This window comes from Gossypium raimondii, chromosome 1 (assembly GCF_025698545.1).
Source record: "Gossypium raimondii isolate GPD5lz chromosome 1, ASM2569854v1, whole genome shotgun sequence".
Classification (NCBI taxonomy): domain Eukaryota; kingdom Viridiplantae; phylum Streptophyta; class Magnoliopsida; order Malvales; family Malvaceae; genus Gossypium; species Gossypium raimondii.
Window position 1 is genome coordinate 10,856,555 of NC_068565.1, and position 72,089 is coordinate 10,928,643.

The 72,089-nt window shown below is 33.8% G+C and overlaps 5 protein-coding genes and 2 long non-coding RNA genes across 10 annotated transcripts; 3 read left to right on the top strand and 4 right to left on the bottom strand.

Annotated features, from left to right (window-relative positions):
* Nucleotides 1-503: 503 nt before the first annotated feature.
* On the bottom strand, nt 504-1,809 carry LOC105781945 (uncharacterized). Its single transcript, XR_001129657.2, has 2 exons — nt 1,092-1,809; nt 504-1,009 (listed from the first exon to the last, which is right to left on the bottom strand). It is a non-coding gene; the product is annotated as an uncharacterized LOC105781945 (long non-coding RNA).
* A 9,738-nt stretch (nt 1,810-11,547) lies between these two features.
* Nucleotides 11,548-16,044, top strand: LOC105781953 (pentatricopeptide repeat-containing protein At5g55840). Of its 4 annotated transcripts, none has more exons than XM_052631682.1 (4): nt 11,548-11,773; nt 11,882-15,251; nt 15,339-15,450; nt 15,619-16,044. In XM_052631682.1, the coding sequence occupies exons 1-2, from the start codon at nt 11,605-11,607 to the stop codon at nt 15,130-15,132; spliced, it is 3,420 nt and encodes a 1,139-aa protein (XP_052487642.1). In that variant the 5' UTR covers nt 11,548-11,604; the 3' UTR covers nt 15,133-15,251; nt 15,339-15,450; nt 15,619-16,044. The 4 variants fall into 4 exon arrangements, with proteins under 4 accessions (XP_052487642.1, XP_052487643.1, XP_052487639.1 ...); XM_052631683.1 differs by having other exon boundaries at nt 15,691-16,044; XM_052631679.1 differs by having other exon boundaries at nt 11,882-15,450.
* A 362-nt stretch (nt 16,045-16,406) lies between these two features.
* On the top strand, nt 16,407-19,486 carry LOC128041365 (protein NOI4-like). The gene is made up of 3 exons (XM_052631686.1): nt 16,407-16,563; nt 18,876-19,061; nt 19,204-19,486. The coding sequence occupies exons 1-3, from the start codon at nt 16,558-16,560 to the stop codon at nt 19,246-19,248; spliced, it is 237 nt and encodes a 78-aa protein (XP_052487646.1). The 5' UTR covers nt 16,407-16,557; the 3' UTR covers nt 19,249-19,486.
* Nucleotides 19,487-19,681: 195 nt separating this feature from the next.
* On the bottom strand, nt 19,682-22,571 carry LOC105782016 (transmembrane emp24 domain-containing protein p24beta2). Its single transcript, XM_052631684.1, has 5 exons — nt 22,408-22,571; nt 21,653-21,862; nt 20,858-21,044; nt 20,657-20,764; nt 19,682-20,003 (listed from the first exon to the last, which is right to left on the bottom strand). The coding sequence occupies exons 2-5, from the start codon at nt 21,860-21,862 to the stop codon at nt 19,870-19,872; spliced, it is 639 nt and encodes a 212-aa protein (XP_052487644.1). The 5' UTR covers nt 22,408-22,571; the 3' UTR covers nt 19,682-19,869.
* Nucleotides 22,572-23,131: 560 nt separating this feature from the next.
* LOC128040272 (probable plastid-lipid-associated protein 8, chloroplastic) lies at nt 23,132-23,940 on the top strand (the record flags this gene model as incomplete). The annotated part of the gene is made up of 2 exons (XM_052629003.1): nt 23,132-23,338; nt 23,593-23,940. Coding segments are annotated over 2 exons (411 nt in total), but the record flags the coding sequence as incomplete, so codon positions are not given.
* An 8,345-nt stretch (nt 23,941-32,285) lies between these two features.
* LOC105782024 (cellulose synthase-like protein E1) lies at nt 32,286-35,465 on the bottom strand. The gene is made up of 8 exons (XM_012606527.2): nt 35,125-35,465; nt 34,714-35,032; nt 34,472-34,609; nt 34,230-34,361; nt 33,834-34,046; nt 33,481-33,711; nt 33,036-33,383; nt 32,286-32,945 (listed from the first exon to the last, which is right to left on the bottom strand). The coding sequence occupies exons 1-8, from the start codon at nt 35,394-35,396 to the stop codon at nt 32,385-32,387; spliced, it is 2,214 nt and encodes a 737-aa protein (XP_012461981.1). The 5' UTR covers nt 35,397-35,465; the 3' UTR covers nt 32,286-32,384.
* A 26,499-nt stretch (nt 35,466-61,964) lies between these two features.
* LOC128039293 (uncharacterized) lies at nt 61,965-66,547 on the bottom strand. Its single transcript, XR_008193803.1, has 3 exons — nt 66,265-66,547; nt 62,898-62,982; nt 61,965-62,227 (listed from the first exon to the last, which is right to left on the bottom strand). It is a non-coding gene; the product is annotated as an uncharacterized LOC128039293 (long non-coding RNA).
* Nucleotides 66,548-72,089: the final 5,542 nt, after the last annotated feature.

A 72,089-nucleotide genomic window follows, 5' to 3' on the forward strand; every position in this document is an offset into this window, starting at 1 on the left:
TAGGGCACCCTTAATAAAGCATTCTTTAAAGTAATGTCTTTGTTTCTACTTTAGAGACTTACTTCCCAACCTTTATCTGTTCTTAGAATATGATTAAAAAAATGTAAACTAGAAACATCAAATCATGGTATTAATCTGAAAGGGACATCATATATATATACAATTTCTAAGATCGTTGTTTTGCTGCAATCATTAATATTGTATATGTTCTAAAAGCTGTGGAGATCAGGGAATACAGTCAGATTATCAACACAAGGTTTTTTGTTGGTATGCAAGTCTAGAGAAAAGTATTCAAGTCAATTGATTGACTGGTTCTTACATACTAAAATATAGACTTGTAGTTTTGTTTTTAGAATTCAGAACAAGGTTAGGTTTGAAAAAGTATGCTAAAAGATCATTTAATAAAAGAATGAGGCAGACTATCTCCCTCCTATAACACAATTACAAATAGAATTTAGTGCATTGATTATATTGGATCATGGTTGTTTAAATGGAATGCTTAATTTGAGTTTAATGGAGAAGCACTCGTTTCATATAATATAAATCTATGCATATATAACTGGAAAAGAAAAATAAAGTGTTCTCTGATAAGCAGTTACTAAGAGACAAAAAGAAATAAGTGTCCCTCACGTTATTATATAGTTACAGCTTTGGACATTTTATGAATTGAAAAACAAACTTTCATCTCATCGGCTGCTATGTAATCTTTTACTGGTTCTGGCTAGTATTTTCTAGCTCACTTTATGTACCCCTGTCTGCAGCCCTCAACTTCTTTCCTGAGACTAGAAGTTTTCTTCATAGTTTTGGCTCTCACTCCGCTGAACCAGATTTTCTTGGGATTTATTTAGAGCATTCAACAACCACAGTACTGTTAAATCTGATCTTTCTTGACTTCCTTGTTGATGTCTCTATGTGGCGAGCTAGGCTGACTAATGGATTGGGTCTTGTAACTGGGTGATCTGCAAGGCAAAGAAAATTAAAAAGCATCGGACCTTGTGCTTCAAGATGCCTTTCGATGGTCAAGTTAGTGTTGTAGCAAGAGGGAAAGCCAGATATAAGATGATAATGGTAAAACAGAATAGAGATTATACCTGAATTAGTATCTATAGTAGATCTTCAGCTGCCTGTTTGTGCCCAGATCTACTGGTTGGCCTGTTGTGATGTCTCATATTTCATGGAGCTGTTCTAAGTATTTCTTAGACCTTAATTGGATCTTGGTGTATGTAGGTGTAGGTATAACATGGATTATTGAACAGAAGGAAAGGAACCAAAGTCCAAAGATAAGAATGAGAGAAGGGCGAAGACAAGTTAGAGAAGGAAATTGAAGGCAATAAAAACAATAGTAATAATGCTGCTAATTGGATTTGAATTGGAGAACAAATTCCAGCAAATATCTAAAGTAGATTGAGATTCATAAGGATTGACTTCGAAGTTTGTCTAACTTGCCATGCACTTCTCTAATGCTTTCCTTGGCTTCTTCTGGGTTTCTTTTATTAATCTCTCTTCTTCTTTGGGTTTTGGCTGTGAGGCAATTTATAAGAGAGGAAAACACTGTTAAACACGGGGCCTACACGGTTTAGGAAAATGAATAGAAGGAATTTGGGGGAGAGTGCTGAAATGGTGCATGGGATGGGATGCTACGCGGTTCATTCCTGGAATCTCAACTAACACCACATAAGCTAGGCCACTCACCTCTAACCCACAATAAACCCCTTGTTTCTTATATAGAAGAAGCACAACTCGTACAATCAAAACCCTAAGCTGCCACGTGAGCTATGCTTGCAGAACCATCTCTAGACAATAGATCACTACTGGTTCCTTTAAGATATCTTTTGAGGTTAACTTTCTTCTTTTTACTTTCTATTTTGATTGTCCTTTCCAACTTATATTATATGAAGCAAGTTGTGGTAGCAATGGATCAATCTGTAATATTATATACCGGTTAGGATTTGGGCACAAAATTTTTTTTAGCTAAATGTAGATTAATATATTTCACAAATCTTTACATGGAACGTGTGATCATTTCTTAAATATTTGTCGTGATTTGATGTTTTATGGGTGTGATGATTGGTTTTAAAACAGAATATAATATATATATATATATATATATATATAGAGAGAGAGAGAGAGAGAGAGAGAGAGAGAGAGTCTTATTCATGTAAGGTAGACATGGAGGCTTTAAAATGAGAGTCTGGGGACATGGGTGAAGGGAAGGGAGAAAGAAACGCAACGAGAGAAAGAGAGAACAAAACCAAAGAAAAAAAAAAGAAAGTAAAAGAATTGGTTAAATTTTGCCATTAGTCCTTGTACTTTTATTTGGTATAATCTCTATTATGTGGATTTAATCTCTATACTTTTATTTGGTCATTTGTAGTCCTTTAACTTTCTAAAATTTAAAATTTCAGTCCTCACCAAACAGTAATTGTTAAATTCATTAAGTAAAGTTTTGTTATTTCTAAAATCTAATGTACCAAATATATTATCATACATATAATGCCATGTCAACTTATTATTTCCACATATTACTCAATAAAAATTCAATTAATGGATTAACGACAGTCATTTGTGTCAAGACTGAAATTTTAAATTTCAAAAGTATAGGGACTTAAAATGATCCAATTACGAAAATGGACTAAATCTATAATTGTACGCATAGTACATGACTGGTAATTGAATTTAACCAAAAAAATTAATTGCTAGACTAAAATTTCAAATTTTGAAAAGTACAGAACTAAAATTGACCAATTCAAAAATATAAAGACTAAAATTGATCAAATTAAAATACAGGACCAAATCCATATGCTTTTACAAATTACAATGACTAATAGGAGACTTTATCTGAAAGAATTTATGTATTTAGAAATATTTTTTAGATTCATCTCCGACCAAATAGAAAAAAAAAGTAATATTATTTAAATAATTTTTTTATTTAATTTTAAATGATATATTAAAAATTGGTTTTAAAATATTGACCAATCGACCAGAAAAGGCCCATTTCCAAACAAAATTACGGAAATAGGTTGGTTTTTTCAAAAATAACGGGAATTGTTCATTTTTACAAAAATGCGTTGAGCTGGTGTCGTTTTCAAGGGAAACGTAGAAAAGCGCGTCCAGCTCAACGCTTTTTTCCTGAAGACATGTAAAACACGCTGACGTGGAAGTGTTTTATTAAAAAACGTTCATGTGGGTGCGCTTTTGCTTGTGTTTTCCCAGTGCCAATTAGGGTTTTTTATTTTTAATTATTTAGGGTTAAGGTTAGGGTTAGGGTTTATGAAATTAAGGTTTATGGTTTTTTATTTTTTAAGTGTCTAGGTTTAGGGTTTTATTTATTTATTAGGGTTTAAGGGTTCTAAAAAAATAGTTTTGAGGGGATGAGTTCTGAAGAAATAATTTTGACGATATGGGTTGAGTTTTGTAAAGAAAAAAAGATCTAAGTAGGATGCACAGTCAGCAAAAGTACTGAAAACATTTCCAAGTGGACGCACTTTTTAGTACTGTTGCTTTTGAGAAAATAAATTTGATGAAATGATTCTAAAAAAATATCCTGAGATTTTTGAGATAAAGTTTGTGGAAAATGCCTCGAACAGTGGGGGATAAGGTTTGTAGAGGAAAAACACTCCAAGCAGGATGCACTATCAATAAAAGTACTGAAAACGCTTTCAGCTAGACGCCCTTTTCAGTATTGTTTCTGATAGTGCGTCTTGGTTGGAGCGTTTCTCCTCTACAAATTTCAACCCCCACTATTCGGGGCATTTTACAGAATGGAGTGGGATGCATTCCCTTAGGTTATAAATAACCCATATTTCAGCCTCTGATGGCATAAGTTGGAGTAATAGAAATGGAAGAAGTTCAGAAGAATAAAAGTTGGGGTTCAAGGTATAAGTTGATTTTTCATGTTAATATTTATATGAAGCATTATATTTATTGCATAATATTTTGATTTTTCGTGTTTCGAATTTCTCTCGACAAATAAATTAGTTGGAAATGAGTAGACGAATTAATGCTATTATTTATTACGAAGGTGAGGTCTGTGACATCGAGAACGGCGTGACCTTTTTATCAGAGAACACGACGCGACTGGCCTTTAACCAGAACATAGAGTTGACAGAACTTCGTAAAAGAATTAGGAAAAAAATATTTGGATCTATTACAATGAGAGTTTCTTCTATTAAGTATCGATTTTGTGTTTCGGTCGATCCTGTAAGATATGACTCATTTGATATTAAAGGTGCTCGGGGCTTAGAGGCGATGGTGCAGACGCACCTTGAAAGTGGATCATCGTTTCTTGAGTTATATATGGAATTTTCAAGACCAGATGAAAGACTTGCGACTTCAACATCTCTTCCTATCTGTGAAGTGAAAAATATTGAAAATGTCGATAGTACAACCACTCTATTAGAAAGTTCTCATTATGATATCCCGAGATCATCAATGGGAAGACACTCATCTGTCTCAGCCTTAGATTTCAATAATGGGAGGCAGAACATCGAACCACCGGGTTTTGGTGATACACGACCTCTGCATGACACTTAGTTAGTGGATGGGACATGCACCTCGGTGGGTCGATGTTCGACGCTAAGAATATTTACTGGGGAATGGAATCATCTTCTAGTGGTTGGCAATCGACATATGATTTTGGATGTTTTGGAACGTATACGATAAGGGATGGTTTACTTCCTACGACGTTCACCGGCGAGGGGACCTCCAACATGGTAGATGTTAGTGTGTCAGAGAATGAAGATGACAATGAATGTAATACTCTAAAATAATATACTTTTATGTATTAATTGCATATATATTTTGAGTACGATCCTACTAATTTAGGCTTTTTATGGTTTTTATCTTGTAGGGACTTAATTGCAGACAAAAGGAAATTTAGGGGCAAAAAGTATTAATTTGAAGACAAAATGGGCCAGCATACGAAATAGGAAAGAAGTGGTGCCAAAAATACAAAATGTGAAAGACTTGGGGGCTAAAAGTCAAAGAAGAGATTTCTAAACATATGATTCTATTTAAATTTGAATTTTATTAGGATTATTGTTAGGATTATTATTTAGATTTAATTTTAGCTTTTATCTTCATTTATCCTTTAGAGTTTAAAAAGGAACAAACTAAGTTTTCTATGTACTATAAATAGGGGATGGAGTGACACAAATCAGACTCATCTTTTCTATAAAAACTCTGTTTCCCTAAAGCTTTTAGCTTTTGTTCCTTTTATTATTCAATAAAATTCCATTTGATTAAACTTATTTTTTCCCAAAAAGCATGAGCCACTAAACTCATCTAGCCAAAGGTTGTCGAGATTCCCCAAAAAAGGTTCATGAGGCTTAGAATCCACACTTAGCCTTCTCAACGAGTATTCATCGTTTCTTCACATTACGAGACTGATGCTTCAGTCCATGTCCTTCCAAAAGTGATATTTTCATCTTGTGCAAAGGCGGACGCTTTGTATGTTTTGGGAAGGTTGCACAGTCGGTTTGTTAGCTTACTGCGTTAGTGGTTGTCGAGCCTAAGAGACAAAATGGTATGGCATTCACCATTGAGAAGTGATGATTTAGTGTAAGACGGTCCCATAAAAGTGACGATTGGCTAGAGTTAGGTTCTTCTAAATTGTAAGGCAAAAATTTAAGTGGAGCTGGTGGTCGTAGGCATCCTCTTCCACTATAACTGGCTTATTCTGTCATGAGAAGGATCACCTAAAAGTCTATGATTGAACTCAAGGAGGATTGAGATAATCGGAGGCTGGAATCTCTCAATCAAAGAATCTCTTTTCTTAATTCTATTTCTCTTTACAATTTCGATTTCAATTTATACAATTTCAACCCTTCCATATTTTTAATTCTGTTTTTTTTTATTTTTTTCCAGGTACGCCATTTTTTCTTAGGCACGATTGTGCTCAGGATCTCGAGGAACAAGAAGTTGTGCAAATCTAGTCTCTGAGAATTTGACCTTACTTCCCTTATACTATTCTTTTTTGTTATTTCATAGGGATAGGTTCTTTTTGGTACTTTCAACGACACACCAATGAATCTAATGTGGATCCAGCCCGAGAGCCTGGTGCTGACAGTTCAGAAGTTAGATTATTTTCTGAATTGGAGCCTGTCCCAACTGAACCTGAAGACGGTGAATGGGGTGATGAAGATGAAAAAGAAGAAAAAGATCCACGATTCTCGGCTTACTCATCGCTAGCCCATATGCATAATGTCGATCTTTCGACAGAGGATATGTTAGAGTTTGCAGACCTGCCACACAGGAGGCTAGCCACAGAAGTGCATCGTCAGGTTCAAGTGATTTGGAAGTGGGTAGGGAGTCTTTCAGTAAATATGATTTTCTCGCAGCATTAAAGCGATACAACATCAAGAACGTGGTTAACTTCCACGTAGTTAAATCCAAATATGAGAAGTTCGATGGGAAGTGTGCAGTGCAAAACGACAGTTGCTCATAGAAAATCATAGCTTCTGTTAGGAAGAAGACAGGGTTATAGATGATTAAAAAGTTTACGGTCCGCATAATTTGCCGCTGGTACATTATCACTGGGTTTTTAGGGTTTTATTTAAGGTTTAAGGTTATTTCCAATTAATTTGACATACTCGTGGGGTTGCAGGTGTTTCACGGGATCATCCGAAGTTGGATTCAGATATGATCGCGGGCCTAATACTACCGATGGTGAAAGTGGATCCGATGACTAATGTGTCGGTTTTAATTGTCAATATTCGTAGCCAATTCAACTATACGCCTTCATACCGCAAGGCGTGGATAGCTAAGCATAAGGCCTTGGAGAAGATGCACTGTGGGTGAGACGAGTCATACAACGAGGTATGGCAGTAGTATCAAGTGCTGGAGAGGTACGTACCTGGTTGCGTAACAGATCTTGAAACGGGTCTTGCATACTACAACGATCGCTTGCTCTGTGGGTGCCGAGTGTTCAAGCGTCTGTTTTGGACGTTCAAGCAATGCACTTTTGAGTTTCGAGTCCAACTTACACCCTCGACCTAAGTAGGCCACATGAAAAAATAGCTTCCCTCAAGTATGTTTCGATCAACGGTAATGGAGGACCGGGTAGATTACGAATATGACATTGCAAAATTTAATCTTTCACCTATTTACATAAAAGTTACAAAAAAAGTAAGTTCAATTATAATTATGAAATAAAAAATTTAAAAAAAATTAAAAAATTTAAAATTTATTAAAATTTATTCTTACCATTTGCAATTGATTGACGGAGATGTGTTTGTCATCAAGACGGATTAGAGACCCGATCATTGCTAAATTGAACATGAACAAATTTTTAATAAAAATACTATTTCTTGGAATTACTAATAAAAAAATAAAAAAATATTAATTTAGATAAAAATAGAATTTAGGAAAATAATTTGAGATTTTTTGAGAATTGTGAAAAATTTGAGAATTTAGGATAGAATTGTGAGAATTGTGTGTGAAAATGTGTGTGGGGGGTTTATACTATTTTTTTTGGACTGTTGGGGGGGGTCCAGCGGCTAGTTCAAATAGCCGTTGGAACACGGGTAAAAGCATGCCCACGTGGACGCTTTTTAGTAAAATGCTTCTACGTCAGCGCGTTTTACATGTCATCAGGGAAAAAAGCATTGATCTAGACGCACTTTTCTGTGTTTTCCCTAAAAACGACGCCAACTCAGTATGTGTTTTCTGTAAAAACGAATTTTTCCTGTTGTTTTTGAAAAAACCGGCCCATTTTCATAAGTTTTTTGGGAATGGGCCTTTTTTGGTTAATTGGTCTTTAATATTTACTTATAATATTTAAATGAGTTTCGAACAATCTAATGGTTAAGGGTTATGCATTGGCACTTTAAAATTTAGGGTTTAAGACATATTAATTTTATTTTTACATTTTTCTTGTGTCATGCCATATTATATCTAATATTTATATAAATTATCATTATTGTTATTCCCTATTCATATCAAGGCACGTGGTAAATGAAAAAGACACCTAAATAGTAAGACAATTGTTAATAAGTTGGAAGATCATTCGCAGACCAATTTTCAAGATGACCATTTAAACAAGCACATACCATCTGTTGTTTGAGTCCATGAGCTTCATCGGGAACATGAAGTTGTTGATCACCAAATATTGCTCCACACCATCAAGTCCGAATAAATGATAGAACCTGTCCCATCACAGACATCCTCATTCTATCGAAGATATCCACCCCACGCGTTCTGTAATGAGGCTTAATGGTAAATCCAACACGTTAACCTGACCTTACATAGATACCCCGCCTATAAAGACCTCTAGGAACGAGGAAGAATCGACTCTTCTAATATACTAAGCTTACATTTTTCAATCTCTCCGCTTCGTCAGGGTGAACCGGACTCTATAATAACCACCACATCTCTTCTATGTTCTCTTTTTGTTGTATCACTGTGTCAACAATTATTATTGTAATATAATTCTAAATTTATTTAAACATATTAAAATGTATAATAATAAGTGTTATTTTTTGAGCATTGGTTAAGATAAAGGCCCTCGGTCTTTGAAGATTCATAGTTCAAGTCTCAGTAACGATGTGTGAGTCTCTAGTCTCATTATGTATCTATATATGCCATGTATAGTCCAACTTCACTGAAATATTCTTACTTTAATTTCTTTTATCAAATTTTGCTATTAGTTTATATACTATGCATAAGTTACGGATTTAGTCTCCAGAATTTATTTTGGTTAATTTTAAATCGTATCAAATTTTAGTCCTAATCCAAATAGTAATAGTTAAATCTGCTAGGTCAAATTCTAATGTTATCATTTTTAGGGGTAAATTACCAATAAAAGCCTATTATTTTTAAATTACCGAAATGGGCCAGGCCCTGAATTAATTACCGAAATGGGCCATTCCCCCAAAAACGCGTCCATGTCAGCGTGTTGTCAAGGGATAAAGCAGGAAAACGCTTCCTTGAGGAAGTGTTTTTCTCGTGTCTGCTACAGTACCAACGACTATTTCTTTTACCGTTGGTAACCCTCCAACGGTCAAATATATATATATATATATATAACCCCCTTTCATTTTTTCACACTTAAATCCTTTCCATCTTCAATTTTTCAATATTCTCTCAAATTTCTCTCAAAGCTCTCTTTAATTTTTTTCGAAAAAGCTTTAATTTTATTTTTTAAATAAAAAAATTTGATCGTGTTAGCAATGGCCGGAGAATTAATTCGTCTTGATGATAAACACATATAAATCGAACAAATAAAAATGGTGGGTGTTAAATTTAATTTTTAAATATTATTGAAGATTTTTTTCATTTATGCAATTTTAAATAATTTTTATTTTATTATTTCTTATAAAAGTCTGTAGATCTGATATTGCAATGCTATATCCGTAATATGCCTGGTCCTCAATCACCGTTGATAGAGAATTACCTGTGGGAAGCAGGTTTTTGGCACGTGGCGACGATAGGCCGGGGGTGCAAGTTGGACCCGAAACTCATTAGTGCGTTGATAGAGAGGTGGAGACCCGAGACGCACACATTCCATCTTCCATGTGGAGAATGTACTATCACTTTGGAAGTCGTGTATTCCTCTCGAACAGCAGTAGCAAATGCATCATTTGGCGATGCAAATTGTACATATAACTCAATATAGGGTGCTCCACTAGCAAGATGAGTCTGTACCATTGCCTCCAAGCTACGAGTACCTTTGATGTCGAACGAGTCATATCTCACCGGATCAACAGAAGCACAAAATCAATACCTAATAGACAAAACTTTCATTGGCGTCGTTCTGAATATTTTACGCCTAATTCTTTTACGAAGTTCTGTCAAATCTATGTTCTGGTTAAAAACCAGTCGCATTGTAATCTCCGATAAAAAAACAACACCGTTCTCGGTGTGACGAACCTCACCATCATAGTAAATAACAACACTAATACGTTCACTCATCTTCAATTTCTATCATTCTTAGCCTCTTTAATTTTTTTGCTATAACTTATGCAACCTGAGAAAAAAATTTGGCTCATTTATAGCCTCAGGCCAAATAGGAACTACTGTAGCAAAAGAGTGTCCACATGGGAGATTCTTTCAGTACTTTAGCTGACATTACATCCTGCTTGAAGCGTTTTTAACACTATTTGCTCAGAAACATCTTCTCAAAATTATTTTTTCAGAAACTACTGTAGCAAAAGAACGTCCACGTGAGAACTTCTTTCAGTACTTTTGCTGACAATGCATTCTGCTTAAAGCGTTTTTGACATTATTTGCTCAGAAACGTCTTCTCAAAATTATTTTTTCATGAACTACTGTAGCAAAAGAGCGTTTACGTGGGAGCTTTTTAAAATTAACAAATAATTTAATTAAGTAACCTTGGACCCCAAACCCTAATTTATTTAAATTTTCCTTAAAACCTTAAACACTAAACCCTAATCTATTTTTTTAATTTATAATTAATTTACTCAAGTAACCCCAAACCCTAATTTATTTGATTTTTTCTTAAAACCCTAAACCCTAATCTAATTTTTTAAAATTTATAATTAATTCACTCAAGTAACCCTAAACCCTAATTTATTTGATTTTTTCCTTAAAACCCTAAACACTAAACCCTAATCTAATTTTTAAAATTTATAATTAATTTACTCAAGTAATCCTAGACCCTAATTTATTTGATTTTTTCCTTAAAAACCATAAACACTAAACCCTAATCTAATTTCTTAAATTTATAATTAATTTAATTAAGAAACCTTAAACCCTAAACCCTTATTTATTTAATTTTTCCTTAAAACCTTAAAATCTAAAACCCCAAAAATCCCAAAACCCTAACCCTAATTGTAAAAAACCCTAACCTTAAAAAACGGGGAAAACACTTCCTCAAGGAAGTGCTTTGTCCACATGGACACAAAGCGCGCCCTCGAGGACGCGTTTTCTATCCACGTGGACAAATCGCTTCCTGGAGGAAGCATTTTCCTGCTTTATCCCCTGACAACGCGCTGATGTGGATGCGTTTTGGGGGAAATTGGCTCATTCTGGTAATTAATTTAAGACCTGGCCCATTTCGATAATTTTGAAAATAAAAGGGGCTTTTATTGGTACTTACCCCCATTTTTAGTCTTTATACTTTTCAAATTTTAAAAATTTTAGTTCGGACTCAAATGGTAAACTGTTAAATCTATTAACTAAAATGACTTAGCTTATTTGTGAGTATTATGTGGAAATAACAAACTGATATGCATAAGATTTTGGAAATAAGAAAATTTAAACGATCATGGTTTGCCCTGTACTGAAATTCTAAAATGTGAAAAATAGCGAAACTAAAGTTAACCAAATTAAAGAATAAAGACTAAATCTGTAACTTATGTATAAAACAAGTCCCAATACGAGAATTCGACCATTCTCTTTCGTTTTCCTTCTCTTTCAATTCAATTTCCTTTTCGTTTTTGTTACAAAAGCGGAACCCCAATTTGCCCCGAAACAAAACGGCCCAAAAGCAGCCATAAAACAGTTTTTTGTGCAATGATTCATAACTCAGGAGGCCCAATATTGAAACCAACAACAACTCTACAAGACATTCGACAAAGCTCACAACATTTTACACGACATAACACAAACACAACTCAAACTATTAGTTGCAGTTCAAAACTGGTAATGTCTTCGACTCTGAGTTCTTCCACCACCAAAACACTTTTAGCTTCACTCCACCTCGAATACGCCAAATTCAGACCTTTTTCTATTCTGGGTTCATTTCAATTTTCCACCACTACCTCAAAACCAGAAGACCAAAACGCCACAGTCAAAAACCACTCGCAATTCTCCGGTAATTCTTCTTTACTTTCGTTATGCTTAATGTTTTCAACGTTTTGTATTAAATATATGTTTCTTACTGTGAAGTCTTGTTTTTTTTTTTTTAACTTTTTTTTGGTAGAATTGGATAACAGCATATATACAATTTTAACTATAGACCGTTGGGAATCACTGAACCACATGAATTACAAGTTGGCTTCTTTGAGGCAAGTTCATGGAAGGCTAGCTTTGAGATTTCTCAACTTTTTTATCAACCAACCTGGTTTGGAACACAATCATCTCACTCATGTACTTTCAATCACTACTCATATTCTTGTTAGAGCTAGAATGTATGACTCTGCTAAATCATTGTTGAGGCAATTGTGTAAATTGGGTGTAGGGTCAAGGTTTGTTTTTGGTGCTTTGATGGATACATACTCTCTTTGCAATTCAAACCCTTCAGTTTTTGATCTATTGATCAGGGTTTATTTGAAAGATGGAATGATTGATAATGCTTTGGAGACTTTTAATTTGATGCGGTTTCGAGGATTTAAGCCGTCGGTTTATACTTGTAATATGATGTTAGGTTCAATGGTGAAGGATGGGAGAGTTTGTTCAGTTTGGGAATTTTTCAAGGAATTGCTTGATTTGAAGATTTGTCCTAATATAGCTACTTTTAATATATTGATCAATGTTTTGTGTGTCGAAGGGAAGCTCGAGAAAGCTGTTTATTTGCTGAGAAAGATGGAGAATAGCGGTTATGTTCCAACTATAGTTACTTACAATACTTTGCTACATTGGTTTTGCAAGAATGGGAGATATAAATCAGCCTTTGAGCTGATTGATCGTATGGGGTCTAAGGGTATTGAAGCAGATGTATGTACATATAATATGCTTATTGACGATTTGTGTAGAAATGATAGAAGTGCAAAAGCTTACTTACTGTTAAAAAAGATGAGAAAGAGAAGGATATCTCCCAATGCTATTACCTATAACACTCTTATTAATGGATTTGTTAAGGTGGGAAGTCTTGGGGTTGCTACTCGGATTTTTGATGAGATGGCATATTTTAATCTCTCTCCAAATGTTGCTACTTACAATGCGTTGATTGAAGGGCATTCGAATGAGGGTAACTTTGAAGAAGCTTTAAGACTCATGGATATGATGGAAAAAGTGGGATTACGGCTTAATGAAGTCAGTTATGGAGTGCTTTTAAATGGGTTGTGCAAGCATGGCAAATTCGATTTAGTGAGAAGGTTTTTTGAGAGAATGAGGACAAATGGGATGGGTTTTGGATGTATACCATACACTGAGATGATTGATGGACTATGCAAAAAGGGGTTGTTCGATGAAGCTGTACAGATGTTCCATGAGATGTTTGAGGAGGGTGTGGCTCCTGATATTATCACCTTTTCTGTGCTTATAAATGGATTTTACCAGGCTGGGAATATAAAATGTGTAAAAGAAATTATATGTAAAATGTACAGAGCTGGATTTAGACCTAACAAAGTTATTTACTCCACATTAATCTACAACTCTTGTAAGATGGGACTTGTCACGGAAGCGTTGAAAATCTACAGAATTATGAATTGCAGTGGTCATGCTGCTGACCATTTTACTTGTAACACGTTGGTTGCTTCTTTGTGTAGAGATGGAAAAGTTAGAGAGGCTGAGGAATTCATGCGTCACATGAGTCGGATTGGTCCTAACCCTAACTCCATCACATTTGATTGTGTTATAAGTGGCTATGGAAATTTGGGTGATGGGCTGAAAGCGTTTTCTTTGTTCGATGAGATGGTTAAATTAGGTAATACTCCCAGTTTTTTCACATACAGCAGCCTACTAAAAGGACTATGCAAGGGTGGAAATCTGGTAGAAGCAAAGAAATTTTTGAACAAGCTGCATTACATTCCTTCCGCTGTAGATAACGTTGTCTACAACACTATACTTGCTGGGACTTGCAAATCGGGGAATATGTGGGAATCAGTGGCCCTTTTCGAGGAGATGGTTCTGTTTGGTGTTCTTCCTGATAGTTATACATATACCATCCTTCTCAATGGGTTATGTAGAAAGGGAAAAGTTGCTGCTGCCCTTCTATTTCTGGGGAAGCTGATGGATAAAGGAGTTTTTACTCCAAATCAAGTTACGTACACCTGTTTAGTTGATGGTCTTTTCAAGGCAGGCCAATCAAAGGCTGCTTATTATTTTTATAAAGAGATGGAGCAAAAAAGCCGGTATCTTGATGTTATTGCTTTTAATGCTGCTCTAGATGGAACCTCGAGGAGGGGAAAATTGATGAAGGTAAATAATCTGTTTTCCATGATGAGAAGCAAAAGCTTATGCCCCAGTTTGCCTACGTATAATATTTTGTTGCATGGATATGCTAAGCAAAAAGACATACGGACTTGCTCTAGTCTTTTTAAACTCATGATCAGTAGTGGTCTTTTGCCTGATAGATTAACATCCCATAGCCTTATTCTTGGACTTTGCAAGACAGGCATGTTGGATGTTGGTATTAAAATCTTGAAGAAGATGATATCTGAAGGTGTTGAAGTTGATCGATTTACATTTAACATGCTTATCAGCAAGTGTTGTGAAAGAGGTGATACTGGAAAGACCTTTGATCTGGTTAATGCTATGAACTTTTTGGGGATATTTCCTGATGCAGAGACCCTCAATGCACTCGTTATTGGGCTCAACAGAAATCTTGCGCTCCAAGAATCCCATATTGTTTTACATGAAATGGCTCACAAGGGTTACCTTCCCAAGGGAAAACAATATATTACATTGATCAATGCTATGTGTAGAGCTAGGAATTTGCAAGCAGCATTGGAATTGAAGGATGAAATGACATCACTTGGTATCACTTCTCCTGATGTTGCTGAGAGTGCTATTGTACGAGGACTTGCCCTAAGTGGGAAAGTTGAAGAAGCGATATTGGTTCTTGATAGAATGATCCGGAAGCAACTTGTTCCAACCGTAGCTACATTTACCACCCTTATGCACATGTTATGCAAAGAGAGTAACATTGCCGAGGCTCTAAAGTTACGGAATAAAATGCAACTGTGTGGTCTGAAACTTGATGTTGTTGCTTACAATGTCATCATTTCGGGCGTTTGTGCTAATGGGGACTTAGCTGCTGCTTTTGAACTATATCAAGAGATGAAACAAAATGGTCTGTGGCCCAATGCCACGACTTATACTGTTCTAGTCGATGCTCTTCTCATCGAGGGTAGTAACCCTTCTACCGGTGATGTGCTTTTAGAGGACTTAAAGGGTAGGGGAATCATATCTTGTGATTGGGATGGAAGTACGGAACAGTTTCAGAAGGCATTGATAATTGCCAAGAAAAGGTTTAAGTACTTGAAGCAGAATAAGAGGAAATGGCATTGAAGACAATCAGGAATGTGAAACGATGTTGTTGGTTGCTGAAAATATAGACCAGTTTTCTACAGATCTTATTGATGAGCTTCAAACTTTTACTTCCCAACCAGTCGTGACATTCTGATTTTGTTCGTGTCAAGTCGTCTATCTTTTGGTCATTTATGGACTATTTTTCTATCACATTCAACTTATACCTTATAAGCTTTCTTGGGCAGGATTCTTTTTCCTTTTAGGGATCATGAAGCCAGAAAGCATAGGTAGACACTGATTCACTTTTGTGTCAAAATAGGACTGTGAACCAACGGAGATACATCATAAGAAGACTGTGTAAGTCTCTTCTCTCCCTTTCTCTTTGCTTCAAATTCCCTTGAGCTGTTCAGACATGAGCGAAATTTAACCAATTTTAAAACACTTTGAAAGGAAAAGTTCCTGTTTTTGTATTGTTCTGCATCTGTCTTGTTCAATACAGTTCTTACCAATTGATTATTGGTTTAGGTTTGTCTCTTGCCATTGATAGCGTTGGAAATAAATATGGAAGACACAATCATGCCGTTGCTGTATGTGCAGGGACGATGAATTTCTGGTGAATGCCCCACTAATCGATGTGGTGTTGATTCTTTTCTTCAACAACATAATGCAATGTTATGGTTTTCATGAGAACAAGGATTCCTTGTAATAAAGATAGCGGGGGCAAGAGCCTGTTTGATGAGTGATGAAGCCTGCTCGTTTAGCAAGCTTAATGAATTGTGCTTGATAATGGAGGCAAAGTGTATATAGTGCATGTAAATTTGATTGGTAGGTTAGATTCTATAGATTTCCCATGTTACAAAATGTTGTATGCTGTTCTTGGAATATATGGTCACTGTAAATATTCTTATTTGTAACATGTTCTTTTGCTTTTCTGATTTTATTTGTTTTTCATGACTGGTATTAAGCCTGGACGAATGATGATGAACGTGTTGGTAGTAATGACGGCCATTGAAACTATAGAAAATGCTACAGCAACCAACCAGTTTTCTAAGAAAAATCTTCAACAAAAGGAATTGTAATAATAATAGTAGTAATTGCTGTAATAATAGTATATGTCAGAAGAAAAACGTTTGCCAGCTCATATTACTGGTTCCGTTATGCATGCCCGGGCTCCACGTAATCACTGGCTGATTGAGTAACGAGTCTAACGAGTTAACGACTCAGTTTTCCTATTCATCCTTTCTCCCCACCACTGTACCCTTTCCATTAACCGTCCAAACTAACGCCGTTTATCCCGATTCCTATTTTTTCTCTTTCTTTTTCTTCACATATTCCTCCCAAAAAATTCTCTTCTTTCATTCTCTCTCTAAAAACTCTCATTCTCTCGCTTTCTCTCTCTCTCTCTCTCTCTCTCTCTCTCTCTCTCTCTCTTCTTCACAAGAAAAGTTTTTCTTTCGTGAATTCATGTCGGTATGTAATCTTTTCTGGGTTTTTTACTCTTTCCATTTCTGTTTTAAATTCATTTTAAAACAAGGTTTAACTTTGTTGTCTGATTTAATTTTTTTCCCATTTTTTTAGTCTTTGAGCTTGGGATTGTTCTGATTCATGGGTTTTTGGGTGTTTTTATTCTGGGTTTTATTTATTTTCATTTTATCTAAAAAGAGAAAAATTAGGCTTGATTTTGTTGCTGATGCTCACTGTTTTAGATTTACCCTCTCATCTTTCTGTTATTGCTTCCTGTGATCAGTTTTGCTGGAAGATGGGTTCTTTTTTTTTTTTTTTTTTGTGTGTGTGTGTGTCTGTTTTTGTTGTTCTTTAACTGATGAACTGAGTACCATTTTAGCCATTTATGTAATGACATGATTTATGGTTGGAATTGTTTTTAAGGTAATTTTGCTCAATTAAACTTTGGGAAATTAGATTAATATTGAATGAAAATGGAATGCATTATCAAATGGGTAAATTGTTTCAAGGTGTTTTTTGTAATCTATGTCTAAATAGGATTAATGTACTATTATTTTTGTGTTGAAAATGTAGTTTCTGATTAACCATTGAAGTTGGGTAATTAAGGAGTAATAACTAGGATTGTGATCATGTTCTTTTCAGAACACATCAAGTATCTATATATGCCCAGAAGAGAATATTAGCTTTTCTGGGGATATTTTAGAGTGCATGGATTGTTACTTGTATATTATTGGATATGTAATCTGTAAATATCAGCTTGATAGTGGAAGTCATAATCCATAAATTTGTTCATATTCTGAAGTGGATGAATCTTTTGTGTCAACCTGTTCATATTAAATTAACTAGCACTGAGTAATCAGATTACTTTATGGGATCTATGGCATCATATATTAAGTTCCTAAATTATGCTTGGATTTGCATGATTTGATATTACTTTGATAGTTAGTTTATGTAACCTCATGTTCGACTTTTTGGCAGATTCCATTTTGTCATGTTGCAGGATAAGTTAAGCTTTTCACTTATCTTTCCAAGGATATGATTATTTCTAGTTACCTGGTTGTGGTTTTATATTGATGATGCACATGATTATGAATTTATGTGGTCATTTTTATCTCCACAAATGGTCGTTGCGATTCATACTCAATTATTGCTCATTAGGGAGGCTTCTGTTTGATCTGTTAATTGATTTCACTGTTGCTATGTCGGCATGGCTTCTTTCGTTGTTCTACCCACCAAACATCTCCCTTGAATAAAAATTGTCGTGTCAATGATTATACCGCTGTTTAAAATAGTTATTTCATGAACCATTTATGATATTTTGTTGGATATCCTATTAGAAAATAGTGATTGAAGTGAATTTCTGTTCTTAGACAAGTTTTTTCGGAGTGCTTTCTCTAGAAAAGTAACCAGTGTTGCTGTTTGGCTAATTTAGGCTTATAATAATGCAAGCTGCACATGCCTTTTTAGCCCCACCATGCTAATAATCAGGCAATGTGATCTAAGCTCTGCTGAAGTCACTTTTTTTTTTAAGGGGTAGGGAGTAAGGGTTGTCTAGGGATTGAATTCGTGAGTAGTGTCAACTGAAGACTTGAACACAAATCCTTTTCCACTCCATCTTGTGGTTCAGTCTACGAAGTTTCATTTGTTTGTTCTTAATATTGCAAAGCATGCCAACTAATTTTGTGGTTGTTAAATAAATGGAATTTACTAAGTTGAAGCTGAAGTTATGTAACTCCCTTATAGTAATTAGCAGCTTTGATTTAGCAGTTTCACTGGCATTTTAGATGTTTAGATTGTATCAGTGATCTTATCTTCAATTGAATGTGTTGCATTCTAATTGTATTTAGCTATTGAAGTAGTTTCTAGTTCAGAATAGAAAAGCTTTATCGCAATGTTTGATCTCAACAGAAATTATAGTCTATAATGACATTGAAAATGAAAAACATCTAATGTCTTACACCAATAAGTACCTTGGCTGCTTGAGAATCAATTAAGAGTTGGTTATTATATCCTCTGTTTCCTTTTACCTCCTTTTAGAGTTTAAGAATCATCAATGCCAGACTATTTTCTTGCTTTTTGATTGCGGATGAATTGTTCATTTTGTGATTGTAATCTATCTTTACGCTTGTTGAGAACTCTCAGGACTAGCAACTAACTGGCTTGTTACAACTGGTAATTGAATACTTTGTTGCTATTAGCTGCTTGGTGAAACTTATACATGCTATAGTTTTGCCAGGTTAAGTTGACAGTTTTTCTGTCTACGTGTTTCAATTTTAAGGGTCTTAACGGGACATTTCACTTTTTATTTTGTGCAATAGGAGGAAAAGGGTCGGCCATTGCCAAAATTTGGTGAATGGGATGTCAACGATCCTGCATCTGCTGAGGGATTCACTGTGATCTTTAATAAGGCAAGGGACGAGAAGAAAACAGGTGGCAAACCTGAGTCACCGGCAAAGTCTGATTCTAATGTTAAGCCTGGAGCTGATCCTAGCAAAACCCAACCTGTAAGTAACATCTAATGATTTGTTCTTGGCATCTAGCTGCATATGTTAGGCAGTGGTGATAATCTATTCTTGACCAACTGTAAAAAAATAACAATTTGCTTTGGTATTGCTTACAATGATCGTTATCAACTGTTTTTTTCAGAAAAAATGGTTTTGCTGCATTCAAGCCCCGCCTGCGGAATCTTGACGATGCTCTACTCGTATAAGACATAAGAGCTTCCACAAGTATATTGAAGCCCCACCATATATTCCTAAACAAGATAGGGTCTGTAAGGCTTGATAAGCCCTTCTGGATTTTTCTTTGTGGTGTAAAATTTAATTCTGGTGGGAGGGAGAAGTAAAGAAGACAAAACACTTACTGTATCTATATTTATTGATTTGGTGGGATGTTATTAGAAGCTGTGGTATTTCATTGTCTTTTGCCATCCTTGTGTTACAAGCCATAGAACTTTCACGTGACACATTCCTTCTTCATGTTGTTAACATGTGTTTGGTGTGTTTTTCGAAAAATTCTATTTCATTTTGTCTCAACATGCATGAAAACATCATATGCCTCTAAAGTTTGCATGAGTAGCAACCGATGGCTGATGAACATAATGAAACCATGGAACCATAAACAATTTTAGCAGAAATAACTTGAACCAATCATGCTTTATATAGTTTATGTTTACTCAACAATGATAAATCTAAAGACTCAAAAACAGAAAACGTCACTGATTTCATAAATTCATGTATGTATCAAGTGCCTGAGATGACAATAGTCTGCATGATCCTATAGCTAATGAAACATTGCAGTGCAGTGCTAAAACTAAACCCGGGACATTCCAAGCTTTCGTTCAAAAAGGCGGCGGAGTAGGTAAACTTGAAGAACACTGGCTCCAATTAGTGCTGCAGATTCGTAAAAGGCCTTGTGAACTGCTCTTTTACTCATGGCTTCATTTACTGCATTTATAGTAACAGAGAATCATTAGAACAAAAAGTAATCAACTGGAAAGGAATCATGAGAGCAATTCAAGCAATGCCTACATTAAAGGGTTCTTTTTCCTTGTATAATATCTATTAGCACCAGCATCTCAAAAACATATATTTTTTTCATCATACAATATTGGGGGAAGGGGAAAGGGTGACAAGATTTGAACCCATGTCATCTAACCAAGTCTTGACAAAAAAAAAAAAAACATGGTTTCACCTAAATTCTTTTTCATCCTCACGATATGCAACAAAGCTTAGATTACTTCTATGATTTATATATATATATAAAACATGCATATTTACATGTATCGAAACAAACTCTTCAGCCATTCAGTGAGCAAAATATGGCGAAAAGTGACTCCTAGCATACAAATCTAAAGTATCTAATAAACATAGTTTAGCAACCTAAATCATATAAGTTTTAAAACATAACGAAGTGACACTTTATAGTAATTCACAATTGAATCTAACAATTGTCTCGAATTGATTCAAGGTAAAGGCTTCAGCTACCTATGAGTTTGAAGGTATGGTAACAGATAAACAAGTCTCAAAGGTATCAATGATGTAACATCGTCCACAACTGTCTGTAATTAAAAACAAAAAAGTGTTTAATATGAATATACCTATTGCCTGACGTTCTGTCTGAGCCTCTAACCAGTGCTGTTCAAACTGGATGTTATAAAGAGCTTCCTCTAACTTAGATATTTGTTCTAACAAAGGGTTGAAATGCTCTGCAGATAAGCATGAGAATAGCACTCAGTACTCTTTATATTAAAGGTTCAACAGCAGAAGAGAAACATAAAAGCAAACAGAAAACGACTCACCATCCTTTGCATGCTGATCATAGTATGTAAAATGACTTTCATGTACATCAAAGTCGACCGTTTCATAGTAAGGAGATTTATTACTGAAACAGAAACGGTGAATTCCTTTTTGATGAGCAACAAACTCAAATTTCTCACTTATCTTGTCTCGAAAGTCTTGAATCTGATCACCAGTAGGTCCCTTCACCTAATAATCACAACAAGTAGCAAGTAAAATAAGATTGTTAAATTTGAGTTCCTGAACAATTTATGCAAATAGGCAATTCAAAAGAAAAAGGGAAATCTTTATGTTCATCTTATCGTATGACTTGAAAGCACTATAAGTAAAAAAATTTATGACCCTATTTTCAGAATCCAACTTATTCAGATCAAGACAACTTATTACCACCTAAAGCACCATGGAACTTTGTAGAGAAAGAACAACCCCTAATAATCGCCTTTGCAGCTGATAGGTTCCTAAAAGTGGAGAATTTGGAATCTGTTTCCATTTCTTGTCCAATACAAGAGTATATTGTTGATGGACTAGAAACTTATGTTTTTCATGTAATACAAACTATAATTTCAAATTCGATTTTGGACTTTGAGAAAAGGGCTCATAATCAGTATAAGTAATAGAGGAGTCAGATCTGATATAGATCCACAAGATCACCAATTCTAAAACACTATCTCTTGCAGTTCACACTCTTAACTATGCCCTAAGTAAGAAACTGAACTACATGCTAGCAGTTGAAGCATAAGGCACGAAAGACAATGTCGAAACCAAATTAGCCGTAATAAGGAGAAGAGGAAGCTTACCACCAGATCAACACCCTCATGACTATTATGCCAAGTTGAATCAGCCTTGATGACAACAAACGACACATGAATTGTATCCCCTTCATACTTAACATCGTGAGAGAAGCATTCTTCTCTATCAATTACGAATCTAATTCCATACACGGCATTCGGGCTACACAAGAATGCTAGCAATGCAACAGCTACAAATACAAGGAACCCGATTTTCATCTGCAAATTACATAGTCAACGGATCCAAGTTATGAAACATGATAAACAATATGAATATATTGCACTAGTTTGATTGTACATGCAGCAAAGTATATAAAATCAAATGCTAAGAGATTAATGCTTTTCAAAAACCACTGGGAATTAAAAAAACCATGAAAACTAATCATTTATAAACAGTAACAACAGAAATTCAGCGAGAAATACCGAAACAAGTCATGGAATTGAAAACCCAGAGAAATTCCCACCATCTTTTTCCTTTTTCTTATCCTTCAAGTTCATGATAATTGATTAAAACCAAGAAATTTTTTAATACCAAAAAACATTAAAAAACTAGAAACCTGTTCGAACCTGAAAATTCCCAAGCAAAACCCACAATAATTAAAGCAAAAACAAAGAAGAAAGCATATAAACAAGGTGGGATTAGACGAATGATCTATTCAGTGTATTAGGAAAAAGGCAGGAAAACAATTCAAAACTAGATCAAAACTATGAAAGTCAAAAACAAAAGCTACGAAATTTAATTAAAAATATTAAATAAAGTTTACCTTTTGGGTGTTTTTTTTTCTTTGCCTTATTTGAAGAGTTTAGAAGAAGGTGAGAGATTAGATCTTTCGAGGCGTTTTGAAGACAGAAACAGTACAAGAGATGCAGAGAAAAGAGTTATATAGGAGTTCGGCACTTTTGAAGAGGGGTCTAATGAGGCTGTCTTTGACATGGTAATAATCACCTGTATCTCACCTACACAATAACATCCTTTTCTAATGAAGTTCCAGCGTTGCCCTGTTGTCTTTTTTTTAATGGTTTTGAAATTTATTTGAAGTTGTTTTTCATAATAAAATGGGTAAATTACGCTAGCAGTCACTCAATTTTAGGGTAGCTAACAAAATAGTCACTTAAGTTTTATTTCAGTTACTCAACTTTTAAAAAATAACAAAACAGTCACTAATATTATAAAAAAGTGACAAAACAATCACTGATTAACTGTTTTCATTAATATCTTAACGGGGCCGCTAATGTGACAAGTTAACTAGCTGATGTGGCCAATTAACTTGTCACGCCACAGTGGAAACCCACCCAATTTAAGAAGAAATTGAAAAAAACACTAAAAAAATCCTTAATAACAGAGAAGAAGAGGAGACTGTAAAAAAAAAAAAATTCTTCTTTGCCTAATTTGGCAGGGTCTGATTCTTTGCCATCGAAATACCATGTCTTTGCTCTTCTTCTTCTTCTTCTTCTTGGCTCTCTTCCTCTATAACCTTTCGCCATTGTTGGCGGGGTCTTGTGGTTTTTCCAGATTGGGATGCAATTTACTGTTCAAATCCCACGTCACCAGGAGGCGGCTACAGAAGTGCATTGGGGCGCCTTTTCTTCAAGACCAATGACATGGTTCAGGCTATTGAAGCTCCTGACTCCGTACGAAACAAAGTCTCCTTTATTTTTGGGTTTCTTGATGGAGAGGTCTCATTGAAAGGTAAGGCCACTCCCACCCTACGTTAACCTCACTAGTCATCACTTGATATAATGTCGGCATCTTTATCTTTAACTAGCAGTACCATGTTGCCACATTGTAATTTTATGACTAATAACCAAAATTGACTTATGGGTTAGTTCATGCATAAGCATCTAGAATCCCATTTATTCATCTTTTCTGTGAAACTCAATTAATGTGATGTGAGATTGTGGATGTCATCTCCACTGATACATGTTCCTTCATGCATTGTGCTGGAAAGCTGAAGGTCTTGGATCATCAATGGATTCAAGTAATTTTTGAGCCACCTGAGCTGAGGGTAGGAGCAATAGACTTCCGATATGGTGGCGAGAGCGAGGTCAAGCTACAGATCACGTATATTGATGAGAATACCAGACTAGGAAAGGGCTCTAGAGGTTCTTTATTTGTATTTCGAATGCGGCAGGGAGGCTCAACCAACACTTGAGACCCCTATCCAGTGCCAATAATTGCCAATGTTATGAAACACAGCAATTTGAGTTAGTAATGGCAAATTAATCGGGCCAACTTTAGGGATGTCATAATGCTCAGTTAGATTAGCCAAATATTGGTTAAATTCCTGAATGCGATCATGGTGTTTCTTCTTCTTCTTCTTCTCCTCCTCTATTATTAAGGGTTTTTTTAGGGTTTTTTTAATTGCTTCTTAAATTGGATGGTTTCCACTGTGGACATTCCATGTGGCAAGCTAATTGGCCACACTAGCAGTTAACTTGCCACATCAGTGGTCCCGTTAAACCACTAACGGAAACTGTTAATTAGTGACTGTTTTGTCACTTTTTTATAACGTTAGTAACCGTTTTGTTATTTTTTAAAAGTTGAGTGACTGAAATGAAATTTAGGTAATTGTTTTGTTAACTACCTCAAAGTTGAGTGATTGTCGGTGTAATTTACCCTAATAAAATTGGTAGTCGAGTGCATTAAATCATTACTTCATTAATTCCATTTATTCGATTACAAAATTAAAAATTTATATAAAAAATTCATTTGATATATATAGATTCGTGAGTCAATCAATCTAACATATTGTTTTGAAATGATATCCCATCCAATATTTAATTTAATCCATCCGATGAACTTATCTAATATGATTTAATTTTGAAAACCATAGTAAAAGATAATGAATTCTAAATATTTGGCTTTATTTTTATTTTACAATTATAATATGTCTATACTAATATAATCTTTTTCATTTAATTTAATGTTATGCTTAATCGAGTTTCACGTGTATAATGGTACCAAATTAAAATTCATGTATAATTTTGAGATTTATCCCAATTTGAATTATATATATTTGAAAACTCTTTTAAAGCAAAATAAGAGAAAAATACTGTAGTATGATAAACTTAAATTGTTAATTTACTTATTTAGGTCCCAAAATTATTATTTTAGAATTTCTTTTAACATTTTTATATATTCTTTAGAATTTTATTTTTTATTTTATAATTTTAAAAAATATATAAATTGTTGAATTTTATAAATATTGGAATTTTTATAAATTACTTTGATTTTTTTGAAAATTTTTAAATTTTTGTTGACAGAGACCAATTTGTTCATTTTCAAAATTGGCAGGACCAAAGGGATACTTACACCAATCTGCCATTTGAGTTATTCAAATTGTAAATTTCAACTCGACTCGAACTCGAAACTTAAATTACTTATACGATTTGACTCGAAAATTCCGAATAACTCAATTCGATTAACTCAAAATTTAAAATTTTTTTAGTTGAATCAAGTTTGTTCATTGCTAAAACAGGGTATAATTGGCTTTTATTAAGGTCTATTGGTTCTGCGTAAATATTATTGGAGAAATGTGTGGAAGAAAAAGACGTCAATTTGTTTGCTTGGCAGGCAAGGCATGGGATACTTCCCACTACAACATAGATTGCTTTTACTTTGATTTCTAATGATTTTATATGCCAATGGTGTGCTGCGCCTAGGGAGGATGTGGTGCATACGATGAGGGATTGTTTTGTGTGCTTTGAGGCATTGAGAAAGTAAGAATTATCTCTAAGAAAGTAAGAAGTATGCATTTTGATTTTTTTCATCTATATATTGATTTGACACCTTTTCTTACCTCATAGGCTGTGACTTGTTCGATGAAAGGCGCAAAAGGAAAATGTGATGAAGATTAATACAAATGGAGCCTTTGATGAGCAAGATCAAGCTGACCTCTTAGGCATGTTGGTGAAGGACAGTAATGGACTGGTGGTAGAAGTTTGTGCACATCTAAGCGTAGGGTGTGATGTGTGGAAATATGGTGGATACTTGTGCAATTATTGTGGGCTTCAGCATGTGCTTGATCGATGCTTTGACGGTGTTGTTATTGAAACTTATGCATATTGCTTGATCATTAAGCTTTAACAATATTCAATGGATTTTACTTTATTGGTCTTCTTCTAAAAGAGGTTTAGTCTTTAGTTTTAAATTTAGGTAAACTACACCTGTAGTCATATAACTATTAGTGTGTTTTTGTTTTATTTACCCAAATCCAAAAAAAATTAGTTTAGCCACTATCATTATCTACATTTGATGCTTTGATCAATACTTCATTACATCATTAATGAAATGCAATAAATGAAGACTTATTTAAAAGCACTTTGATCAATAACAAGTAAATACTAAGAGAAAAAATATGAGAGATTCTCATATATATATATATATATATATATAGAGAGAGAGAGAGATTCTATTTATAAGCCTCGTTACCTCAATTAACTACAATAAATGAAGGCTTATTTAAAAGCACTTTGAAGCATGTTTAGGTATAAGATTTAATTCTCATAAATGGATGGTGTTTTAAGGAGTTATGGACCTCCACATTAATAGGATTTATAACACTCCTTCTTGGATATTCATCAAAAAAAATTATTAAGATGTAACACCCCTAACCCCTCTCCGTCGACAGATTAGGGTTATAGGCATTACTATCAAATCAATCAATTAATCAATTCAAAATTAAAATGTAGGCAATTTCATTCAGATCACAGTAAAAATTACCCATACAGTCCTAAATATGAGTTTACAGGGCCCTAAAAATGATTTAAGAACTAACAGGGGCTAATTTGAAACAATTCTAGAAATTTAGGGTGAAATCTCAAAAAGCCTAAAAACAGGGGACACACAGCCGTGTGACCAGGTTGTGTGGAATACCCCAAGCCGTGTGACTTTCAAAATTGGGACACACAACCGTGTCCCAGCCCGTATAACTCACTGACTTGAGGCACACACCGTGTCTCAGCCCCTGTCTCTGCCCGTGTAACTTTTTGACTTGGGTCACATGGTCGTGTGTTAGCCCATGTGGAAACTACACTTATGCAATTATTCTACACGTTCAGAGCACATGTCTGTGTGTGACACACAACCGTGTGACAGATCGTGTCCCAGACTGTTTGCACCTAAATGTACCTTAAAACTCAAGTTTACCAAATTGTGATTACTTGGGAACTAAGCAACCATTTCACCAGCCATTAAACCTATTCAAAGCACAATTAAAAATACTCAAAACATACCAAAACAACCATCTTAGGTGCCTAACCAATGTACCCTCATCGATACCACATTTTATATCATCAAACACACAAGCAAAGCAATCAACCATTCAACTTCTATTCATACCACATTTGCCATAATTTAACTAACTTTCAACTCTTTAAATTACCAATTGGAAGCTATGCACCTACCAAAACATTAGGCTAAGCTACCATACCAACATTGCCTAAACTATAACTATATACAAGTGGCCAACATTTCATATTAAGCCAAAAGCATATTACACCAACAATTCAATTAACAACCAAAGACTTCCTAGGTACATGCCATTACAAAAATAAACATCGCCATACTTAAGCTCAGGATCGTTGTTGGATGCTGAGTCGACGATCAAAAGAGAAGTACCTAACCTATGCACGGAAAAACAAAACTGTATGCTGAGTGTAACTCAGTGGTATTTCTATAATCCGAACAATATAAACTTGATATGAATAGATAAGTTATAAAGATGCAATAAGTAATGTTGTAAGACATATGTATCAATTCATTAATGCTAACTTACTCGTTCTTTATTCACGTTCAAAAGAATTCATCAATTTAGTACATGGCAATAATATTTCATATAGCATTTGAGAAACCAATTCATTCATTGGTATATTCCATCTCTAATTTTATTCATAGTTTTAATTCTCATAATTCAATCCACGTTAACATCAATTCACTATTTCATATTACATTTCTCATCTCTTTTCCATTTCTCAACCATGTCATTTCAATATCAAGCACATCAACTTTATATTATTTGTTTTCCCTATTAACACGACTTGGACTCCGACGGATACACGGATCCAACCAACACACCAGTTTGACACCCAGTGCTTCATCGGATAAATTCGAAGTAATAATTGTACCCAACGCTATATAAATTGACACCTAGTGTCTCATTGGTTAGACTAAAGCAAATTGGAACCCAGTGCCTCATCGACTCGAGGTCGAAATTCTCATATATACACACATAAACATATATTTAATTCAATATTCATATAATCAATGTATTCATAATATACCAAATCAATCCATTTCAATCAAATATGAGTTCAGTTCAATCTCAAAGTACCAAAGTACTCACCTCAAATGCTTACCATATGCAATAATTCAAAATGCAATAATTTACAACTTAGTTTAGATTATAGAAACACAAACCAGGAATTTCAAGCTATTCAACGTCAATTTTATCCTTCCCCTTTTTAGTCAAGGATTCCGGTACGACGTTAGCTACGGAATAAAACAATTAAAATACATTAATATTACACAATTCAATTTCACATTAATTCAATTTTTACACTATATTTGCTTAAACTTCAATTTAGTCCCTAAACCGAGACTAATTTTAATCTCCACAGTTAACTTTATATTTTTATACCAATTTCACTCTAAGATAAATTTAGCTCCCTATTTTCAATTATACCCTTAAATTTTGAATTTTTCACGATTTAGTCCCTATTGCTCAAAATCAAGAATTAACTTTATAATTTGATCATTTTCCACTTCTAACCTAAAAATCTATCAATTTAACCCCTAGTATTTAAACTATTCAATAATGACAATATTTAAAATCTCAAGCAATACTAAAATTACAATATGGGTCAAGTAGCTCTAAGTACCAAGATTCCAAAGACATAAAATTTATAAGAAAATGGACTAAATTAACTAACCAATTGAAGTTGAAAAGTTAAAAGTCACTAGGTTTGCCGTCGGTCTCTCCTTTCTCTTTCTTTTCTAATTTGTTTGCATGCTTTCCCACTTTCTTTCTTTTTAATTTGTTTTTATTTTAATAATTATTATATAATATACATATACATTAAGTTTTATAATATATATTCATTATAACATATATATGTACAATAGTTAACATATATATATATATATATATACATATTTATCATTAATGTTGTCCACTTAAAAAGAAAAAAAGGTGTAATTTCCATTTTAGTCCCTTTTAGTTTATTTCAATCTATAATTCAACTTTTATCTTTAACACGATTTAGTCCTTGAGCCTTAATAACTCCTAATTCATGATAATTACCTATCCAAAATTTAATTCGCTACTAGACTAACTTAGTAAATATTTGTTAAAAATATTTACGGGTTCGACTCATGGGAACAGAGTCCCGAAAATACACTTTCCGACATCCCTAACTATCGGATTGTTACTTAAGACCTTATTAAGAAAAATCTTATGGGATAAAAACCTAATGAAGGAAAAAAAAAGTATATAATCTCCCATCGTAAGTTGCCTCGTTAAAAACTTTTACTAGGAAACCCAATAAGACAAAACCTGGGTTAAAGGAAAAGAGCACATTATGTCTTGAACCCCCTTTTATGAGAACGTCACTTAACATGATGCATTCTAATTTTTGTATACCAACCTTTCAATTGTTGAAGTTGGTATTGTCTTAGTAACCAAATTTGTCAAATTACCATTAGAATGGATTTGTTTGACTTCTATATCACATTTATTCTAAAGACAACGAGTGAAGAATAATTTTGGTGAGATATGTTATGTTCTATCTCCTTTGATGTATCCTCCTTTTAATTAAGCTATACATATTGCATTATCTTTGTATAAGATAGCTACATCTTTTCCTATGGAAGTAAATCACTTTTCTTCTGGATATGTTGAGTCAATAGCTTCAGCCAAATACATCCTTATATTACCTTGTGCATTGCAATTATTTTTGCATGATTTGAAGAGACAACGATTGATGTTTTTCTCATTGAACATTATCATATGATTGTACCTCCAAATGTAAATAAATACTCCTTTTGAGATTGACATCGATGTGGATTCGATAAATATTTAGTATTTGCATAGCCAACTAATTAAAACCTTGAATCATTCGAATAAAATAATCCAAATCAGTTGTTCCTTTGAGATATTTAAATACATGCTTAATTCCATTCCAATGCCAATGCTAGAGAAGAGTTAAATCTTACTAACAAACTTACAACAAATGTTATATTAGGTTGGGTGTTGTTTGTTAGATATGTTAATGGACCTACGGTAATAAGATATGGTACTTCAAGGCTAAATAGCTCTTTATCGACCACATAAGGACGAAAGGGGTTTTTCTTCACATCCAATGATCTTACAACTATTGGAGTACTCAATGGATGAGTTTTGCTCATGTAAAATTTATTTACAATCCTTTCTGTATAAGATGACCAATGGATATAGATTTCATCCTTTAAATGTTCAAACTGTAGCCTGAGATAAAACTTTATTTTTTCCAAGATCTTTCATTTCAAATTGTTTTTTTAAACAACTTACTACATTTTGGAGCTCTACAAGGGTTTCAATAATATTTAAATCATATGCATAGACAACAATTATCACAAATCCTAATCTAGATCTTTTTATGAAAACACATGGGAAAATTGGATCATTTGTATAACCTTCTTTAAACGAATATTCACTAAGACAGTTATATTGCATTTGTCTAGATTGTTTTAATCCATATAAGGATTTCCTTAATCTGATTGAGCAATCTACCCAGAAAACTTTGTATCCTTTAAGGATACTAAATCTTTCAAGGATTTTTCATATAAATAACGAGCTAGACCAATATCTATTTAACCAAGGCCCAAGTTCTAGATTACTACAACAACCCATTTGGTTGCAACTTAAATGAAACGGTGCGTTTAATCAATAAGCTTCGAGACATTTCTCACTTCTTTCTTTCATTCATTGTAACTACCGCTTCATCTTTTTCTTCATCGTCGACAACCACACTGATTCGCCTTCATTTCATAATCGGATGCCATTAGTGAGCAGTCAACCCTGACCCTTTACTTACACCAATGGGATCCAACATCTTTCGCATAATATGCAACATTCATCCTTCTCAATTTGTCATTACATTGAAAACAATTTATTAGATCTACTTACTTTTTCCATTTCTTTCACATTCTTGTTTTTCACTTCGAATAATATAACATTTCAAACCATAAATTCCAAGGACAACAATGTTTCGCAAAACATCCTTCCCAACACCTTGTGGAAATTTTGACAAACTTGATGCTACACCTTTTGCTAACAATTGAGATATTTTTAAGGGGAACAAAAGTTTGGAAAAGAAGACACATCTTCTCTCTCTTTATTAACCAAATTAACTAGTTCTAAGCCTCGAACACACTTTTTTCATTTAATGACGTGTCCTAATCTAAAGGTTACAATATTCTCATTTCTGTCTTGCAATCACATCCGTCGATCTAAAATGAATTCCATTGAATCTCACTAGATAAAAATCTCACCCTAAATGTTACCTTTATTTCATCATAAATACTTATGAGATCAATTCAGAATATTTTTTAATTTTATTTTTAGAAAGCAGCATATTTTAATCATATATAATGAGTAAATGGTTATTACAATAACAATAAAGACAATTTCTTGATCTATCCAACTCTACAAAGTTTTGTTCACTTCTTAGTGCTCATTTATTAATTACTCTCTTATTAAAATGACAGTATGCGATTCTCAAAAAGAAAATGATAGTATGCTACTGCATGTTGGTAATGCTAAAGTCCAATTTGGAATCTTTTAATTAATCTTTTGTTCATATGTATACATTATGATAGAATAACATTTGTTTGGACATGCTTAAATTCAGCAGGGATAAAGCTTACCGAATAATAAATTTATATGAGTAAAACTGAAATACATCACAAAATAACTTTAATTATAGTAAATTAAATTTGATTGACATTAATATTATTGTCAAGATCAGAAGCCCATTATTTTCCTACTTTAAGATTAAAGAAAGACTATACCTAACTTTAAGCATTATATAAAAAAATAGATATAAGAAAAACTTATTCACAATAAAAATAAAAAAAAACAATTAAAACACTCTAATACTCCTTTGTTGAATTGCATGTAATCCATAAAAAGCATGAAATGATTGCTTAGATAACAATGTCAAATATGTAATCATTTCCACAATATCAGAGTTTCACTTTTTTTTTATAGGTTTTAATAGTTGATCACTTATGAAAACAAAAGTTTTAAAAGATAAACGAAAAATTCATTATTTATATAGAATTGATAAAAAAAAAAAAAGAGGAGATTTTTTGAAGCATAATGATAGTGTATGTATACATATTTGGCTTTAAATTATTTGCAGATTCCAGTGCATTATATTGGCTCATTGAATCCAAGATTAAGGCCATCTTCTACAGCACCACTCCAAGCAGGCTAAGTAAAGTTGAGCAATGCTGTATTTGCCCAGAGACTTAACATTGCAGAAGAAGATGAGGCCCCAAACTCCATTATCTCCCTTTCATGTATAGAGAAAGAGACTCAAAACACATATATGCAGGGACCTTTTGTGGTACAAACACTAATGATCTTGTCTCAGCTTAGGCTTAGAAAAATCCCAAAGGCTAACAAGGGTATCCTTTTATTTCTTCAAATCATGGAGTGATAGTTACAGAGAATTAAACCAAAATGAACATGAAATTTTTTTAAGTCAAGAATAATGTAAAACATGTACAAGATGACACAGCTAATACAATTGACTTGATAGCTATGTACTTTGGCATCTTGCCATTGTCCTTCCTAAAGAAAAGTCCTTGGTACAAGGGCCAGTTGATTAGAACCAGAATGGCACAAAGAACAAATTGTAGAAGCATTGTCTCATAGATTATAGGTATACCCTCATTCAGGATTGCTTTCTTCATCAATCCAATCAAGCAAACTAGATTTATCAAGGCAATCGTCGCCAGTGCAGTGAACATCGCAGAGGAGTCTCCGAACTCCATTATCTCTTTCACATATCTTCTATAAACTTCCTGTTTTGAAACTTTTGCCGTGATTACAAATGCTGAATCAGAATGTAGTCCTAATGATTTTGCAATGGTGTCAATGAAGCCCAAGAGGTAGGAGCTTGTCCTTTTGTAAAGCCATATCCTTTGATCATTCCACCAGCCTAGGACCGTGCCACCACTCCATAGATACTCCGCTAGGCTATACATATACTTCGAAATCACGACATATGCAAATGGAAGAAACCATGGACTTGACAACTGCATATGTTTCGTAATGCGTAGATTCAGTTGACCAACAGATTAAATCGAAAACTTATCTGAGAACGAGAATGGAGAAAAGAAATGTACCTCGGGGAACAAAGGAATGCCTCTTAGAAGATAAAGGGAAGGAACAATAGAGTAGTATAGCACTGCCAAGCAGTTAGTGGCCCAGAGGCAGTAACAGCAATATCCTAGCTGAAGGCCTAAGCTAATCTTTCCATTGGCAAACCAAGCTGGACTGTATTTAGAAAGTAGTATCTGAAAGTCCCCTTCAGACCATCTCTTGTGTTGCACCAGTATCTGAGCAAGTGTGGTTGGTGCTACTCCTAGAAAAGCCTTCCTTTCCGGATTGTAATACACCGATTTCCATCCCCGGCATTGAATCGATAAACCTGTGATCACATCTTCAACTGGACAACCATATTTCAACCCCATCTGAAATTGAACATGCAATAAGGTGAGAGTATGCACTGTGTAAATCTACACTTTCATGTGAATTTGTGTGAAGGAGAGTAAGAATATATATATATACCTCCTTTCCCCACGCAGTGTTATTTTCGTAAGTGCAACTGGCAAGGACCTTTGATTTTTCTTCCAATACTGCAATAGTTTCTTCCCTTTCTCTATCTTTTGGAATGTCTATTTTGAATTCATTGTGAATTTCCCTGATAAACTTTCTTCCACATAATGTATCTCTTCTGTGAAAGCAGCCAGTTCCAACATAAAGGGGTCCTCCATAGCCATCCAAACCATGAAATTCCACCTATATTATTTTCAATATCATCGGGTTTCACATTGAAACCATGAGACACTTTTTGGAATCATATAGACTGCTCAGAAGATAAAATCTTGTTTCAGCATAGAACATTACATGAATATTATTACCTGGCTAATTACTCTTAGTGAACTGCTATATAGCTCATTCTTGGTAATGTTGTCAAAATTTTGCGGAAACTGTACATAAGCAATCTCATGGCCCTTTTTCTCATCCATGAAGAAGCACAAAGCATCCCTCACAGCAAGTGAATTATTTGAGTACATATCGCAGTCCACATTAAGAACAATCTGGCCGTTGCTAATTGCAGATGATACCCGTATCTGCATTTCGTGTTATGTCAAGCTATTAGGCCTGGTGGCATTATAAGAATCAAGGATAGGTGGCTTAGTTGCATAATGAGTAGGTTCTTAAACTATTCAATCCTTACAAATATATATGTATATATAACATAAGAAGTATATGTGTTTGCTAGAGAAAAACTGCATGTTGAAGACAGAGAGTACCAGTGCATTCATAGCTCCAGCTTTGAAGTTATGAAAATACTGGGGTCTCTTCTCCCGAGCCACATACACTAAAGTAGGTAATACACATCCTTCACTATCCTTTGCATTTGGGTCTTTCCCATCAATCAATATCTGTCAAGTTCAAGTATTGCAACAAAATTTCATTCTTCAATTAGTTCAAAGTGCTTAAAGTTAGCTTATCAGTAAGTAAATACAAAAGCTGATATTTCAATTTCACCTACTTGAAGAATGGTGTCATGATCATGTCTAGAAGAATATGAATCCCATTCAGAAAATCCTTTATGTCTCAGGTGAACTTCAGGGAGACGGCCTAGCTTGGCTACATTTTCGACTTGGTTCTTCATGTCTTCATATAATTTCTATAGAGAAAGAGTAGAGAAGCCTAAGATTTTAAACACACACATACACACTCTCTATATATAAAAGGATCCTTTATGGTACAACAATGAGCTTCTTTTGTTACCTTTATAGTTGCTAATTCTTTAGGCTGCTTGGAGTCATCTGAAATAGAAATGGAGTCAAGATAAGCCACTGGAGATCTTGGTTCCACATTGAATTTTTTGCAGAATGGTATCCAATATTTAGCAAACTGAGAGGCTTCCAATAGAGCATAGAAAGTAAGCTGTGAACCGGCATCATCCGAGAGATACACCGAAAGCTTCTCCGGTGGGTAGTCATAAGCCATAACTGATAATACAGTGTTGATGACCATCATTGGTGGCTCAATCACCGGATCCGCCGTGCATACGAATATATCCACTCCAGGCAACTCGTTTCCATATCTGACCACCATACACAAACACAGAAGAAACTCATTTCCATACCTGATCAAATACACAATAACACAAACACATAAGAAACATAAGAAATAAACCTGTGGGAGAGCCTGTCTTTGAAGGTTTGTCTGTAGACAAGGTTCCAACGGTGAGCTTGAGTTAGGAACCAATAAAAACCAAACCAAAGCTCAGCAGCAAGCAAACCAATCCAAACCAGTCTCCCATCTTCTCCATGTCTTGGTACATGGCTCACTCTGTAACTCCAAATCAAACATATACCCACGAATATAGACCCTGCAAAGACTCTGTAAAGGGTTCTTCCATTTGCTCTCTTTGTCTCAAACAAAGGGAGGTATCCATCATTTCCCATCTCTGTTACTCAAACATGGACGACTGTTCACCTGTCTGGTTATAATAACAACTTGAAAGGCTTTTCACCAATATTTGTTCGTTTTATAAAAGTCGTTATATTCTATCAATAATGCATTGAAATAAATTCATGAATTAAAAAAAGTTATATTTTATTTCAGAATCTCTACTATGTTTTCTTGGTCAAATTGATACTACTAATAGTATTCAAGTTGTCTTTTAGGCTCTCTTTTTTTATTATTATTATAAAATTAACCCAAAAAATTAATTAATTACTTAAATAATCTATTTTTTTGGTAAAATACAAAAATAAACTAAAATCTACCGTAAATGTTGGTAGAGCCAAAGTGTTTGGCGCCACTAACATGTCATGTCAGCAATCAGGATAATAAAATTTTTTTTTTTTTTTGTGGAGTCATGTAGAATGGTGTCAACTGTATAAATATTAGGAAAGTATTACAATTTTTAAAAAAAATGGGAGAGCATTAAGCAAATTTACCTTTTTTATGTGAAGCCAAATAATTTGGGTCATCAGATTCGAACACCCTATCATGTTCTGTTGCCTATTCCAACACCCTTTTCTTTTTTTTTTAATTTGTTTTTCATTTTTTCCTTTTCCTAATTTTTTTATTTATTTGTCCTTTTTTGTTTTTTATTTACTTTTTCAGTTTTTTATTTATTTCTCCTTTATTTGTTTTTATTTCTTTTCTTTATTTCTTTTTTCTGCTTTTTATTTGTTTAATAATATTTTATGTATATTTGTATATTTACAGTAGGTTTTAGGTTATTTACATATTTTATAAAATAATAGGTCATTTATGTAATTAATTATTTTTTGGGGTTAGTTTTATAAAAAACCTGTAAATAATTTATGTAAAGTGAAATCAAGAAAATTAAAGGGACATTTTAAAGGAAATAAAAAAGGAGGACCAAAATAAAAAAATGAGAAAAAATAAAAAGGATTTATTTGTTAAAAATTATGGCTTTTTTAAATATATTAAAAATTAAAATATATATTATGATCGGTCACATCGTGTCAATACCATCAACAATGTAACTAGTCATTAGATTTATAGTACCTAATAATTGTTAGTTTAAAAAAAAAGGGGGGGGGGGGGGGAAGAACGTCCCTATTTAAGAAGGGGGTTTTGGTCCCTCCAAATATTTTGTAGAAGAAGAGAAGGAAGAAAAGAGAAAAAAAAACTAGTAAGGTATTTATAGTTTATATTTTGTATTTTATATTTTATTGTTATTGTAATATAATAATTAATTATATTTAATTTATGTAATTTTTTTTAAAATTATGCATATATCAAAATATCTTCTGGAGCAAATATAGATTACACTTCATCGAGAATCAACGAAATAGTAAAAATAATTATAAATTAAATAAAAAATTCATTTTAGTTTTTCATTTTTTTCTTGCTAAGCGCTACTTACTCAACGTGTTTTGATTGCATGAAACTGATCTCAATTTGGTTGTTATTAACCCTTTTTAATTCCTTTTTGCATGAAACTAATCTCTACGTATTAATAATAATTTTTTTTAACACATTAATAAATTTATATATTAATTTTTTTAATATGATGACTGTAATAGCCCATTTTTGCTCGGGCCCATCACATTCAAATCAGACAAAATTAAAACCAAAATATCTCAAAAGTCCATCACCAACCCAAAACCAAAAGCAGCCCAAATACAATCAAACCCTAGCCCAACAAGCCCACAAAACTTAACTAGTTTTCAGCCAAAAGAAACCCTAGGTGCGCCACACCTAGGTCCGCCCCTAGCCTCTGCAACTGTTAGAACCACCTGCGCCACATGTCATCGCCGCTCGAGGCTCGCCTGTCACTGGCCATCGCACGCCTCTGACACCTGCAAAGAGAAATCAATGCAAGACAGTAGAAACAATAGCAAAACGTCAAAAAAATAGAAACTAGGATTTTTATTTTTCAAATCGGTTATAAAAGCTGAGTATTATCTCTGTACTTTTCTTCCTCTTTCACGCACACTAGAAATCAAAAACAGCAGAATAGAGGTTTTAAAAGGTATTGATTTGGATTTTTTTACTGGTTTTTTCTTCGTGTTCTTTTTTTTTCTTCTTATTTATTTATTTTTATTATTTTTTTCACAAGTCTATTTTATCAAAAAGGCATAGAATAAAAGAAAAAGGAAAAGGAGGCGTACCTGAGGGTTGCGCTCTACCGTCGGGACGGCTGAGGAAGCCACCTCCGAGGATAGGTGGCCGGAAACCGAAAGGTTTCTTGGGTTTTTAGATGTTTTTATTAATATTTCGGGAATTTTGGACCCGGATTTGGGCTTAGGAGGGTCGAATGGACAAAGATGGGAATTTTGGTTTTTTGGCAACCGCGGAAGGTGGCGCGCCGCCGGTGACCGGCGGCCGGGGCGGTGGCCGATGGCTGGACCCCTTACCGGCGCTTGGAGGGAAAAGGGGGGTTGAGAGAGTTTCTAGCTTTTTTTGTTTTGTTTTAAAGAAGGGGAGGAGAATGAAATTTAAAAAAAAAAACTGACTTTTATAGGCCCTCAAAACGACACCGTTTTGGGCATGCCTCTTAGGCACCAAAACAGCGCCGTTTTCGTCTGACCCTCGCGTCGACCCGACCCATTCCCTAGGATCCGCATGTTTTTGAACGGAAGGACTAATTGCGCTTTTAGCCCTTCCGCTTTTTTTATTATTTACAATCAAGTTCTTTCAGTTTTTAATTTCGCCCTATAATTTACTTCGGATTTTAATTTGGTCCATATTTAAACTGCGCGTTTTGGAGGACAAGGGAAAATTTCCCATTTGGTCCTTCTCTGTTATTCGCGCGATGCAACTTGGTCATTCACCCTCTTTTCATTCTCGTTTTTTACCCAAAATCTCGTTTGGATTTTAATTTGGTCTTTTTTTTTTTGTTATTTTTATTTTTATATTATTGAACTGATTAATTTAATTTAATATTTATTTTTTTGTTTATTTACTTATTGTTTTTTAATAGACTTGTTTTTTTATTATTACCCTTATTCTTGTCATTTGATTCTTTATTTATTTATTTTTATCTTTTATACTTTCAAATTTTGGATTATCATTGTTATTATTATTATTATTATTATTTATTCGTTATTTATTTTCCTTCGATTGTTCATAGTGTATTATGTGATTATTGTCATTATATGTATTATGAATTGTTTTATTAGTATATTTGTATTATTGTCATTTATTAATGCGACATTTTATTCATGTATCAATTTTAATATTACATTAATTTTTACCCAAATTCGTAAAAAGAAAATTTCGAAAATAAAGGCAATATTCCGTATTTGGAAATTCGAGAAGTCGTGCCCTAACTTACTGGGTTTCGATTTTTCTCACGTTGAACCTAAATAACCGAATATCCTTTTAAAATTAAAATAAATGAGGTTTAAATAAAAAATAAAAGGCAAACTTATTCTAAAAATACGAGGTCTCGTGTCCTAACTTACGGGATGTGACATTTTGTTACTTCGAGATGAGGAGGCATTTTACACATTTTGATTTATTCGAGTAATTTTAATTAAAAATAATACAATATAAAGAGGGATCGTATTTTAAATTCTTTTTGAGTTTCCAATTTTTGACATTAAAACATTACTTAATCAACTAGGTACCGATTTTGGGCGTATCGAGGGTGCTAATCCTTCCTCGTGCGTAAACGACTCTCGAACCCGTTTTTCTGAATTTTGTAGACCAAAAATTATCATTTTAGTAAATTTAAACTTTTATTAAAATGATTAAATTACGAGGTGACCCGATCACACCTCATAAAAATGATCAGTGGCGACTCCCATATTCGTTTTCTTTTTTCAAAATCTAAGTCGACCCCCGTTTTAAAAAAAATGGTTTCGATAGCTTGGCGACTTCGCTAGGGAATTAAAAAGAGTGCCAAGCCACGTGTTGATTACTTTTGGTCTTTTTGTCGAAAATCAAAAACTTGGTTTAACTGTACGATCCTTTCGTTGCATTTCATTCGTCTTTATTTCGGTATTTATCATTGGGGTTTATAATTTTTGTGTTAGTTTAAGTTTGAATATATTTCTGCACATTGCATTACATGACCACTCGGTTATACCCTTCTAAGTGGGAGTGAGAAACTACGCTTTCGTGAGGTTTTCACTTCTGCATAGGATAGTGAATCGCTTTCGGAATACATCCGTACTTATGTATTCATGAGATTTTCATCTCCGTGTAGCCATAGGGAAATGTATCCCCCTGAACTAAACTCGGTCCGTATGAGCCTATAATGGGTGAGGATCGAGGAATATACCGGTTCGGGTACCTTTACTTTAAAACCAAATCGCACATAGTGAGCCTTAAGAGCCCGGCTTAGGTAGAACCATACCAAACCCCTAGTGGTCACCCGAATAGGTACTCTATTTTTCTTGTTTGCTTTTGCTTTGTACTAACCCGTTTCGTTTTGTTTTGGTTATGATTACATTGCATTTTTATCTTAGAAAAAAGGTGTTGATTCAAGTTAGATTACTAAATAGAGAGCTTTTCATGGAAAACAGATTTCTTGATAAAGTGGAAGATAATACGGTTGTCCGAATATGGTCCAAGAAAATGTGACAAGAGAAAGATGATAGTCTAATGGAGGACTACACAACTTTGCTTCGTTTCCCGAGGATTCAAGTTGACAGAGATTATTCGATAGTCGTCAACGTCTCGACCTTTTAAAGAGGCTAACGAGCATCATGAGGATGAGTGAGCAATGAGCCGCGGCCTGGATCAAGCAAAGAGGAGCTAGTAGATGCATCTATTAAAAAAATTGCAAGATTTATCCCAACATCCGGATGAAGAAAAGGATTGATGTCTTCGCCTAGAGTATGAGGGCGAAGCCGTATATATATCCGTTTTATGTAAAGAGATTTGTTTTCTAGTAAAGTTGTTCTAATATAATTGAATCAAAATCAATGCCTCTTTTTTACATTCATGCATCTGCATTGCATTTCATCATATGCATTAAATTTCACAAAAGGATCATAATTAATTAGAATTATGGCAGTTATCCTAGAATATCGATACACGAGGAAAAACTAAAGAAATAGACCAAAGGTTGTAGAAATTAGAGCAAAGACAAATACAGATGCAAGAGCAATTGGCCAAAATTCAACAAGATATGAGGGATCAAATGCTAAAATTCCAAAGAAATGTGATGAGCCAATTAACCTAATTGCTAGTTGGAGGGTTAGAAAAAGGAAAGGGTCATATGGTCAATTCCTAGGACGATAACGAGGGCCCTGCTTATCCTCCAGGCTTTACCCCAACAATCACCCAGGCACAACCAGATGGGTATCCACAAAAGCTGTCTGTTGACATCAGAACCCAATACTAGACCGGTACCTCGACACCAATGAATTACCCGACAGGCTCAAATTCCAGCTTAGGAGACAATCTAACCAATCCTGTGGTCCTTGATGATCTAGCAGAAACAAAACAGACGAGAGTAGAGTTTCTAAAGTAATTTGAAGATCGTTACAAACACAAAAGGCAAGAGTGGAGTTCCCAAGTCAATACTTTAAAAGCTCCGGGGAAGAAGAAAAATGAGGTAAATAACGCAAGCATATATAACAATGGATACCCAAAACCAATTACTGTGGGCCAGCCAAAGACAGTAATCGCTAGCCATCAGGGCCCCTCAAGGCAAGAATCTTACACGATGACAAATACAGAAAGGTTTCAGTTCACGACTATACCAATAACGTATTGAGAGCTATATCAAAACCTGTTTGACGCACATGTAGTATCCCAATTCTACATGAAACCAATGCAAGCCCCATTCCCTAAATGGTATAATGCAAACGCCCAATGTGAATAACATTCAGGAATTACGGGGTATTTTATAGAAAACTGCACTACCTTTAAAAAGCTAGTCGAAAGGCTCATCAATTTGGGTATTATCAAATTCAATTAGTCATCTAGGATAGAAAATCTGCTACCCAATCATGCTGATAATGGGATAAATATGATGAGTGAAAATATGGGGAGAAGAATCAATGCAGATATTGCAGAAGTAAAAACTCCTTTGAGATGGGTTTGGAAGGAGATGGTAAGAAGAGGGTTAGTCATTTTGGATTCAGGAGGAAGCCATGAAAAGACAAGGAACTATTGTGAGTTTCATCACGAGAAGGGGCACGAGATCTAAGAGTGCGTGGAATTCAGTGCCTTGGTTCAAAGCATGATGGACAATAAAGAGCTGAAGTTCTGTAAATAAATTAAAGAACAGAGAAGCCTATGCACAATGTTGGGAATGTTCACATCAATGCCATATACGAAGAAGTAATTGAATGAGGGACCTGGTTAGATATCAACCTTTATAAACCTGGGAGTGTTCTAAGCTATCAGACCGCAGAAGAAATCTCTGTAGTATTTAGAGCTTATTTAAAGTAATATTCAGAACATATTTGTTACTTTTAGCTTAGAGGCAATAAGAATTTCTTTGTTAAATAGGCTCATGTCTGAACGTCATTATTTTAATGAAATACATTATTGTGATCATTTTTGAGCTAGTATTCTTTCATTCTTTACAAATAATTATTTTTGATTTTTTCATTCTTTTAGATTTTCTTCCACATCATTCTTTCATAATCATATTGTACAAATAGTTATTCATAACATTCTTTGTATGTTCCTTTTGTACCTACAATAGGTCCCTAGATATCAATGACATGAATGATGCTGCTACAGACTCAGAATCTTCTTTTGAGCTAGACATGTGTTTGGAGGGATTTCAGGACTTTGAAGATGACCAAGATTGTAGCTTATCTCCTGATTTGTTAAGGATGGTAGAACAAGACGAAAAACAGATCCTATCTTACAAAAAATCAATGGAATCTATGCCTTTTCTCTATGTGGGGCATGGAAGTCATTAGGTCGATCTCGCCAAAAGATTCTGGCGGTCATCGATTCATCTTCGTGGATAGAAGTCGCTTCATATGTCAATGTCACAAAGTCGACAGTCAGTAAATTCTTGAAAAATCATACGTCAGTATGGAATGCCAAAAAAGATCATATCTAATAATGCACTAAATTTGAACAACACGATATCAGAAATTTGCAGTATGTTCAAGATTAAAATCATGAATGATGCAGTAAAAAACCTCTACCGAGGCAACGCCTTTCTCTTTGGCTTATCATAGCTTTGCCCATTGAAGTTGAGTTTCCATCTCTCCGAATTTTTGTTGGATTTTATCCTGATTGAAGAGGAAGATCCAAAATTTTCTGTCATAGTTAAATTTCACCCCATAGGAAGAAACCTGATTCCAAAGAAGATCTTTTGCATATAAGATGAAAGTGGAAGATCTTGTGTGGAAGACTTTATCTAGAAAAGCATTAATTCTGATCAAAAGGGATAACAATGACTTGCCTAATCCTATGAATTTAGATCTGATCAAAAAATATTTCAAAAAAAAATCAAAATCAAAAAATATTTCAAAAAATAAAAAAATGAAAATGAAGAAAAAGAGAAGAAAAAGACAAGGAAAAGAAAAAGGAGAGGCCAAGGCGAAAACCTGCAAAAGGCGCTTTGAGACCAAAGGGGATTTGAGTTGAAAACCCAAAAAGGGCGTCTCAAATATTGATCAGAATGGGGCATGAGGTGATCAGAGTAGCTCAAATTTTGATTAAATTGGGGCATGTGGTGATCTTGTTATACTTGAAACAACAGGAAAGGGTAGGCGACATCTTGGAGCATCGACAAAGTACTGTAGATCTTCTAAACACATGAAAAACTCAGAATGGTCTTCAGAAAGTTGTCCAGAGAAGTTCAAGCTGCGATATCTAGGGCACCTAGTCTTCATAGCATTTATATTGAATTTGTTGTTCTTGGAATACTTCATTCTTTTTCAAGATATGTGTTCCCAATCAATTCCTTTGTTATTGTTACTCTCTTTGATAATTTATCCATTTCGAGCCATGCTCCCAAATCAATCTTATTTTATCCATCATTATAATATTTTGCAAGCACGTTGCATTGGAATAATGATTAATGGACTAATAATACTTTCACAAGGGAAGTTTTACATATTACTCTAGAAATTTCTAAATAATATAGGAACCTGAAACATGACTATTTTTTAGAACGCACCAAGTTAAAATGTTGAAATATCTAAGAAGAAAAAGTCTAAATTAAGACTATCCATTCAAATTTTATTGTCAAAATATTGACAAGATGACGTGTTGGTGACAAAGCTTCAATGAACAAACAAGCAATGATCACCGAGTGGTAATAAGAGGTTTCTTGGAAGAGAAAGTTCTACAATTGTGCATAAACATTTCGTACGACACTATGAGAATGGTGTAAAAAACCAAAGAGATTCAGATTATGTATCCCTGAATTGCAGTGGGAGAGGATTGAGAAAGAGGCCAGATCTTATACTCAGTTGGAGGAAGATGTTTCAAATTTTATGTCCCAAAGGTACAGTGGATTGAACCTTGAAGATTACAATGTTACCAGCCGAACAAGATAGCATTTTGACGTGTTGGTAATGAGGCCTTAATGAACAACGAGCAATAACAACTCAAACATTAAGATATCATTTTCATGACATTTTGCATTCATGCATACACATCTGGTTAGGAGATTTTGATTCATTCTGATCATAAAATTCTAATCACTAGGCATAAATAGGCCCATGAAATGGATTCTACAGGTTATGTTCCCCAGAACAAATCGGTAAAACCACAAACCCTATACCACTGAAGTGGTAGTGGAAAGAATTGAAGAAGATGGTGAATCTTATCTCCCTGAAATTGAAGTGGAGTATATTAAAGCCAATAATCCTACCTCCCTAAGTTTACAGTGGAGTAGACTGAAAACAGCAAATCTTGTCTTCCTGTACTGGTAGTGAAGCAGATCAAAAACACCAGCTTTGCCTCTCTGAGTTTGCAGTGAAGTAGGTTGAAGATTGTAGATCCTGTCTCCCTAAGCAGTAGTGCAGCAGATCAAAGACGGTGAATCTTATCTTCCCAATGTAGTAGGGAAGAGATTTAAGCCACCAGGCCTATCTCCCTAAGCAGCAGTGGAGTAGGTTAAAGATTGTAGATCATGTCTCCTTAAGCAGTGGTTGAGCAGATCGAAGGCAGCGAATCATATCTCTTTGGCGTTACAGTGGAACAGATTAAAGCTAAAGGTAGCGAATCTTGTTTCCCTGGCGTTGCAGCGGAGTAGATTAAAGCTGAAGGCAGCTAATCTTATCTCCCTGGCCTTAAAGCTAAAGATAGTGAATCTTATTTTCCCAAGGTAGTAGGGAAGTAGATTTAAGCCACCAGTCTTATCTCCCTGAGCAACAGCGGAGTAGGTTGAAGATTGTAGATCCTGTCTCCCTAAGCAGTAGTGGAGCAAATCAAAGACGGTGAATCTTATCTTCTCAAGGTAGTAGGGAAGCAGATTTAAGCCACCAGTCCTATCTCCCTGAGCAGCAGTAGAGTAGGTTGAAGATTGTAGATCCTGTCTCCCTAAGCAGTAGCGGAGCAAATCAAAGACGGTGAATCTTATCTTTCCAAGGTAGTAGGGAAGCAGATTTAAGCCACCAGTCCTATCTTCCTGAGCGGCAGTGGAGCAGGTTGAAGATACCAACTTTATCTCCTTGAAGTTGCAGTGGAGCAGGTTGAAGATACCAACTTTATCTCCATGAAGTTGCAATGGAGCAGATTGAAGCTATTAATCCTATCACCTTGAAGTTGAAGTGGAGCGGATTAAAATGATGAATCCTATACCTCTGATATTGCAGTAGGTCGGATTAAATCTACCATAACGAGGCTTATCTCTTTAAAGTTGTAGTGGAGCAGACTGTAGATAGCGGATCTTATCATATCAAACCTTATCTCCCTGAACTCGCAGTGGAGCAGGTTGAAGCAACAGCAGAATAGAGGTTTTAAAAGGTGTAGATTTGGATTTTTTTTACTGGTTTTTTCTTCATGTTCTTTTTTTCTTCGTATTTATTTATTTTTATTTTTTTCACAAGACTATTTTATCAAAAAGGCATAGAATAAAAGAAAAAGGAAAATGAGGCGTACCTGAGGGTTGTGCTCCGCCGTCGAGACTTCTGAGGAAGCCACCTCCGAGGATAGGTGGCCGAAAACAGAAAAGGTTTCTTGGGTTTTTAGATGTTTTTATTAATATTTCGGGAATTTTGGACCCAAATTTGGGCTTAGGAGGGTCGAATGGACAAAGATGAGAATTTTGGTTTTTCGACAACCGCGGACGGTGGCGCGCCGCCGGTGACCAGTGGCCGGCGCGGTGGCCGATGGTTGGACCCCTTACCGGCGCTTGGAGAGAAAAGGAGGGGGTTGAGAAAGTTTCTAGCTTTTTTTGTTTTGTTTTAAAGAAGGGGAGAAGAATGAAATTAAAAAAAAAAGCTGACTTTTATAGGCCCTTAAAATGACATCATTTTGGGCATGCCTCTCAGGCACCAAAACGGCGCCATTTTGGCCTGACCCGCACGTCGACCCAACCCGTTCCCTAAGATCCTCGTGTTTTTGAACGGTAGGGCTAATTTCGTTTTTAGCCCTTCCGTTTTTTTCATTATTTACAATCAAGTTCTTTCAGTTTTTAATTTCGCCCTATAATTTACTTCAGGTTTTAATTTGGTCCATATTTAAACTGCGCGTTTTGGAGGACAAGGGAAAATTTCCCATTTGGTCATTCCCTGTTATTCGCGCGATGCAACTTGGTCATTCACCCTCTTTTCATTCTCGTTTTTTACCCAAAATCTCGTTTGGATTTTAATTTAGTCTTTTTTTTGTTATTATTATTTTTATATTATTAAACTGATTAATTTAATTTAATATTTATTTTTTGTTTATTTACTTATTGCTTTTTTAATAGACTTGTTTTTTTTATTACCCTTATTCTTGTCATTTTATATTATTTTTATTTATTTTTATCATTTTATACTTTCAAATTTTGGATTATCATTGTTATTATTATTGTTATTGTTGTTGTTATTATTATTATTATTATTATTATTATTATTATTATTATTTATTAGTTATTTATTTTCCTTTGATTGTTCATAGTGTATTATGTGATTATCGTCATTATATGTATTATGAAATGTTTTATTAGTATATTTGTATTATTGTCATTTATTAATGCGATATTTTATTCATGTATCCATTTTAATATTACATTAATTTTTACCCAAATTCGTAAAAAGAAAATTTCGAAAATAAAGGCAATATTCTGTATTTGGAAATTCGAGAAGTCGTGCCCTAACTTACTGGGTTTCGATTTTTCTCATGTTGAACCTAAATAACCGAATATCCTTTTAAAATTAAAATAAATGAGGTTTAAATAAAAAATAAAAGGAAAACTTATTCTAAAAATACGAGGTCTCGTGTCCTAACTTACAGGATGTGACATTTTGTTACTTCGAGATGAGGAGGCATTTTACATATTTTGATTTATTTGAGTAATTTTAATTAAAAATAATACAATATAAAGAGGGATCATATTTTAAATTCTTTTCGAGTTTTCAATTTTCGACATTAAAACATTAATTAATCAAATAGGTACCGATTTTGGGCGTATTGAGGGTGCTAATCCTTCCTCATGCGTAACTGACTCCCGAACCTGTTTTTTTTGGATTTTGTAAACAAAAAATTATCATTTTAGTAAATTTAAACTTTTATTAAAATAATTAAATTACGAGGTGACCCGATCACACCTCATAAAAATGATCGGTGGCGACTCTCATATTCATTTTTGTTTTTCAAAATCCAAGTCGATCCCCGTTTTTAAAAAAAATGGTTTCGACAACGACCTTTCTGCTTAATTTTGCATTGTTGTCGTGCTTGGTTCCATTTGTGGGGTACAAAAAAGCTACATTTGTCTTCTACTAATTTGACACCACCTAAATAAAAACTAAACATCGCATTCACATGAGGAAACTAGGAATATATATTAATTTGGCTTCAACTAATCTATATATCATATTATAAGTGTTCAAATCAAATTGAATCAAGCTCGAAATTGTTAGAATTACGATTAAATTTATCTTTAACGAGTGAATATTTTTTTTATAAAATTTCTCGTATGTAAGATAAATTTTCGAGTTTGAATATGCTAGGTATATATTAAATGTAAAACTCTATGTATTATTATAGATATTGATTCAATAAACATGTTACCATCCCAATTAGGAAATGGAGTCGAAATATTTACAAATACGAATTTAAATACGATATTTTTACCCATGTTCACGATTCGTTTGTGTTAGTCTTTGTTCTTGTACTCACTGTGGAAGTTGACAACGATGTGACGAATACAGTAGACAAACCTCCACGGAACCTTGGATTGCCGAATCGCAGCAACAAGGCTCTTCGATCTGTCAGAGATAATGCAAATGTTGTCTTGCCTAGCAACATACCTCCGCAAGTTCCGAATGAAATATGCCGATGATTTGGAGTTCTCCGACTCCACAATGGCGAAAGTGATCGGTAGTACATTTCTGTTACCGACTTGTGCATCGCAATTAGAAGTATATGCGTGTATTTTCCATAAAGTCACGTTCCATCAACTTGCACTAGCAGTTTGCAGTGGGTTAATGCCCTAACACATAGATCGAAAGTCTAGAATAATCGACGAAAAACTCTTCTCCCCAGTTCCAATTGTCCATTCTGGCCTCTATAAGGCAACGTTTGCAAGTCCACGATAGTTCCTGGGACATACTCCACCATCGCTGAAATCCAACCCTGAAGTTCATTGTATGACTCATCCCAGTCGCTGTAAAATTGTTGCATGGCCATTTGTTTCGCCCACCACGTTTTTTTGTACGACACTCTGTACTGGAATTAGGCTTGCATGTCCGTAATCAATGTCGACACAAGAATGATTGGGTTATCTTTCACTAGTGGCATGATGTAGTTGCAAATACTTTTGGAATCCAATTTCCGGTGGTCTTGAGACGTACGTGCGATAGTGCATGTATGACGCCCTTCTAATTTTCCTATTTGTCACTGTTGAGTCCTCTGTATAAATGCAACCCGAACTCGCCAACCACACCCATCGTCGGCTCTCTAACATTCCCCAACATATAATGTCGGTGTAGACTTGGCAACCTTGTAATCAATCGACAACTTCATGTTGTACTGTTTGATGAAAAACACACAGTTTTCCTTGTTCTCGAACCGTTGCCCAACGAACAACTCCTCAAACTGCAAATTTGACACCAATCTATAAGCAGGTAGTATATCGGCGTACTCAGGGAACTCGGATGCATGCGCTGCATCTGGATCTACGTTTAACATGTCGCCCCCAGGTTCATTTTGTAAAATAATGCCACGACTTAGGTTACTGAATAAAAGGTTGTAAATATCTTCAATCTCCTCCGGGCCTTCATCATCGATATCATCTGGAACCTTATCAACATCGGGGTCACTAAAATCTTTAACGTCCTGATCAAAATCTTCACCATTATTCGTCTTTTATTCGACATCTGCCTCTGTGCTTATTATCACCTCCGAATGTATTTGTAGACGAGGACCAAAGGTAGGGTTGTTATACAAACTCCCACCATAATTTGGATTTTCGGGTATCTGCGATGTCCCTTTGCATTCTAACTGGTCTGTCCATCTGACATTAAGATCAAAGTCAAATTCGCGATGTTAACTTATTGGACTAACATCCTCAACAGGCTCTAAATCCACTAACTCAGTAAATAACTCAACTGGTTGATGGTTCTCACTCCCAATCGACCACCATATTTCCATCATAGTGCCCAAGTCATCATCATCTAACAGTTGCATCTCACAAAATTTCAACGGATCTATAGAGATTGGAAACTTGTAAAATAATCTGGACATTGCCCTTCCACAACGGATAGCTATTTTCGCACTGATCTTCCTTTTCATTTCTGTCAGCTTCACAATTTTTTTGAATCACAACCCTAGTCTTTGTCGACCTTGAAATACACAACCAACATCACCTTATACAATTTCACCATAAAAAAGAACGTACACTAAAAACACCTCGTTATTCATCTTCAACAAAATTTTTGAATTCTCCTACTATAAACACAACAATTTCACCATTCTATACATGTTAGAGAACCAAGTGGTGGAGCAATAAAGAATGAGTCCACCAAAATAAAATATCAAATTTTAAATTTTTATATTAAAAAACACATTTTAAAAAAAATTACACTTGTAATAAAGTGGTGGAGCCATTCTAAATGGCTTCACCAAATAAAATATAATTTTTAAAATTTTAAATATAATTTTAAAAACATTTGAATTTCTTTAAAAATAATTTAAAAAATTATATTTAATATTTTAAAAATTATATTTAAAATTTAAAAATTATATTTTAAAATTTTAAAATTTTAAAATATACATTTAAAATATTATAAAACAAATAATAAATTTGAAAAGCATATCTTTAAAAATAATATTTATAAATATTTTATAATATTTAAAATTTATATTTAAAATTTAAAAATAATATTTAAATTTTTAAAATAACATTTAAAATTAAAAATAAATTTAATTTTTTAAAAATAATATTATAAAAATTTAAAATATACATTTAAAATTTTAAAAAATAATAAACAAATAAAAGAGAAATAAAGGATAAATAAATAATTGAAAAAGTAAATAAAGAAAAACAAATAAAAAAACGAAAAAGGACAAACAAATAAAAAAATCATAAAAATAAAAAAATTGAAAAACAAATAAAAAAAATCAGGAAAAGCGTGTTGGAATAGGCAGCTTATTGGAATTTAGTGGTGCCAAATTATTTGGCTCCACCTGAAAACGTAAATTTACTTAAAGTCTCATCATTTTTTAAAAATTGTAGTATTTTTCCAGTATTTATATAGGTGGTATCATTCTACATGGCTTCACTAAAAAAATAATTTTTTTATTTGGATTACTGACGTGACATGTTAGTGGTGCCAAACACTTTGACTCCACCAACTTTTACCTTAGATTTTAGATTATTTTCGTATTTTATCAAAAAAATAAATTAGTTAAATAACTAATTAATTTTTTGAGTTAATTTTATAAAAAAAAAGCCTGTCTTTTTCTTTTTGAATTGAATGGAGTATTCAAGCTTCATATTTGGTTATTATATCACCAACTACAGCTAATGAACCTCCAACTAGAAGAGAAGTACAATTCAATGTCTCTAAACTTATCATTAATTCGTCTGCTTCAAAAGGAATAAACTTTAGGGTTTAATACATTAGATAACGTTGTTAGAATTGTAATACCAAAAAGAATGCAATTTTGCTGTTAACCATTAGCTTAAATTAAATATCCTTGTTTAGGCTGGAATAACTAAACTTATCTATATTCTATACATTTTTTGGTGCATTATATTCTATATTATTCAACTCTTCAGTTTTCTAGGCTGAAATAAATAAGAGTTCTGTTCACTGTTTCATTGTGTCGGCTAGTGACATGCATCACTGACATGGAAACACATGTTTTCTTTTATACAAAGCCTGCCACTCTCCAACTTTTCTCTCGCGTTAACAATATCGATGTCAATTGAGTTATTATTCAATCGACAAATAAGTTACCTAGGATGAGTTTGGATGGGTAGTGCGTTTACTTGCAGTTAGTGTAAAAGCAGTGGTGGCGGTGAGATTAGATACTGTAGCAACACTGTAGCGTGAGACAAAAAGTAGGCTAAACACACCGCACCGCACCCAATCGCCCATCCAAACCCACCCTTAGTCCTCTAACTTTACAAAAAAAAAATATTTTAACTTTTCATTACAAAAAAAATTTATTTTAACTTTTCATTTAGTTTTCGCTTAAAACAAAATTTTAAAAAATACCGAAAGTAATTATATTTATTCATTATTAAACATTTCCAATTAAGTCCAAAAATGTACCAAGTTTTGTTTAAATTACACCTATCATATTCATCATACATATCATATATACATTAGTAAGGTTATTGTACGTTAGATGAGTGAGCAAAACAATCTTTCTATTAAAATTGCACAGTTAAATGTTTGTTTTGATGTTTATATATAAGGTATAATAATAAATTTAGCCCTTAACATTTGCACAGTATTGTTATTTTTTAATAAAAGTTTATCCTTCTCTAATATAGTTTTGATTTGCTCTTGTGTCAAAAAGGCTATTGTTTCCAATTGAAATTCATTATTTATAATAAGATTTATTTTTATTATCTTTGGATGGATACCTCAGTGAGAACTATCATATATTCTTGTGTATTTTTTTAGGCTCGGACTTAGTTTCTGGAGAACTATCCTATGGGGTTTCATGTTTTAAATTTTGCATTTGTTTTTTCATTTCTTGTTGTTCATTTTTAAGTTGGGAAAGCTCCAATTTAATTTGTTTTATTTCCATTTGAAATTCAGAATTTATAATTTGTCTGGATTTTGTTTTCTCATATTTATTAAATATTATATATTGTATAATGTACATTTGTGATTGGGTAGGAATAATTTCTTTTTCTTTTCCGGTTTACCTTTTAATGAGGATTTTAGTTTTAAAAGATATCCTCTTTTAAATTTTGGGTCTTGAATTTTATCAATAACTTCAATCATCAACTCTTGGTCTTTGGTTAAAATATAAATTGAAGATTCATTTTCATTAGAGGATTGAGATGTTGTATGTAATTCATCTATTTGTAATTCATCTGATTTAGTAGCTATATCATTTATAGAGGAAGTTGTTTCTAAAAGAATTTCATTAATTTTTGTTCTATTTCTTCATCTAGATTTATATCATTAATCTTTCTTTTAATCTTGCAATATTTTGAGATGTACCCTGATTTTCCATATCTATAATATTTTAGCTATTTTAGCTATTTTGTTTTCTGATAGAGGGCTCTTTCCAAATAAAAGAACTATCCATTTTTTTCTCAAATTTGTGCATTTTTTGGATTGTTTCCTGGAGTTACTCTTATGAAAAGGATTCATGTGTTGGGATTTCATTATTAGTTTGAAATTTTAGGATGAAATGGTGGGAAAAATTAATGATGAAAAATATGATTCCAAGTACTTGGATAATTTTTTCAACAAGAATCCAAGATTATGTAAGTCCATGGTCCCGTATCAAACTACAGCAAAATTCCTTCAAGCAAAATCAACTGCTAGTGTAATGTTGCCTCAAGCCAAGACCAAGAAGGAATACAAAAAACTCATGGCTGAAATGCTCAGCTCAATGAATTATGGATCAAAAGACAAGAAATCCTTAGCGTCTTCAATCAAAACAGTGGATCTTGTAGACGTATCACTTTAGTAACTATCACCAAAATAAAAAAAAAATGATGATAATTTTTTAGCAAAGACAAAAGATTAACAGGGGAGATTCCCTACAAGAAAAAGACAGATGAACAATGAAGATTCTCTACGATGAATAGTAAAATTCTCTAGCATGAACAATGAAGATTTTCCGTAGAAAGAAAAACTTTTGTAACCAAGGAATATATTCTCTGAAAAGTAGCATTTATGTAGTTTTTTATTTTATAATTTAATATTTTTATTTAAAATTTTTATGATTTTTAATAATTTTTAATTTTAAAAGGGTTTAATTGATTTTTTAATTTGTTACTAAGGCGTTGTTAACTCTTTAGCCTTATTAGTTTCAAAAGTTTAAATTTACTTCCAATAAAAGAGTAGATGTCAAATTGAATAAATGTGTAAAGGTTTAACTCTAAAATTGTTATTATACCTTATATATAAACACCAAAACAAATATTTAACAGTGCAAATTTAACAGATAACCTATTTTACTCACTCATCTAATATACATGAACTAATTTATATATTTTTAATAAAAAATTAAAATACAATCCAAAACATAGTATATAGGTTTTGTGACACTTTTATGTAATATTTGTATACCATGCATGAAATATATATTATATTTTAAATGATTTTATACACACATGAAATATATGTGTCAAAAACCATTTTTTTGATAAAAGGGGTCGACTTGATTTTTTTTGAAAATAAAAACAAACACGGGAGTCGCCACCAATCCTTTTTGATAAGGTGTGATCGGGTCACCTCGAAAAGCGATTGTTTTTAATAAACGATTTGATTTTATTAAAACAACGAGTTTGGTCTACGAAATTTAGAAAAACGGGTTTGGGAGTCGATTACGTACGAGGAAGGATTAGCACCCTCGTAACGCCCAAAATTGGTACCTAGTTGATTAATTAATGTCTTAACGTCGAAAATTGAAAACTCGAAAAGAATTTAAAATACGATCCCTCCCTTTTATTAACACCATTTATTTTAAAAGAATTTGCTTGAATAAGTTGAGACGATTGCCAAAAAAACCTCTCGTCTTGAGATAACAAACGTCACATCCCGTAAGTTAGGAGACAACACTTGAAACCCTCGAGAAAAAGTTTGCCTTTAATTGTTATTAAAATTTCGTAAATTTTGAAAATTTAAAAGGATATTTTGATATTTTGGTTTAACGAGAAAATTGAAACCCCGTAAGTTAGGGTCCAATTTCTCGAATCTCCAAAACGCGAAACATTGCCTTATTTTAAAACTTTTCCTTTTTTGAATAATAGCGTGTACAACATTTGAACGAAGTACATTTGTTTTATTGTAGGAAAAAATTGAACGCAACTTTCGAAATAATGAAATGAAATGGAATGATGAAGAAATTACGATTTATGAATAACTGATACACAAATATATGAGAATATGAATAAACAAATTATGGTACACATAATAACAATGAGCACACAACGTATATCATTTTAACCGATATTAATAATCAAAGGAAAATAAACAAGATAATGTATAAAACAATTTAAAGTAAATAATAATTTAAAATAAACGATTTAAGAACGATTCAAAATAAATAATAAAAGTTTCAAATAAACAACATTAGGAAAACTCAACATAATATATATATATATATATATATATCAAACAGTATTAATATATATATATATATGAAAAAATCGAAAGATATATATATTATATAGCTCACAAAAATAATATATAAAAAATTGAATAAATAATACTTGAAACAGTTTAAAATAAGTAATATTAAAACCTGAAATTAATGAAGATAAAGAGCTTTTTTTTTTCAAAAAAAAAGAAATAAATAAATAACTAAGTGGGCTAAGGACGAAATTGAATTTGAATAAAAAATTCGGGGTCTAAATCGCAAATAAATAAAAAAAGAGTGGCTCAGGACTGAAATGGGACGCGCTTAAAGAAATAGGGACTGACTGGGAAATATTCCCAGCCCTGAAGCGCCAGCGCGGACCAAAATGAAACAAATATAAAAATATGAAAACACTGAAGACTAGATTGCGCTACGCTGCAAAAGCGGAGGGACTCCTCGCGCAAATACCCCTCAAGGCTAAGACACGCGGATCCTGGCCAATAGGGTCGGGTAATCGGGCAACATGCAAAACGGCGTCGTTTTGGGGCTTCAGAAGCCTGCCCCAAACGAAGTCGTTTCGGGGGATTTATAAATACAAAAAAAAAAGCATTCAAACCCTACTTTTTAAAAAAAAAAACAAAAGCCTTCCTTTTTTCCCCTGTTCTCTCGCTGGAACAAACCCAGAATCCGGCTGAGTGGGCCACCGTGGCTCTGCCGCGGCGCCGCCGCGGACGGTGGCCGGACGCCGTCTCAGGTAAGTTTTCGCTTCCTTTTTCTTCCTTTTTTTTATATATTCTCTATATATGTGTAGTTTTTAAATAAAAGGAAAATAAATAATAAAAAACTTTTGAATATAAATAGTCCCAAAACTGAAAATACAGAAAATAAAAAAGGGACCTTTCGTATTTTTTTGTTTTTGATTTGCTTTGCCTTTGCTGTTTTTGCTTGAATCTTTGTTTTTTCTTTTTGTAGTCAAAAAAACAAAAATCCCGGAGAGACTACAATCGGTTCAAAATAATGGTTTTATATCTGAAATTACAAGATGTTTATTTGTTTTTTTGCTTCTTGTTTTTTCTGTGTTGTCTGCTTTTGCTTGTTGGCTTCTTGCAGGTGGTGTCAGAGAAGCGTCAGGCAGTGGCATGCAGGGAGGTAGCGTGCGGCAGCAGCAAGGCTTAGGATTGGAGCAGTGGCTAGCTAGGGTTTCCCTTGGCTGATATTTTTTTAGTTTTGTGGGCTGTTTGGGCTTTAGGTTTTTTAGTTTTTTTTGGGGGGGTTTAATTTGTATTTGAGCTGAAGTCTGTTTTGAGCTGGTGAGATATTTTAATTTTATTTTGTCTGATTTGAGTGTGTTGGGCCTGGATAAAATTTGGGCCTTACAATATGCATCTTACAAAAAAATATAAAACCGAAAGAAAGCCCCGAAAACAACAAAAACAGAACACACATACTAAAATCATAGATTACCCCCATTCCACTCAATTCATTCTGTAATTTAAAATTAAAATTTGGACATGAATTTAAAATATAAATTAGAATTTAAAGAATGTTGGTTTGGTCTTGATGTTACGCCGTTTCATGTCATATAAACATAATTAGATGATGTATACACACCAATATTTTGATCTGTTTAATCTTATCATTATAATACCGTCATTCATTTGGTTGGGTGGTTTTTCTTTTAAATTAACTTACTTAATTGGTTGTCATATACAATAATCGATTGATTTATATGATATAAATTAATTTACTTGAATCGATTTAATATAAATCGGTTTGTTCGATTATGTGATTTATATTTATAAAATATATATTTAAATTAATGAAAATATAAATATATTTAACCAAATAAACTTATTTATATATTATAAAATAATTAAATATTGAGTCCATTAAGTGGATCAGTTCGATTATGAAATTCAATAACCGAATAAATTGATCCTATAACTAATTTAACCGTTAAAATTGTTAAAACCAAAATTGACTTAACTGAATTGATTAGTTAAGTCAATCAAGTTGATTTTTTTTTGTGTAAATAAACATAGCTAAGGACAGTGGCAAATTCAGAAAATTTTTTTAGAGGGATAAGAGGCCGGAATTAAATTGTATATTTTTACGATAGTAAAAATGTAATTTCACCATTTTAATAGTCTATATCTTTATAACTTTTAAAGGATTCAATCAAATTTTTATTAGTTTTTGGGGGCCAAAGTATAATTTTACCATTACTAATTTAAATTTTGATAAATTATAAATGACTTAAATGGAAAATTTTCCATTTTAGAGGGGTAAGGCCCCTTGCCAGCCCCCTTAGCTCTGCCACTGGCTAAGGAAGGCTAAACCTAAACTAACAACTCACTCGGAGGTTGATCAAACAATTTGATATCATTATTATTATTTCAAGCCGTTTTGGTTAGGTAGTCTGCAACTTTATTATCTTCTCTTAAAATATGCTGGATATGCCATTGTTTTGCATTTGTTAACAAGTATCGAATTCGCCTGATCAAAGCAGAATTTGAGTCCCTTGAGTAGGTGTATTGAATAGCACGAACTACCTCCATACTGTTTGTATTCATCAATACTTTGTCATGTCTCCAATCCAAGATAAGAGTCAAGCCGTCAAAGATGGCCCATAATTCAGCTTCCAAAGCTAAACATATCCCCAACTACCGGTTAAAGCCTAAAGTCCACTTTCCGTTTTGATCTCGCATGACTCCTCCTGCGATTGCAGTGCCTAAGTTCTCTTTAACAGCTCCATCGATGTACATTTGAATCCAATTACACGTTAAAGCTAAAGAAGAAAACATTATAGACCTCATATCAGTTTTTAATTTTTGAGCAGAGGCATACTATTTAGCCCAACACAAGGAGTCTTTGAGCACTCATCAATGCTCTAATGAACGCCTTGAAACACATTAAGGTTACGATTCTTCCAAATGAGCCAGACAATTATACCAAACAAACAAGGCCAATCAACTTCCCCCATTGGAATCCTCAAATGATTTTGTAAATTCCTCACAAACCATTCCTTCAAGTTTCTGGAAAAGAATTGTTTATGCTTATTTGTTGGGATTACATGAGCCCAAATAACTTTAGCCGCATTGCAATATCTAATAATGTGTAAAGCATATTCAAAGTTATGGTCACAAATCCTACAGGCACTATTATCTCCTAAACCTCTTCTGACACGTTCCACATTGGTAAGGAGATGATTCTTAAGAACCATCCAAATAAATAATCTAACCCTTTGTGGTCCTTGAAAATTCCAAGGAATCTGCCATATCTCATCCTCCAGATTCCATGTCATCTCAAAAAGCTTCCAATAGGCACTTTTAATAGTAAAAGACACTACAGATGAATTAGCTAGCCTAAACAATTTTATCAGCCTCTGCTGAAAGATTCGGAGGAGGGATCCCCATAATTTTCGCAATAATATCATCAGATAGCCAGAGACGAAGAAGTTCCAGATTCCAACTACCATTTTTTGTAACCAAATCTTTAAGTAGGCAATCCTTCTCAAGGTTCTCGTGGAATGGAACTGTGTTAACTAACGGGCCAACATTCGGTAACCAAGGGTCTAACCAGCATTTGATACTTCTTCTATTACCAACTGACCAGAACAAATTTTTACGGGTTAAAGGCCAAACTTTTGAAAGTGCCTTCCAAAGAAAGGAACAACTAGCTCACGAAATATCCTCAAGAATGCCATCTTGAATTCTATATTTTGATCTAATGATGCGACCCCACAAAGCTTTGGTATTAGTTAGAAAATGAAACCCAAGTTTTATGATAAACGAGGTGTTATGATCTCTTAAATGTCTAAGGCCCAAACCCCTATTAGACCGTAGCTGGCATATAGAATCCAACGAACCATTGCCATCTTCTTTTTATCACTCGAGGAACCCCAAATAAATTATCTAACCAACTTCTCATTTTCAACGCATATGCCTTTAGGTATCATCATCTACTGCATAAAGTAGCTCGAAATAGATAAAAGTACAGATTGCGCAAGAGTAACTCTCCCTGCCATGGGTAACTGTCTAGCATCCCAACTATAAAGCTTGTCCCTCACCTTCTCCACCACGAAATTAAGAGTACTGTTGGTAACCTTATCATGAAAAAGGGGAATTCTCGAATACATTCCAAGATTTTGAACCCTATAAAACCAAGGAACCTGCTGATCTGATCTCCCAAATCCTCACTAATGCCTTTAGAGAAAAACATATTCGTTTTCCTCTTGTTAATTTGATGACCAAAGTATCTACAGAACTTCTCCAAGGTCTCCTTAATAATATTAGCTTGTTGCATTTCAGCTTGCCCAAAAATAATGAGACCATCTGCAAAAAAGAAGTGAGACAGATTTCGACCTTGCCGAGATAAATGTATAGGACTGCACTTTCTTGAATTAATGGCGGAATGAATACTATGACTTAACCACTCCATGCACAACACGAATATGTACGAAGAAAGTGGACATCCATGTCGTATACCCTTTGCAGGCCTAAATTTATAGGTCGGAACACCATTCTACAGTACATGCATAGAAAAAGACATAATAGCAGACATAATAACATGGCAAATAAAATCAGGTATACCTGCAACATGGAGAGAAACATCAATGAATTCTTAACGAACCCTGTCGTAGGCCTTCTCCAGGTCTATTTTAATGGCCATCCAATTCCTTTTCTTCTGTTTAATTCTCATGGAGTGAATTACCTCCTGGGCTATAAGAACATTTATCCGTGATATTCCTGCTCGTTACAAAACCAGCATGTTCCTATGAAATTATCCTTGGAAAAACAACTTTGAATCAGTTAGAAATGATTTTCATAACTAGTTTATAAAGGACAATGCATAAGCTTATAGGCTTGAATTGAGATCGATTTTTTGGATTTTAAACTTTTGGAATAAGAACAATTAGAGTATCATTCAGATCCGGGTCAATAGCTTTCCTAGCAAAAACCATCTTAACCCAATTACAAATCGTAAGACCAATGAGGTCCTACTGATTTTGAAATATTAAAGCATGAAACCCATCACTTCCAAACGCTTTTAATAGAGCCATATCAAAAAGTGCTTTCTTCATTTACTTATCAATATTGTCCTTACTCAAAAGATGAATATCATCAGTCCCTAAAATGGGAAATGAGCTAGGAGGGAGTCTTTCCATAGGACTCGGCGACTCACCATAGAGGGTTTAAAAGAACGAAACTGCCTTGGAGTGAAAGGATTCATCATCTAGAACCCACTCTCCTTTAATTTTTAAAGTAGTAATCCTATTATGTTTTCTTCTCTGAACAATACGTTTGTGAAAGAATTTTGTGTTTCGGTCACCCAAGATGAGCCAACCACAACTTACTTTCTGTCTCTAAAGGAATTCCTCATGGTATAAAATATTCTCCAAATTTTCTTTACCCTTCATTTCTAGATGACACAAGAAAGTAGAATCAAATCGCTCCATCTTCCTTTGAACATCAGATAATTTCTGAACAAGTTGGCTCTTACGATTTCCAATATGACCATATACTAACTTGTTCCAATGCTTAATGCTGAGAGTAAAGTGATCAAAGGAAGCAGTCATGTCTCCATTAAAATTCCAATTACCTTTTACAAACTCTGAGAAATTATGGTGTTGAACCCATCCAGCTACAAATCTAAACGATCTTCCTTTGGTAAAGTTATCCTCAAGTCTTAGAGAAAGGAGTAAAGGCCTATGGTCAAATTTAATTCGTGGCAGATGAGTCACCAAACTATTGGGAAAATTAGTGAGCCATGCATTATTGCCAATAGCCCTATCAAGACGCTTGTGGATCCCTCCTCTATGCCAAGTAAAGGATTGCCCCCGAAAACTCAGACCATTCAACTAATTTGAATCCATAAAATCCCCCCCAAAAAAACGCTTCTTCTCAAAATGTCACCCACCTTTCTTTTCACTTGAAGAAAGAATTGCATTAAAGTCTCCCATTGTTATCCAAGAAACAGAAAGATCCGGAGTAGTCGTTTCAAGCTCTTCTCAAAGATTTCTTCTTCTTTGTTTGTCTAGACTTCCATGAACATAAGTGATAAAAATAAAGCTCGACACATAAGTTACATGTTGGGAAATGTGCCCATATTGTAGTAAATATATAACTATTTTCTATTTATTTGAACGATGAATAAATTAGGAAAATTAATTTCATATTTCACTATTATGTCTTTTGTATTTATGTCTTTTATATTTTGCATGCATAGTAAAATTGTGACAAGCAAATATTAGCTCATTGATTATCTAAAGTTTAAACTGAAGATAAGTGGCATTGTAAAGAACGTTTACATTGCGAGGAAGACAACTTACTTCAGTAGATAATCTAAATGAGCCCATAATCCCGTAAAATAATCAAAGTGAGCATTTGGTTCAAGTACTAAGAAGAATTATTATGTCGTCTACAGTTCCAATTGGGGAGATGGCTAGTCTTGTAACACCTTGAACCCATGTCCATCGCTGGATTAGAGTTACGAGGCATTACCGATCAAAACACAACTCATAATAGTCTTTCATTATAAATTATGCACAAATTAGACTAACTCAATCACGAATTTTTTTAAAAGAAACTCGAATAGTAATTAGCAGCCCAATCATATAAATCACATTCGCACCTGTAGATTACTTAATCAATTAAAACTAATCATGCTTTACAAGCCCATAGTTCGAACCAATTCGCTATTATATTCATACCATTCGAATATTCAATTTATATATTCAAGCTTATATCATTACATCATATTCACTAAGCTTATGTCAAATCATCCATTGTATATATTTATTTAAGTAGCAAACTTCTAGCCATGCCATTATAAAAAAACTATGCACAAATGCATACTAAGTAAGAACAATCCATATCTTTAACTAATTATCAAGCATATCATTTTATAAGATATATACATGCACATAACATTCTAAAACAAAGCCAATTCTAAATTCAAATACCAAATCATGGTTAACCCAATTCATTAATAGTTTATAAAACTAGTAATTTATATGTTATGCATATGGGTAATTTAAGACAAAACATAGGTAACCTACCCTGTTTTGGACAATTTTGATTTATACAAAAATTAAACAGCATATGAGCATTAATTCGGACAACATTAATATGCTCAAAAACAGATAGAAATTATCCAACATTCAGACAACATTTAATTAACATTTGGACAACATTTAATCAACAATTGGACAACATTCAATTAACATTTGGACAACATTTAATCAACAATTGGACAACATTCAATCAATATTATTTGGACAACATTTAATCAACAATTGGACAACATTAAATCAACATTTGGACAACATTTAATAAAAATTGGATAGCATTCAATCAATATTTGGACAACATTTAATCAACAATTGGACAACATTAAATCAACATTTGGACAGTATTTAATCAACAATTGGACAACATTAATCAATATTTGGACAGCATTTAATCAACAATTTTACTTCAATTAAGCCAAATTATATAATCAATCATCACACAAATATGCTACAAATCATACCTCCAAAAATTGAGCTATTTCATGGCCGATTATACATTATCGTAGCATAATTAACAAAACACAACCAAAATAAATCATTCATCCTTACAACAAGCTTACCAACATGAACTAATCATACCATATATATATATATATATATATATATATATATATATATCTTTACATCATACCAAATTCATATACTAAGTATTCCAAACAAATATTCCATGTTCCAAAATTTCTTAAACATTAGCATATTAGCATTAAACCAAGCCATTTTCGCATGGCTAAATATCTACAATTTTCAAGACCAACCAAAATAAATGCTAGCCTATACATGCCATATGTTCAAAATTTCGAGCTTTCAAAATACCGAGATAGAGGTCGATAGTGTGACGGACTTCCTTGAAGATCCCCGAGCTCGTAACTAGCTTCCAAAAATCTATAAAAGAAATGAATGAACAGACACACACTAAGTTTAAATAGCTTAGTAAGTTGTAAGTATAAAATTTTCAAAGAACTCATAAAACTTACACCAGTAGCCCGAAATCAACTAATCATGTACACATACATATATAATCATATTTATACGATTAATTCATCTTTCATATTATACATATTACTTACCTTTACTTCTAATTTCGTATAACTTAAATGTACCTGAACTATTTAATTCAAACTCACATTCAGGTTTACCATGTGATTTCCTGTTATACCTTACAGATTCAAAGAAAAGATACTCGATCAGCTTAAAAAGTTCATACAATACCAACGTCCCAGACATGGTCTTTCATGTAATCAAACAACGATGCCACTGTCCCAGACAGAGTCTTACACGTAATCATATACTACGCCAATGTCCCAGATATGGTCTTACACGTAAATCTCAAATTGAGGCCAATGTCCCAGACGTGGTCTTACACGATGTCACATTTCAGCATTTCTATAGTTCGTATGACTTTTGGATGTCGTAAATCAACCAATTAAAACTCATAATTAATCATCATTTGTCAAATACAATTCAACATAATAGGGTACACACACATTTAGATTCGGCTATACATAAAATAAATACAATAAATTTAACTTCAATAATTTACTTACGAACTTACCTCGGACGAAGACAAGCGAATGGAATCGACTACTCGACCACTTTCGACTTCCCCCGTTCTAATTCTGTTTTCTTTTGTTCTTGATCTAAATAAATTCAAATTTAGATATTTAATAACACATTACATTCAAATTTATTCCAAAAACACATCAACGGGAAATTTGCATTTTAGCCCCTACATTTCATATTTTTTTCAATTTAGTCCCTATTTCAAAACAACTCAAAATATTCAAAATTTCAACCCACTCTAGTTAGGCCGACCCAAGGTCCCTAGCCACCCATTTCTATAATTTATTTCACATGTTGACCCCTCAATTTACAAAATTCACAGTTAAATCCTTAGTACATTTTTTTACTAAAAATCACTTAATTAAACATAATAATCTAATATCAAAAATTTATTTTTCATCATCAAACAACAATTTCATCACATTATCAACAATGACACTTCTCAAAATCATCATCAATTCCAAAAATTAAAACATGGGTTAGGTAATATACAAAGCAACGATCTCAAAAACATAAAAATTATCAAAAACCGAACAAGAAACATACCTAATTTTGAGCTCCAAAGTGCCGAATACCTAAAAGCTCAAAAGCTTATTTTCTTTCTCAGCATTCGGCCAAAAATAAAGAACATGCATGGCCATTTTCATGTTTTCTTTTATTTAATACATATTAATACAACAATTACCAATTTAGCCTTAGTCATATAACATTAAAATCCCACTAACTAATGTCCTTACTTGTCCATGCATTAATTCAATGGTCCAATTGCATCATAAGGACCTCATACTTAAAAAGCCATGTCAATTCGACACTTTAACAAATGACAAATAAGTTTTGCATTTTCTACAATTAAATCCTTTTTCACAAATCGACACACAAACGATAAAATTACTTCATGAAATTTTCACACATATAAATTAACATGCTGTAGACACCAAAAATAATATATAAAATTTTTTGACTCAGATTTGTGGTCCCGAAACTACTGTTCCGATTAAACTAAAACCGGGCTGTTACAAGTCTTAGCTATTGGAGCAGTTGACTCCACGGGTAGAGACATAAATGTATTCACTGGTAGAATGATACATTGGACTAAACCCAAGATGAATTAATTCTGAATCCGTTTGTGAATTAATTCACTTATGACGTTCATAATGTAATTTACCTAAATCCTGAGTTAGCCACTGACCATGCGTATGCAACTCATGTGTTTTGATATAAGTAGAGGTTTATGCTCTAAAGATGATCGAGCCCATAGCCGGTATGTTCGGTATATGACTTGTGTATGGCATGACTTCACTAGCAATAGTGGAATTCATAGCTCAATTAAAGAGTTAATGATATCCTCTAGTTGGCATTGTGTGGATTGATAAATATGAAACGTGACTACAAGTTGCTAGTTCTCGAACGAACAATTTATGACAGTCATTTGTTGATAGTGATCATATTAATCATTACGAAGACATAATGGTGACAATGAGATAAAAATAGGGTTGTATTGAGTGAACGAATATAACTCAAAGGAATCAATGATATTATATGAGGGTAACACACACATGACGAGATCATTGGACAGAGCAATTGGATGAATTGCTTTCGTAAAGAGTATACAATAAGGAGTTTTCAATCATGGTACTTATTGTGGACTGACTCCATGATTAAATAATTGCAAATTATCGGAACGATGCTTCTGGACATAATTGCAATCACTAAAGCTTAATTGTATATGTCCGATTGATCCCTCCGCTAGCTCAACAAAAGCTCGATCAGACTTCATTTGAATCAGAAGAAAATTCTACAACTTTGGGAATAATTTAATTGAGCCAATTTACTCGTTGTGGAATTAAATTAGGTATTCGTGAGAATTGTTCAACTAGAGAATTTGATTAAAGAATTTTCTTGAAAAATTAATTTGAAAAATCTAAGTGATTTTTGGAAAACTTAATTTTGATAAAGTAAAATTAAATTAATCAATTCAATTAAAATTAATATGATATTTTTGGAAGTTAATTTTCAAGTAAGACAACTGGCCTAATAAGTAATTGAACTTGAAAATTGGACCTGAGATAGTAAATTAGGCCCAGGAGCCCAAAATCAAGACCAAGACCCAAAACTGGTCGAATCGGGCCCAATATGTGAACTGGACCGACAGTCCAATTGGTGGCTAGACCGAACCGGTCGGGACGTTATTGACTAGGACTGAATCGACTCGGGGTGTCGTAAGGGTGTCGCACCTGCATCACCGGACATAGCGGTGCCGGTGGCTACGACGACGGCGTCCCGATGGCTGGCGGCAGTTGGTCGTCGGTGGTTGAGTAGTGGAAGAGTTACATTCCTACTAAAATTTCACCAGAGAATTTGATTTTAGATTAATTATTCAAAAACTAATATTATTTTAATGGTTTAATATTAATATTAATTTAATTCTTATGTTAATAGTAATTTATTAATTTAATATCGAAGTGATTATCTTAATATTAAATTTAATTTAATACTTATCTAGATAAACATTCTATTATTTTAATAAGATTTAATATTAAATTTAATCTAATATTAAATTGATATTAGATTAAATTTAATATTAAATTGATTAAATTTAATATAATTGAACTCTCTAAGCTCTCCCTATATAAAGAGAGCATTGGGTCATTATTCACACATACACTTGAATTTTAAGAGAAAGTTGTAGAGAGAAAATTCTCTAAAAAGATTATTTCAGAAAATTTCTAAAGATATTTTTTTATTTACAACTTGACCCAAAAGTTTAGAGAAATTACAAAACTACCCCATTACTTATTTTTGTGAAAAATTTTCTGATTCAAAGCGAGCCCACACTTGGCAGACGTGAGCTTGAGGATAGCGGAGAAGACTACTCAGTTGAAGCGCTCATCCTAAACGAATCACAAAGGTATAATTTTAATTAAATGTTTATTACTTTAGATATTACAACAAATATCTTGTTTTTGAAAAAAATTTAAAAATTTTGTTTTTTTCTAAATTTATTTTCTGCTACCTTTTCCAAACTTGTTTTTCCAAAATTACAAAGGCTTGAACCAAGATAAATTGGGAATGGTTTCGAATGATTTCAACTTTTACTGTGTCTTTTCAACCGATCCAAATACCTCAAAAAAATCGATAGCTTTCACATGTGAGAGAACTAAAAACCCAATCTAGCAATAATTGAATCCGTTTTACTTCCACTAACTCTAGTTTCTACTAAACCTACAATAAATAGTTTGTACTTACGGTTATATTCATGAAAATGCGTGAAAATTTACTATTTGCACATCCTTAACAATTCCAAAAAAAAATTGTTAAATTCATAAAAGAAATATAAGAAAAAAGATTAGAAATGATACCTTTACTGCTAGGGGTTTTCTAGATCCTTACGGCTATCACTAACAGTGTTTGCTGCATCAGTACCAAAGCTCGATCCAATTTGGTCACAAATCAGTTCGGCCATGGGATTCATCGCATCTACTAAAGGGACCCGAGAATTGCCAGCAACTTTGAACCGACCACCACGACCCCCTACTGGTTCTGTTGAGGTTCCTTCCGCTCCCAACAGAAGCACCCTTGGATCCCGAGCCACGTCCTTTAACTCCCGTGTACCCTTCCCCCAAATTTCCAGTGTCACTATCTTTTGCCCGAATGTTCTTTTTCGAATCCAACTTATCATTAAAAGTAATGGCAGAATGTTTAGCGGGGTCCAGTAAAACATTATTAATAGGTACCTTAGTCTCGGTCGGTCCCTCAAAGGTAGGATTAATGTGTGATGTCGTGCCAAATTGAGAATTAAAAGAGTCTAAGTTGGTAGAAATCTCCAAGCTTTTTGATGTAGGTTCGGCTTCTGGGTTAATTTTATTAACCTGATTCAAAATAAATTGTTTTTTTAGACCCATACCTACTACCAAATGGCCTTTTTGACTTGGCCCAAGATTCCTTTGCACAAGTTCAATAAATACGCCAGGAGAGGGACTGCCCAAGCTTGCGGGAAAGGAATTATTATTCGGGCCATTTATTTCTTTTGCTGCAGACTGGTCTCTTGGACTAGGCCTAGAATCCTCCGAAAATGACCCATTTAACACGTTAGCAGGTGGACCCCAAGGCCTGAAGAAGCAGCAACCCCATTCGGCCCAAAGCCTGAATTTGGCTTTCCAGATTTTGCTGCGCCTAAGTGTTGGATATCACCATCAAATGGGCCCATTAAAACTCCTAGCGCTTTATACCTTTTGACCGACTCACTCCCCACCCCACTGGATCCATAATGAATTCCCCTTTTTGGAAAGAAATTCCCTGTAAATCCGCTGCAACATCAGCAGCTAGCTCTCCTTTTTCTAATATATTAAATCTAGATCCAAATGAATCACGTCCCTGATTTTTTTGCCTTTGATTCTCGTTGATCAGTGGAAAGTTTCCGTGACTTTCGTTCAACCACCATCCATGACCCGAAAACCTCCTCTTCCTTCCCCTCGACACTTACGACCGGCGGCACCTCCTTCTCCCTTGGTTGATCCAAATTACTGACAGAGTGAGGACATATATTCTTCAAATGATCGTACCTGCCATAACCAAAACAAATCAAAGGTAAGGCCTCATATTCGACACGTTGTATAAATCCATTTACCATAATATTTAGGATTAGAGCTTTATCAAGGTTAATGTAATCCGTCATTCGAGCAAATCTCCCCCTCGATTTACTGTCTGTGTTATAGTCTAGTTTTGCCAGTCGACCGATCAAACCCCCAATCTCTTCTAAAATTTTCTTCTTATACGGGAAATCTGGAAGGCTAGGCAATCTAACCCATGTCATGACAACATTAGGAAACGATTGCGAGGGATTAAAGGCCGACGTCCACGGTTATACGATAAAATACTATTCGAATACAACCCATGGCCCTTGGGTGGCACCTTTTCAAAATCCTCATTGCTTTGAAATTTCACCAGGAAATATCCATGTTCAACGTCCATTAGTTTGAAAGGCGTGGCCAAGCGCCACAGGTTGTAGATCTTGTTTTGAAAGGTATTGTAGCCGATATTTCTTCCCAATAGTTTAACCACCACTGTGGTAGCCATCTCCTTAACCAGAAGTTGCTGAAGCCTATCAAAGAATGCAATCGACGGGACTCCATTAATAGTGGATCTCCTTCTAAGATATCAAAATCGTCTTCAACCCCCCTATCCAAATCAATAGGGGTATTGTTTCGTTCAACTAAACCCTTGCCAAGGAGCCTATCTTTTCATGAAAATGTTGGTTCAAGAGATAGATCTATGACCATATTAGTGTTTTCCTTTAACACTCCTAGCCCCTCTCTGTCGTTGGATTAGGGTCACAGGTATTACTAACAAATCAAAACATTTAATTACATCATAAGCAATGGTGCAAGTTAACTATTATCATCTATTATACAGGGGTAGATCATGACAATTTAATGCTTTCATATTATAGTTTTATACAATTGAATAATGAATCATGCTATTTCATTCCAAATGAAAGTAAAAATACTTTTACAGTCCTTAATAAAAGTTTACGAAACCCTAAAAAGATTCTAAAATCAAACAAGGGCTAATTTAAAATAATTTTGAAAGTTTAGGGAAAATTTTAAAAATATTTAAAAATAGGGGTCACACGGCCATGTGGCCAGGCCGTGCGGAACGCCCTAGACCGTGTGACTTTCGAAGTTGGGACACATGGCCGTGTCCTAACTCGTGTCTCTACCTGTGTAACTCACTGACTTGGGTCACATAGGCATATCGCAGACCGTGTGGCTCTTGACATGTGCGTGTGACTATTCTACACGCCCGTGTGCCTGGGTTGTATACCTCTCGAAAAAATCTCACACGGCCAGGTCGCAGGTCGTGTGTCAGCCCGTGCAAAAACTACACTTATACTGTTTCACAACACGTTCAGGGCACACACCTGTGTGTGTTGCCCGTGTGTGACATATGGCTGTGTGACAGACCGTGTCCCAGGCCGTGTGTACTTAAATGTACCTTAACACTTAAGTTTACCAATTCATACTCACTTGAACACTAGGCAACTCAATTACCAACCATTTAACCTGTTGAAAACACAATTAAAGATGCTCAAAATAGGTCAAATTAATCATCTAATATGCCTAACCAATGTAACACCCCTTAACCTCGAACCGTCGCCGAAATCGGGTTACAAGGCATTACCGGATATCTCGGACAATCTACAGTAATTCTTAAATAAATAACAAACATATATAATAATAAATTCATAAAAATTCTTACTAATTGACTTCATTCATTAAAAAAAAAAGACTATAACCCCTTTATAACTATTGAACATTCCCTGCAAATTTCCAATCGCAACCAATGCATTTATATACTCAATTATACCAAAATACCATTTATCAAAGTGCACCCAAAATGAACATAACACATAATGTTTCCATTCTAACTAAACATTTCCAACTCAAGCCATACCACATAACTTGATCAAAACCCAAAATTCATACCAAAAACTAACTATACGTGCCATATTTACATTATTTACATAAGGTCCAAAAGTACCGAAAATCGTTTCGATAGTGTGATAGCAAATCTCCGACCTCGTCCGAAATCGAGCTAGCTTTCGAAATCTATCAAACATAAGAAAATGAATGAAGTAAGCATTAAGCTTAGTAAAATGTATAATTCTTTATTAAACTTACCAATTTAACATTTAAGCATTAAAACAATTAAAATCAACTCATTTGTCCACAAAGTCTATTCACATCACCATCCACGAGTTAGTCATATAGCTAAATATATCATGTCGTCCCTATAATTCATATATTCATAAAACAAACAATCCATGTAAATCATATATTTCATGTAACTTTTAAATCATGTAAATCATATAACATTTATATTAATTCTTTCCTATTCGTATAACCTGTAATTCATCAGTAATAACAGAAATTTATCCGTGTCAACCGTAACTTATACATATCAACGGTAATTCATCCATATAATTACATAGCTTATTCATATAATCAGTAACAGTAATTATGCCTGTTAAACCTATTAGAACATCGATGAATATACGGGTGATACACTATAAGTGTATTTATCAGAAATTCGTCAATTCATTGCCATTTTCGCTCTTTCGAGCCATGATCGGTAAGCTCATTCCGAGCTGATAAACGGTAAGCTCTATCGAGCTGAAACGGTAAGCTCCATAGAGCTGAAACGGTAAGCTCATACGAGTTGTGGTGAGTCCGCAACAAATGCAGGAGCTCGACCAAACGGTAACCCTAGTGACAAGTCACTCGTATCCGACGATTTTCTAAAGTTCAAACGGGCTCGGTATTATCCAATTTCATCAATTAAGCAATGAAAAATCAATAACTCAATTTCTCAATTCATATGTGTATATATATATCTAATATAATTAAGTACATACATTTAAATACTCAAAATTTCATATTCAGTGCCTATTATCATACCAAAACAATATAACGTATATGGTATTTGTAACATTTCATTTGCATTTATGTAAACAGTAATATAATAGTATATCGGTAATTTAAAATTCAAATGGATTATTCATTCAAGTTACATACATTCATTTTTGGACAATTACAGTTATTTAATAATTCAATTCTAGCTATACGAACTTACCTCGTATTTGCTCGGATACTTTCGTTTACTTGTCTAACTTTTGTTTCCCCCGATCAAGTTCCGATATTTGCTTATCTTGATCTATATAATAACAATTCAATATTTTCAGTAATTATTCAATTTAATTTAGCCCCCTTCAGACAAAATGGCAAAATTTTACACAATTAAACAAAAACCCATTATAGCCGAATTGCACTTAACCTAATAGCAACCCATATTTTCATTTTATTCACATTTCTAACTACCATATTTCTATCTTTTACAAATAAATCCTTTTTTTTTTTTTTTACATTTTTGACAAAATCACTTTATAAAACTTGTATATCTATTAACAACCAACAATATTCTACCATTAAACATCCAAACAACCAAGCATTCAACAATGGCTTAACTTAAAATCATCAAAAATTTCAGAAATTAGAGCATGGGCTAGCTAGATTGAGCTACAAAGAGCTCAAAAACGTAGAAATGATTAAAAACGGAAAAAAAAAAACCATACCCTAATTGAGAATTTAAGCTTGGCCGAATGTAAAAGCCATGACTTTGGCTTTCTAAACTTCAAAATCGTGCAGAGAAAAAATGAACTCTGCCACTTTCTGTTTTGTTTTTACTTTAATTCAATATTAATAACTATTTTACCAAATTAACCTTTAATATAAACCATAAAAATCCTTTCCACTAAGCCCATACTTGTCCACCCATGCAATTAATGGTATATTTACCATGCAAGGACTCAAATAATTAATTCCATAATCATTTAAGCCATTTTACTAATAGAACTCATATTTTGTGCATTATGCGATTTAATCCTTTTTACCGAATTAACCATTTAATCGGTCAAAATTTCTTTACGAAACTTTCACAGGATAATTCTTTCATGTTGTAAAACTTATTAAAATAATAAAATAAATATTTTAACTCGGTTAAGTAGTCCCGAAACCACTTGTAAAGCCCAAAATCTGTCCGGGACCAAAACAAAACCAAAAATATTAAAAGATAGTGGGCTCAAGTGGCCCAAATACAAAATTAACCCTAAGCCCAAATGAACAGCAGCCCACAAACATTTAGCAGAGAAGCAAACCCTAAAGCACCGCACGCCTCTGCCCAATGCCCAGCGCCGCACGTTCTGCCGCCTCTGCCACTCCTCACGCACGTCGTTACTCGCCTATCACCGACCGCCGGCCTCCTGACACTTGCAAACAAAGAATAACACGCAACATAAAAGACCAAATAGAAAAAAACAACATGCAAAAAGACAAAACCAGAAAAACAAATAGGAAACGACAAATGAAACAGAGATTAAACGTTTGTAATTTGGCTATAAAAGCCATAAGCTTTTTCTTTGTATGGGTTCAAACACTTTTAAAATATCAAAAATAAAAGAAAATAAAGGTTAATGCCCTATTTCTTTTTCTTTTTCCGATCTATCTATTCATAATTTTTATTTATTTATTTATTTATTTACAAATCTGTTCAAAAAAGGGAAATTATTAATAAAGTAAAGAAAGGAGAAAGAAACATACCTGAATCGGTCCTTCGCTGCCGTCGAATT

What these genes read in the sequence shown, in the direction of transcription:
- LOC105782016 (XM_052631684.1), bottom strand. Translation starts at nt 21,862, where the DNA reads ATGAAAATCGGGTTCCTTGTATTTGTAGCTGTTGCATTGCTAGCATTC. An exon ending in TGATCAGCATGCAAAGGATG is followed by an intron (nt 20,765 to 20,857) that starts GTGAGTCGTTTT and finishes GCTTATCTGCAG; the next exon opens with AGCATTTCAACCCTTTGTTA. An exon ending in GACAGAACGTCAGGCAATAG is followed by an intron (nt 20,004 to 20,656) that starts GTATATTCATAT and finishes CTATAAATGCAG; the next exon opens with TAAATGAAGCCATGAGTAAA.
- LOC128041365 (XM_052631686.1), top strand. An exon ending in ATCCTAGCAAAACCCAACCT is followed by an intron (nt 19,062 to 19,203) that starts GTAAGTAACATC and finishes TGTTTTTTTCAG; the next exon opens with AAAAAATGGTTTTGCTGCAT.
- LOC105781953 (XM_052631679.1), top strand. Translation starts at nt 11,605, where the DNA reads ATGTCTTCGACTCTGAGTTCTTCCACCACCAAAACACTTTTAGCTTCA. An exon ending in AAACCACTCGCAATTCTCCG is followed by an intron (nt 11,774 to 11,881) that starts GTAATTCTTCTT and finishes TTTTTTTGGTAG; the next exon opens with AATTGGATAACAGCATATAT.
- LOC105782024 (XM_012606527.2), bottom strand. Translation starts at nt 35,396, where the DNA reads ATGGGAAATGATGGATACCTCCCTTTGTTTGAGACAAAGAGAGCAAAT. An exon ending in AAAGACAGGCTCTCCCACAG is followed by an intron (nt 35,033 to 35,124) that starts GTTTATTTCTTA and finishes TATGGTGGTCAG; the next exon opens with ATATGGAAACGAGTTGCCTG. An exon ending in GCATTCCTTTGTTCCCCGAG is followed by an intron (nt 32,946 to 33,035) that starts GTACATTTCTTT and finishes AAACATATGCAG; the next exon opens with TTGTCAAGTCCATGGTTTCT.